This window comes from Hoplias malabaricus, chromosome Y (assembly GCF_029633855.1).
Source record: "Hoplias malabaricus isolate fHopMal1 chromosome Y, fHopMal1.hap1, whole genome shotgun sequence".
In the NCBI taxonomy this organism is placed as follows: domain Eukaryota; kingdom Metazoa; phylum Chordata; class Actinopteri; order Characiformes; family Erythrinidae; genus Hoplias; species Hoplias malabaricus.
Genome location: NC_089820.1, coordinates 52,417,754 through 52,489,842, shown reverse-complemented (window position 1 = coordinate 52,489,842; position 72,089 = coordinate 52,417,754).

Here is a 72,089-nt window from a genome sequence, read left to right as displayed (position 1 = left end):
TGGATGGGTGGCTGATGAAAGACAGGAGGGAGAAACCTGTACTGATCTGTCTGAACGGATGCACCTAAAAAACAAAATCAAAGTGAGAATACAAGAAGAGTAAGCAATGATTAAGCTTACCGTCACCGTTATTGTAGTTCCCAAAGTCGGCGGCTCCTGTTAGGGATGCTGCTGTGTGACATCACTCGCTACATTTTGGGAGAACCATGTAGTGGAAATCCAACTAGCTTCTAAAAAACAAGTAGAGTCCAGTAGAGTAGATACCATGCAGTGGCAACGTGCCATTAGACTTCCATATCTGAATAGGCGAAGGGACATTTGGCCTCTAAATTTGTCCAAGCTGAGCATCTTTATATTGAGATAAATTGTCATATTTTATATTTTTGCTCAATCCAACACTGTGAGCTTTTTAAGCATTGGACTATGCCCATTGCAGATATGACTCACTGGTTATTAGCGCATCTCACTTTGTTTACTGTAGATGAATGGAGGGATGGTGAGGAAGAGCAAGGTTTACACAATGCAGCCTGCTTCCCTCTCAATGCTTTACAACTCTATTCAGTTTCAAATGGCGGTTTGGTCCTTTGTTAAGGTGTGGAGCAATCATCCCCCCAGCCCCATTACTGGAGTCGTTACTGAATATGTGCCGATCACCCCCCACCACCACCCACCCACCCCACTCTCTGCTTTCATCTGTGTCTCTTTAAGTCCCATTTTGGCGTAATCCTGCGTTGTGTGCCACTGTCTCGGCAGGACGCCATTGTGATCCTCTCCTCATTGTGGTGGCGTTATAAAGCGGCCTCTGTTGTCTCGCCAGCTTCCTCCCTCAAACACAGCTTGTGTGTTCAATGGATACTTCCCTCGTGCAAAAAGGAAAATAAACCTGGGCCCTTTGACTGGCTTCATGACAGTGCTGTGTGAATATACAGGGTGGAGAGTGGGTGTTATTGAGAAGAGAGAGAGAGAGGGAGGGAGAATGGCCAGGCTGTTGGTCTGTCTGTGTGTGAATGATCCTCTCAGCCAAAAAAAAAAAAAAAAACACAATCCATGGGTGAGAACTTATGATATGAGTCACCGCAATGATAGCATTTCAATATATCCCATGTACTTTCTCCCTCACACCCCAACTTACGCAACACTTACAGCGAAGGCTGAGTTCAGGGAGTCTGTATGAGGAAAATAATAAAATAATAATACACTAATATTGAAAGCTTCAAATGCCAAAGGCCCTCTGAAGTCCTGCGGCAGAACCAGGGGGCAATAAAGTATGCTCCACTTCAGGTTTCATGCTAATAAATCAGAAGGCTGGAGACCCTGCTTAAATTGCACCTTTATATAACTTCTAGGTAAAGGTCACTTCTCTTTTTTCGGGGTAATTTAAAGATCAAATTGGGGAGTGTCAGTGTTTCCACATTACACACGCCGCCCCTCGCGCCCCGACGCAGCATGAGGTGATATATTTTAATAATTTGTGCGCCGCATGCACGTATCCTACTGGGTAATCATTCTATGGTTTCTGGGCAATATTCACATCTTTGGAAGGAGCGAAAGGAACTGCTGCTACAATTTTTTTTCTTCCACCCCTCGCTTTGTTCTTGTGTAACGACAGGTCTCAAAGATTAGCTAATCATTATAATGATAGCCTTATTAAGTACAACACATGGAGGTGGAAGCGCTGGATTTCTGGGCAATTAAAGAGGCGGAACAGTAGTTAATGTATATTGGCTCTCTCCGGGCCCAGTAAGGGTCTAGACGCCTGTAAAAAGCCACTCTGGGCAGACATGTCCACGCTGAGTGACACTTAAGCCGGTGATGTCATCAAAGCAAACAATACGGCAGGCCTCAATGAGGCGTATGTTCCAGGCAACATTGGCCTGTATCCACAGCACTCATGAACGGCGGACTGTAACTTTCCCAGACCTGTTTTTTTTTGTTGTTTTTTTTTTTATGTCCTTACACACACAAAGGCTATTGATATCTGGACCTAAGTGTAATGTGGAGATGAGGGAAAAGAAGGATAAGCAAATGTGGGAGTAGATGTTAGTGTTTTAGGTTGCTGGATGGTCAAATCATAGATATACTGACATGAAGAGGCTCTAATGAAAGACTGAAATAAGCCACAAAGAGCAACAGCCCCACTCTGTTAAAGGGATCATATCAGGGAAAACTAAACTGTCTTCCTTTCTGCATTGAAATAGCTGAATAGAGTAAGTTAACTTTGTAAACATTTCCAAATGTAGCTTCATAAAACAATGAAATTGGATTGCTATTGTGATTTTAACATAATCAACATTTTCAAACATAACAGACTTATTTAAAACCTCTAGATTTCAAAGCCTACAAATGTTTTTTTTTGGTTAGGATTATGAATTATAAATTCTAAAAATGATATCTATAAACATGACACGGGTTATGAAGGGAAAACAGGCAGATCTAAAGGATAAAGATGTAAAAGTGAACTGTGCTAGATAAAAAGCTCACAAATGTCATGAAAAGACCTCAGGCAGAAAATGTAGGATATGGGCCCTTTAAAGTGGAGCCTAGATCCTCATCAGTTATATGAATACTTCAGAAAGGTCTTCTGCCCCAAGCCCCACTCCCCTGCCCCCAGCTTTCCCCCCCACCTTCCTCCACTCCTCTTCATTTCCCTATTCCTTCTCCATCTCTCTCTCTCTTTTCCCCTCCCTCTCTCCGTGCTCTCTTATTCCCTCAGAGAGAGAGAGGGCCGTCAGATGCAGTTTGTCCTGACGGCTGACGGATCGGCCGAAGACACTCGTCTCTGGGCACTCCTCTATATATCGTTAATTTAATGCATGATGACGTGGCCAATTACGGCGCGGCTGCACGCTCAAATAGCATGTCAAAACCTGTGTATCAATCTATTAAACCCTGTCTCCTCGTGGCATTAGCAGGCACCTTAAAGGCAGCACCGCGCCTCACCAGGGAGAGAAAGTGCTGAGCTCATGGGGATCGGGCCTCAGATCTCACCCAGGCCTTTTTACAATGTAAAAAAAAAAAGGAAAAAGAAAACAGCCCCTTAACAAGACCTGTGAGCAGGTGAGCTGTCCCATACAGCACATGTACTTCTGCATGAGGTAATGAAGAAAAAGCAAAAGGAAGGGAGTGAAAGCTGTTGCCAGACTCGTATACATTTAGTTGCCGGTTGATTTACATAACTCTGTACTATTTGTACCTACATTTACTGGCCACTTTATCAGAAACACTGCATCTATATGGTGCGTGGCCAGTGTGAAATCATTGACTAGCACGTCTGTGCAGATTGTCAGCCAGTATTTACAGTGTCAGTCAGTTGTGTATGACTGGATGGTCTCATCATGGTGTGATCTGACTTTTATGTCGCTACTGATTTTTCCAAAATGCAGATTAAAAGTGTTTTATGTCTTTTCCCATCTACAAGTTGTAGTTTCCTTAAACCATTCGTTTAAGTACCCCTTTTAGCCACGACCCCCCACTGACCTCAACTCCCCTTGAAACACACTTATACAACTTTTGTCATATTCCAGCAGTTTCCCAAGATATACAATTTCTAGTATCGGTAGATTGGCTCTGCAGTCCATATATGTTGTAAACACATCAGCAGTATCGCACACTGCAGATTACCCACTATGAAAACATAGTACTTTTGGATGTAAATAAACCAAACAACAACTAAACACAGCAAGCACATATCTGTCAGCTCTTGTGCAGCTTAGGCATTTCGAAATAAGCAATATGTTTACTTTTTATAAAGCAGTTTCACTCACAGCTTGGAGATTTTATGAAAAGTCATGCTCCAATACAGTACTCGTAGGCATCTAGTTCATTAAAATAATGTTTCTTCTCAATAAGTGTGGTGCTAGTACAAATTTATATATAATTACAATAAATACAGTAGAAGTACTGTTTTTTCCCCCTAAAATGTAGTTGATGTGAAGACCGAAGCTTGTTTTCAGATTTTTTTCTCCTTGATCATATGGATTTATTTAATCAAAAGCACATTTGATTTAACAGTTAGTTATTTATTAAGATGTACAATTAGGTATTGGATGATAACCTCAAATAATACTGTACTGCCATGAGAAGAGTTTTGGAAAGGGTTAAACCAACACATTTACATGCAGTTGTTTTTACTGTGTATTAGATTTTTCAAATATATTTTTGCTTGGACAAATACCTTTTAAAATCTCGTTCTCAGATGTGTAAAGCATTTGCACAGTTCTGTATATATGATCAAATTAGTTTTATTTTTTGATTATTTATTTTTTGGCTATCATCGACTTCTCTCTAAAGTTAGTCCTATGAGAGCCACTGCTTTAATCTGTACAGTGGCCTGAAAAAAAAAATGAAACTACTCTAAATTAATGTTAAAAATTACCATTTTCCTTTCAAACTGTGATAGTGTGAACTCATGATGTTTTTGAAAAGGTTATTATGTCTTAAAATACCAACCTATAACACCCTTGGCACTGGCCAGCTATTATTTAGGTGCTGGACCATTCTCGGCCAGGCAATGATACTATAGTTTCATGATTGTGTGTGAGAGTGTTGCGCTGACTGGTTTGAGTGTCAGGCACAGTAGTTGTGGTGGGATCCTTAAAAACATAAGTGTCACTTTTGGACTGAGAATATTCCATTAACCAAAAATATCCAACCACCAACAGTGCTGAGGTCAGATACTAACAAGTGAAAAAGAACTATAGGATGACTGACAAAAACAGTGCATTAGATGGAGACTAAACTGCTATAAGAGAAGATACACCTGTGACTAAACTAATCCAGTGCCCAGTAATTGTGTTCTCAACCTGTGTAAAATACAAGATTTTATCTTAAAGCTCATTGGCTGGCTATGTTGTCAGATCAAATTTGAAATGTCACCCAAGGTGCACTGGACGCTGTAGAAAAATGCTATATTTGTAATGTCCTTGTTGTGACTGCTAGCAACACCACGACTTAGGTCACAAGCATCATCACTCAGAGCTGGACAAGGAGGAGGGTAAAGCACACAGTCATCATCAGAAGTTTGGTGATAACTTTTGTTTTTGTATAATTGTTTGTCTTCTCTGTCACTCAAGTTTGTTTTTATAAAATAGTATGTGGTGATTCAGACCAAACCCTTGTTTTAGGGCCATTCCTTGGTGGTGTATCTGAATGTAGTTTGTTGGAATGTGTCCCTGTTTGTTACCATTCTTTAGAGTACATTAATATAATGTGTCTCATCCTGTATGTAGATGGTTACTGCTACAAATGTGGGTGACAAATATCCCTAAACTAATCCTGATTACTCCTTAATATGATATTGTATTATTTTTTACCCAGAAAGGAAAACATAATTAACTGTGTTTCCAAACTTTTAACAGTGGCCTATTATGCTGCACTTTTCCTCTCACTCACTTTAGTGACGTTCACTTTTACTTTGTACCGTAATGCTGCACCTGTCCTTGGCGTAAGGGCATAGGCTTAGGGGCACCGACACCGCCATGCCCCTGCTGGGGCACCTGGCATCTCGCCTGCCATCATGCCCCACACACCCATACTACCACACACACATACACACTCTCACACTCACACATCCTGGATCTGAGAGCAATGCCCCTGTGTCACTTTGACGAAAGTTTTTAATAAGTCCAGCCTGGCCTGATGAGGTGCTGTTGACTGAGACTGATCCCCCAGGCACAGCTATAGACAGGAGCTCCACCACCTGACCGGCTCATCAGAATATCAGAGCGGAGGACGCTTCTGAACCAGGGGTGGAGCGTTCTAACCACAGTTTTTCAAATATATGCTTTATTACATAAATAGTGTTTAAATATTCAAGTTAAATTTAGTATTAATGTATTACATGGGACCAATATAAAAGCTGATGCATCCTGATCATAATATTGTGTGCTTTGGCTTTTCAAATTTCAATCCTCATGTGTATTTTAAGTACATGTAAAGGTCAGTCGTAAAAGTTGGTTGCATATCTTGCTTCTTCAGGTCGATGTTTAGACTCATCGACCATTAAACCTTACATGTCGCAGATGTGGCGGCACGGTAGCGCAGCAGGTAGTGTCGCAGTCACACAGCTCTAGGGACCTGGAGGTTGTGGGTTCAATTCCTGCTTCGGGTGACTGTCTGTGAGGAGTTTGGTGTGTTCTCCCTGTGTCCGTGTGGGTTTCCTCCGGGTGCTCTGGTTTCCTCCCACAGTCCAAAAACACACGTTGGTAGGTGGATTGGCGACTCAAAAGTGTCTGTAGGTGTGAGTGAGTGTGTGTGTTGCCCTGTGAAGGACTGGCGCCCCATCCAGGGATGGTGGGTCCAGGTATGCTCTGGACCCACTGCGACCCTAAACTGGATAAGCGGTTACAGATAATGAATGAATGAATGAATGTCTCAGATGTCCACATTTCCATTCTATTACAAAATTTCTTCATTTTTTATATGTATCTTTTCTCAGGAATGGCTTCTGAACAGCTTCACATCCTTTCAGACCCATAGCTTTATTCCCACAATATTAAGGATTTGAAACTTGAAGACTTCAAGTTTTCAATCTAAAGCAAACACAGCAGCTGCTCTGAAGTTTTATCTTATAAAAATGTATTTAATACCACAAGAAAAATCTTCAACATGCTTTATATGTAATTATTGCACAGAAAAAAACAGCTAAAACAAACAAACACTGAAATGAGCTTGGTTAACTGTATTTCAATAGCCACGCCCATGTGTACTGTAAACACAGCCGATTGTGCTTGGCAGGCTTTCAGCTTGTTTTCCATATGTTTATGTTGTTGTGGCCGTTTGGATGCATGCTCATATGATTGCGTGGGTGGATGCATTGAGTGTGTACTGTAAATATGCAGATCTGCATCATGCCAATTAGAGCAGTGTGTGTGCGAGTGTGTGTTAATGGCTACGCTTGTGTGTATGCAATTCATTGTGACAGGCTCAATCACTGCGAAATATTCTGATTCATTCCATGCCGTGTACGTACAGTGAAGCCTTGGGAGAGTGTGTCAAGTGGAGGAACACATGTTCTAAGCATCTTGCTCTGTAATTTTCCTGTAGTACGTGTATGTCTAGTGGTGTAAACAGGGTGTATTTTTTGTGCATGCAAATGTATTCATGAAGGGTTAAGTACATGCTTGCTTGCATGTGCATGCTAACACGCAGTAAGCTCCCACCACCTCTCTCTCTCTCTTTCCTTCTCTCCCCTCTTTATCTCTCTCTCTACTTTGCCCCCACCTCTCTCTCTCTCTCTCTCTCTCTCTCTCTCTCTCTCTCTCTCTCTCTCTCTCTCTCGGGACTTCTTGTCTGACAGAGCGGCTGTAAAGTTTGTCTGCCTTAGCTCACTCTTTGATGCTGTCACATTCGATCGGCTCAAAAAGTTCAGGCCCATCAAGCACTTGCAAATTAGAAACCCTTGTACATGGTGCTACATTTGTGCTGCCAGCGGCATCTTGTTCCCTACCCACCACAAAGCAGGCAGCCCCATCCTGCTCCAGCTTCCTAAACTGCAATCAACTCCTGGTTTGAAGTCACGCTCACATATGGAGACAAAGATGGCTCGCAGAGGCACTTTTACAGGCAGTGATTATCAACGTGCACCATATAAGTAGTGTACTGCGGCCATGTCGTCTCGGGGAGCCTCTGGAAGCCAGGCTTTTTTGGTGACATATGTTCCTGTTTATGAGGGTTGTGACGGCAGCACGTACAACTTATTCAATCCACTCATCACTCACCACTGTAAGTGCTGTGATGTCTGCTGGATTGCACCATTTAAGTCATAAAACATTAAACAGATTGTCATCTTAACCCTTAAATGCATATCTGGGCTTGCTGGCAGCCCATGACCTCATTCTCCCTCATCTCTACCATGCCAATTTTTTTTTCAGATACTGTCTATGAGAATATATCAGATTATACCAGAGCCTATGCTATTACATCATTATGCTGTAGTCTGTAGTTATTTTGACACTATGATGGGAATTTGTTGACATTTTGTGTTATAGCTTTTAGGACACTAACTTCCTGAGGTGTACAATTTAAAAATAAAGGTGCCAGAGGAGTGACATAGAAAAACAAGTTTGGATCCCTAAAGACGTATTCAGTGCATAGTTAGTTTTGCAAAGGGTTTAACACAATTAGAAAAAAGGATGTTAAAAGCACCATTAAAGGGCCTGTCAACCATATTTTGATGCTTTATACAACGGGATCCTTCAATGAATGATCATTTCAGCAATATCTCAGCTTATGAAGATAATTTTGTAGCATTTCTATGCAGCACTGTTACACTAAGTCCACCCAATGTGTCTGTAATGTAGTCAAAGAAGAATTACAGAAAACTGTGGGACAAGGTTATTTTAGCTCAGCTGGGGAAAACCAAACCTGCTGTTTCTGACCTCTTGGAGCTTTGGGTTAAGGTCAGGGTAAAGGATGATTTCATTCAGTGTCATAAACTAATGCTTATATTCACCAAAGCTGGACTACATTTTATGCACATTTTTTTTTGAATCCTGGAAATGGTCTTTTGGTCTTTTATGTACAAATTTATGTTGAGCGCAGGCAACCATTAAAAGAACAATCAAAGCATTCACACAGTTCTTTGGGCTTTCACACACACATTTCCTTTAATGAAGCACATTTGAAGATCTGTGTATTGTAAAGGCTGTATATGTTTGCTGTTCAAAGAAAAAAAACATATATTTCCATTTCTGTCAATTTTTGGTTTACTGCATCATTTGAACACAGCAGCTGTTCTTCACATTGTGTGGAAATGATATGATAATAGAAATTTAGAAATAGAAATGCTCCAAAAGTTCATTTTTTCCTTCTCTTAAATAGTTACTGTTTTGGAGAAACCATCATTAGACAGCGGTGATATCAGGAAAATAACTATTCAAAAATTAAGATGTGAAACTGGATTTTCAGCCCCCTCCAGGATGTATTCCCACCTTGCGCCCAATGATTCCAGGTAGGCTCTGGACCCACCGCGACCCTGAATTGGATAAGGGTTACAGATAATGAATGAATGAATGAATGAACTGGATTTTCAACTAAATGCTTCCAAAGGACTATGCCTAGTCAACTAAAGAATTAATCAAAAATATCAGTTTTTTAAGGGTTAAACAATGCCTAGCTTCTATTTTTGATCATGATTTTGGAAAAATTGACACATGAACCCCTGCAGAAGGAGCCTCGTACTGCATCATCTGCACCATTAGTATTTAAAATGATATTATTCACACTTACAGCTCTGAGATAAAATGAGATTTTATCAGAATGCACATATTAATTTGTCTCATGCAAATACAGAAAATCTCACAGAAATATTGTGCTTTGTTAGCGGTAGATGTTATGCAAACTCGACTGATCATTGTGTGCCACTTCTCTGGCGTGGTATGTCACTAAAATCAAAAACAGTTTAAATTTGCATTATTAGAGCTTTGTTTGAATAGATTTTCTTTGTTTTGTTTTTTTCATGGCAGAAAGCCACCAAGAATATGTGGTCTATACACAGATAGAGAAAGAGAGAGAGAGTGCAAGAAAAAATGGCTGCATATTCCTTCAAACAAAAACATTTCGCCATTAACGCTTTCATTAGAAGACAACCCTGAGCTTAGCTCAACCCCGGTGTTGCTGCTGAAACAACGGCCCAAATCCAGCACGTTACTTTGTTAATGTTGGTTCTAGTATCAGACCTATAGGTCAAACACTATTCCTTAGCATCTCCTCTACCACAGGTCTGTTTTCCAGAGTGTGTGAATCATCCGCCCTCAGTCTTTACTGTCCATGTGGCTGGTTAGCATGTAGCGCTCACAGCCATGGCTCCATTTCCCCAATCAGCCAGCATTAGCATATGCTTGTGACAGCTTTGGACTTCGGTGGGTGGATCTTTGCACCTCTCATGTTGAGCTGGCGCTGTACTGCGGCGCTTACGTAAATGGTAGAACTGGAGCTTGGAGACGGAGTGGCTCTGAAGGGCCCCCGGCTCGATGGGCCCCGATCGCCCGAGTGACAGAACTAATCTCCCGCCCCGGTGCTGTGCTCCGGACTGCTCTCTGATCAGCTCCCATTAGAGCTAAACACTTTGAATGATTTGGAATAAAATCAAAATCAATTTGTGCAGCCCTCTATTCGCGGCCGTCCCCCTGGGCAACAGGCCTTGTCACATCCTGTCGCGGGAAAATTGACGTTTTGACACACGCACGCAGGAAAAAAAAAGATAGAGAGTATGTGAGTGAGGGGGAGAGAGAGAGGGAGAGAAACGAGTGAAGATGAAAAAAAAGGCAAAGCCCGATGAAGAGGAGGGAGGTAGTTTGCTGGCGTCTCAGCATGTCACAGCTGAGGAGGGACAATCATGAGCCGTCAATCAATTCATTTGCAGAGCTTAGCGCCGCTAGCTTCGCTAGGAGGCCTCTCTGTACTCACAGGGCTGCTTCTTTTCTTTTTTCTTTTTTCTTTTCTTCCCTTTCTTGCATGTCTGTGTCTAATACGAGCCTCCGATGGCAAGATGGAGACAGATGGATGATGCTGGCCGTATGGAGGTGCTCGGCGTGTTATGTGATATTTGATTGACAGCAGATGTCATAGGGTTGGACAAGGTGAAAAATGACTGACGGGTGAGCTGAAGACAAGCAGTCCCTCTCTCTCTCCTCTTTCTCGGCGCAGTACGATGTCTGTGTGAGACATGCAGATGTCTGTGTATGGCAGGGAGATGGAGAGAGATGTGGGGATGTGTGTGTGAGTTGGGGGAGTGTGTGTACATTTGAGGCGGGTCACCGCGAGGTGAGTGGCCTTATCAGGCACACGCAGAAGATGTCGTCCATTTGCTATGACACGGGCCGCGGTATCTGGGCTCCGCTTGCAGGGGAGATGTACTGTTTGTCGTTTTGACAGTTTTGGGTGGGCGCAGTGCATTGCACAGCGCAGGCAGTGTGAACTTTCGCTGAAGAACCGTCAGTCTTCCGGGGCCTTATGGGGATTTCCATCTTAAACATAACAGAGCGAGCGTAAGAAGACACAGACCCAAGGATACAGCTCGCAGTGCTCTAATCAGTCTCACCACTACCCAACTGGAAAAATTCAAGGCAAATGCATGAGCATCCTCATTTTTACTGTTGCAGAAATCATATTACAAAAAGCTGTTTACTACTGTGCCAAGGTAAGAGACCACCCTTCATTTAAGTTTTGAGCAACACGGCCATTCAAAAAAGTCATTCATGTTCCACCATTAGCATGTCTCAGGATGGTACGGTGTAGATGAGCATGTTACTCCATCAGTGGCTGTACCCATTTGGGGCCTATCACTGTTCAGAGAAATCAACATCAGTGGTTTTTCCACACCTTCAAAGTTTATTCACAGAAGTTGGTTGCACTTTCTGCTTCCCACAGTCGAAGAAATCCCACATATATTCTGTGACTTTGAGGTCTGTGCTCTGAGGAAACTCATAACAGCATCGGCATAATTTGAAAAAATATTTGATCCCACGCAAAGATGAATCATATATTGGTCCTTTTTTCGAACTCTACACAATGATTTTGGTACCTGCTTGGTTTTTAAGCTTTGTTTACTCATCGTGTATTCGAGTGTTGCTTTTGTTTTTTGGAACTGAACACAGCTCAGATGTGCATGAGTTCAAACAGATCAGTATTTTTTAATGTATTTAATGAATTAATGTATTTGTATTTTATGTGCTGCACCAGGGCGGCAGGGTGGTGCAGCAGGTAGTGTCGCAGTCACACAGCTCCAGGGGCCTGGAGGTTGTGGGTTTGATTCCCGCTCCGGGTGACTGTCTGTGAGGAGTTGGTGTGTTTTCCGCATGGGTTTTCTCCGGGTACTCCTCAGAGTACGTTGGTAGGTGGATTGGTGACTCAAAAGTGTCCGTAGGTGTGAGTGAATGTGTGTGTGTCTGTGTTGCCCTGTGAAGGACTGGGGCCCCCTCCAGGGTGTATTCCTGCCTTGCGCCCAATGATTCCAGATAGGCTCTGTACCCTAAAATAGCAACTAAAATAAAGATTTACCTAATGGAAAAAATGCCAGATAAAGTTGAATTGAGCAAAGTATGCACCATGCTGTGGAAAATGTGGAAAAATTGACACCAAAAAACAATGAAGCCTGAAACAACATTGTCTAATGCCCTTTATTTACAATACAGCAGTCACTACAGCATTTCCTCTGTTTATGCTGTATTTTCTTACTTTAAATATATGCTCACACTCATCTCTAGGTCTGCGTCAAGGAAAGCCAGCATTGCTTCTTAAAATTGGAAATGGTTTGTATGTGGTGTTTAATTGGAAGGACTCATCTAATGTATTTTCTTTTTATTTGTAACGGATTCCTGACAGATGCACATCCTTTCCCGCCCATTTTTGTGTTGTCTCAGTTTACGAATGGACAGAACAACTGCTTTTTTTACTGTGAAGAAAACATGATTTGATTGCCTCTGATCTCCCTCAGTTGTGGCGGTCTAGCAGCTTCCATATGTTTGTTATGCATCACGTTTCCTCTGAATCTTTAAATCATTTTTGATTTCTTCTTTCTGAAACTTTGACTTTCACCTTCCTTATGCAAGTGGATAATATTCAGTGGATGATAAGGATATACTCCCTTAGAAACACCCCCCTGAAAATGAATAGCTTCTGGTGGAAACTCTATATATATATGAAGGGTGTGTTTGATTTTCACACAGTGCTGTATATTCCGCTGAAATTAACTGGAGCTGACACGGCCATGCGGATGTGCAGTTAGCTGCCATCTCTTTTGTTTTGCGAGGACGCGTACCCATGAATAATAACGTTGCTTACACGCCAGCACGCTGGCTTGGAAAATAAGTGCGGCGTCTTGGAATCACCTTAGCGTAATTCAATTATTTTGGTTGGTTTTACTTAATGACACATAATTAGCTGGCGTTGTAATGATAATTAATTACGCCTTAATTAAAGGTCTATCAATGGACATTAATTTAAAGTGTTACCTAATTAATCTTTTTCTTTGTAGCTCGCACTCATCGTGATATGCACCTGGATATTCGCTTTGCCTTAAACAGATTGCCCGGGGTGTGGACGGCTGTGGTGTAAACATCTGGACGCTCGCTCCTTTTTGCGGACGCAGCTGACAGGCCAAAAGTGCGGCCCGACGCCTTAATGTGGGATGATGCTTCTACTGGCCAAATGGCCCGGTGTGTGTTCTCAGATGGAGGGATAGTGACACTGCTGTTAAACGGGTGAATCAGAGATGTCAGGCGGCTGACAAGAATGACATTGAAGGCCACAGACGCTTGGCTTAAGGGGTCTGCTGGCCGCCGCTGACCCCGCGGAGACACAAGGCCTCTGCTACAATTAGTCACACAACAGCACTCCACTCTAATCGCCGTTGAGAAGCAAGCGTGTTGCTCTGATCTGAATTGTCAGACGTTGATAAACATCTTTAGTGTTTGTACCGGAGCACAGACTTACTGTGGGGCATGGCACTGGACATGGAATTAAAGCTGGGATTAATCACACACCCATGAGCATTTGTCTTTTGTATTATGTTGTATTATTGCGTGTATTACTGCATGAAAATAAGTGTCCATTTTGTCCTAGAGGCTAATGTGTCAGGGGGTCCAAAAACCAAAAATACAAATGATGCACAAATAAAGACACCGCCAAAGGTTTGTGGATGCCCACTTAACAGTTATTTGTTCTAAAATCAAGGGATTTACTCTGGACCTTGTCCCCCTTTGCTGCAGTAACACTGTCAACTACTCGTGGAAGGTTTACTCTAAATTAAGGAACATTTCTGTGCGAGTTTGATGGTATTTAGCCACATATACTGTGCAGACCGCTACTGAGGCTGGATAATTAGCTCATGAGTCTAAAGCTTGTGTAGAGCAGATTCACTGAACATGCTTGAAGGAGAACACTAACTGCACACCTCGTATGTTAATATGCGTATGTCGTATGGTGATGGACACAGTCCCAAAAGAGAAGACCAGTTGCATAGCTCAGGATAAATTAATTTTTGACCTGATTCTTAAAGCAAAATAAGTATTACTGAAGGGCACCAAATGCCTCTGCTAGACCAAGGACTAATTTGCTGGGTAAGTGGGCTTGTTTCATGCATCAGCACCTGAGCATCCTTGAAGTTGAATTATGATTGATTTTCATTTTAAATGAATTAACGGTAAATGTTATTATGCACAGTTTTAGTGCGCTTTTGTCAGACACACAGTGTCTGATTATTTGAATTATATTCGTTTTGGGTCTCAGATATGAACACTGCATATACTGTATACACGAGGACCTCGTTAAGGATACAATCATGTCAAAATGCTTGGGAGAAAAAAAAATAAAAAGGAGATGTCATTACTCTGCATTTGATTTAGAAATCTAAAGGACAGTGAGGGGGGTTGGGGGGGGTGGAACGCATAATCTCTACTGTGCCGCACTGATGAGATGCATTCATTTATTTCTCCTTTGCTAATGTTTACGCCGTCTTAGTGACAATGGGCAGACGATTAGAGGGAATGGAGGAGAGTGGCAGTGTCGCTCTCGCTCTCTCCCTCTCCCTCTCTATCTGTCTCTTGCTCGCCCCTTCCCCACTAATGACACGTCACACGCATGCGGCTTTCCGACGTTGAAAGACACGGTGTCAATCATCACCACGGAAACAGACCCCATGATGTCACCCAGCTGGCCCCTCTCGACAGCTGATGGGCATCAGAGACGGTGCTGTGGCTCCTCCGCTGCGCTCTGATTGGCCGGATTACTCTGCTGCAGTGCTAATAACCCGCTGCCTCAAAATGGCCGTAATATCCTGACAGTAAAGGGGGGGGGAAAAAGAGGATTCATGCCTCTCATATGACTGTGTTTATTTCGGTAATTAATCTTTGTGTTTTGGTGCAGCTGCGCATTTTTGTTCATCTTTCGTCCATCTGCTTGCAAATACGGAACGATGCGCTTTTATCCTCTTTCTTTCTTTAGGAGAACATATGACAGTATCAGAGTGTAGATGTGCGAATGCACTATTCAATGCCCACATACACTCTCTCTCGCTCACTCTCTCTCTCACACATACACACACATTTGTGTCCTCTTATTCAGGGAGTGTAAGAGCTGCAACATGACAAGTTGGCTGCTGTGTGTCAGAAGGCAGTAGGCAAGCAGAGGGAGAGAGAGAGAGGAGGGTGAAGGGTGCTCAGCAGAAGGCCCAGGCAGACGCCACACTCCCATGGGTGTAATCGCTCTTTGTTTACGCTGCCAGGGTGTTATTTTAGCTGTCTGTTTGGGCCTGACTCTGAGTGACTTGGATACAGAGACGCCAAGGGAGAGGGGAAGATTGTCGTAAGGAAGTCTCGGCCCTGCAGCTCCAGCTTCTTGGAGGTTGGTTGGTAGATGATTACATAGCTGATTATATCCACCCACACTTGCAGTGTTACAATTCTACCCTAAATATTCCCAGACACAGCCGGTCTTTTAAAACAAGCGATATCCAGTGATGAAGAGTGGAAGAAGCTTTTAAAACACATCCCATGTTAGATTTGAAGCTTCTTACTGTCATATTAACATTTATGCGTATATAGTTGATTCTGTGCATTAGGAGAATGCATTGGTTACATCTATATGCAGAGAAGCCTAGAGCCTAGGCAAGTATAAATACAGTAATTGTGATTATAGTAAATATATAAGGTAAAATAATAAAAAATTACAGACGTCATTAGACCTTCTCCGCAGTAGGAATCCTTAGTGATAATGACCCCATTATTTTATCCTTGTCATATCAAAATGATGAGTGCTGCATGGTGGTTCTGCAGGTTGTGTCACTGCCACACAGCTCCAGGGTCCCGCAGTCCTGGTTTAAGTCTCTGCCACTGGGTCTGTGAAGAGTTTGGTGTGTTCCCCTTGTGTCTGCATGGGTTTTCTTCAAGTGTTATGTTTTCACAGTCCAAAAACACATGTTGGTATATGACTGGGTGAGTGTAGGATCCCCTGTGATAGAATGAATGGCACGTTAAGCAGGGAGTTTTTCTGCCTTGTGGCCCATGTTTCCAGGTAGGTTCTGGAGCCACAGCGACACTGCACAAGATGTTGCTGAAAATGAAATGCAAATATCACAATGGTAAGTCAGTTACAGTATTTAATTTCACGTAATACTGACCCCATTCTGTTGCCCATTCATTTTCCTACATCAGAAAATGTTCACTCAACATAAAGAGCAGCTGGTATTTTTCAGATGGTGTAAACATGTAAAAAAATAAATAAATAGAGGGATAAGGTTGGCAGTAATAGCAATGATTTGCATCCATTTCCGTGTAGTTACTGAAGAGCAGGCATTAAGAACGTGACCATACAAAGCAGTTTAGAAGGTTAAGAAAGCCTTGCTTTAGTCTGCATGTCTCAATCTTCAGTTCCATCTTCTACTTTCTAAGTACACCTCAATAAAAGCACTTGGAAACATCTCACATCCCACACTGGTGATTGTAATCATTGTTTATGGTGGGCGGTAAACCCTACTGAACCGAGCGCTCCATGCTGGGCTTTGAAGTTGGGGCGGGTGCAGATATAACACGGCGGATTGCTGGCAAACGCAGAGCGCATAAACACAGTCCCACACAAGCAGTCCCTCACCACTCGCCTTCTGATCACTGCACCGGTCTGCACTGGCCGCGAACGACGACAGGAATGTGCTTTTTTTTTCTTTTTTCTCCATCTTCTTCCCTTTCTCTGGCTCCTGGGTGGAGGCCTAGCCCAAAAGAATATAATAAGATTTTATTTAACAAACTGTCCATGTCAAACAAGACCCATTCCTCCGGCAACAGCCATCACAGCAAGCTCTGGAAAGCAGAGAAGAGAAGCAGGGATAGAGGGATGGCTGTCGGAAAGAAATGGGGGAAAAAAAGAGAAGAAAGAAAAAATATCGGCAGGCCCGAGATTGGCCCGGCATTCATTAAAGCGCAGAACACGGCGCATATTTTCATTATTCACACAAAGGTACGTGTCAGCTAATCACGGCGAAATCGCCGGCGTTTAAAAAGCCAACAGACAGACTCCATCCATTACGTCAATTATGAATTAGCACCTCTCCGCCATCTCGCTGCTCGGAAACGTCTAGTGCTGTCTTAATTAGCCAAACACGGGGCATCAATTCCTCCCAGCCAACGCTGTCTCCTCTCAAACACACACGCACACACACAAAGAGAGAGAGAGAGAGAGAGAGAGAGAGAGAGAGAGAGAGAAAGCTGAGATTTGAAATGGCACGTGGGGACATTTAATGAGACGGGCTCTTGTGTTTGTCATGGTTTGACGATACATTACCTTATCTTAAACCCTCGCCTTTTTCAAGTGTAAAATCCATCACTAGCACATTCTGAAGAGGCTAGAATCTATAGGAGACAGAAAGGGTGTACTCAGACTTTTCCATGCACTAATGAACTAATTTCAAACCTGTAACAGCTAGAAATACTCAATATTTAAATGAAAACAATAACCAGATAATGATCGATAACCTAATTCAAGCCTGACTGGAAATGTACGATACTTGATTCAATCCTGAACGTGGGACTGATAACATTCCTGTAAATGTAGATGATAACATTCAATGCTTAAAAAACTTAAAATAATTATAACTGAATATGTTCAATGTTTGTTTCAAACCTGCATCTGGAGTTAATAATGTTCAATAAATAATTGAATTATTCAGGTGGCGCAGCAGGTAGTGTCGCAATCACACAGCTCCAGGGACCTGGAGATTGTGGGTTCAAGTTCCGCTCCGGGTGACTGTCTGTGAGGAGTGTGGTGTGTTCTCTCTGTGTCTGTGTGGGTTTCCTCCGGGTGACTGTCTGTGAGGAGTGTGGTGTGTTCTCCCTGTGTCTGCGTGGGTTTCCTCTGGGTGACTGTCTGTGAGGAGTGTGGTGTGTTCTCCCTGTGTCCGCGTGGGTTTCCTCTGGGTGACTGTCTGTGAGGAATGTGATGTGTTCTCCCTGTGTCCGCGTGGGTTTCCTCCGGGTGCTCCAGTTTCCTCCCACAGTCCAAAAACACACGTTGGTAGGTGGATTTACGACTCAAAAGTGTCCGTAGATGTGAGTGAATGTGTGTGTGTGTGTCTGTGTTGCCCTGTAAAGGACTGGCGCCCCCTCCAGGGTGTATTCCTGCCTTGCTGATTCCAGGTAGGCTCTGGACCCACCGCGACCCTGAGCTGGATAAGGGTTACAGATAATGAATGAATGACTAAAAACTTATAACTGAAAATGTTCAATAATTAATAAACTACTGAATCTTTTAACGATAACCAAACATATTTATAAATGAACCTTATGATATTCCGGTAATGTCCTGTAACTAATTTAACCTTTAAAGTCTAATTTGTAACGTTCAGTAATTCGGCCTTCGAAAGAAATCCACCTGTTAGCTTCTTTAGCTTAGCTTTAGCTTGCTATAGTGGCTCAAGTGCAAAATGATACTCAAATAACATTCAGCAGATTCTTGGCTGACGGTCTACACCTAAATAAGGGAATATTGTTTGAATCATTGCTCATTTTTGCTGTAAGCCTCAATGTCACGCTAGCAACACTGGACTCTACTAAATACTAATACTCTACTAATACTAAAGCAGCAGATACTAGTCATGGCTTGGACGACCACGTGTACGAATAAAATCTCTCACCACAGTTGCTTACATACAAACATACATTAGTAAGCATGAACCACTGCCAAAACATACCTATACACAACCGGCCATGACAACCCCTCACCCCCCTACTGCCACAACAAACAACCCTAAGCCATCTGTCCGGCCCAGTGGAGATGGGACATTAGCCGCTTCGCTGTCCAAAGCTGGCCTCCTCCCTCTGTGTCACTGTCTCTTTAAAAACGGCGGAGGCGGCCCCTCCCTCTTCCTTCGGCTGCCACGGCTACAGGCGGCGAGCATTGTGGAGTGTGACATGATCACGCTCACTTTCCGTAGTTAAGCCCTCGCTGGGGTCGGCCACTCCAGCTGCTCAATGAGTCATTTGATTGTCATCTACCTAGCGCTCTCGCGGAGAGGGGAGGGCAGATCCAGGCTGCAAAAGAGGGAGAAGGAGGAGGAGAGATGGGGGGAATAGAGAGATTGAGAGAGAGAGAGAGAATGAAAGGAAGAAGAGGCTATGAAGAGGAAAGTGCTAGGATACAGGGCGAGCAGGGAAAGAACCAGTGAGGTAGAAAGAGGGAGAGGGATAGGAATCAGTTAGAGAGAGAGAAAGAGAGAGAGAGAGGGAGAGAGAGAGCGCCTGGAGCGTTGTCTGCCGAGGATGACAGGCAGTCACACAGGCTGAGCCCCCGCGCAGGCAAAAATAAGTGAGTTAGAACAGAGCTGCTGGCTCTGTAATAAAGCGTTTAATGGACAGACAGCCTCTCTTTGCCTTCCTCAGGGCAACACTAAATCCCTCTTTATTGTAGTTTGCACAGATGTTAGTGAGTTATCCATTTCTCTAATCACACTGGATGCTGGCACATCCATCTTAAGTTGAAAAACAACCTCTCTCTCTCTCTCTCCTGCCCACCCCATCAGCACCCTCGCCCCACCCTGATCACAAACACAAACATCCTGCCCCTCTATCTTCTCCTCTCCTTTTCCAAAGTTGAAAGTGAGTCATCCATAGGTCACTCGCACCGATACAAATAGAATTCAGACAATATTGGGTCCTGATTTGAGGTTTCATGCGATTAGCCAGTGCCGCCGGTCAGGCTTGCTTTATGGCTTATGGTGTGTTGCTTTCTTGCGGCGGGGCGGCGGTGGCGGCTGGACGCAATATTGCCGAGCGGCCCCCCATCATAAAGACGCAGACACTGTCCTCGGGCCTTCATCGCACTAACACGATTGGGCCCCAGTCGAGCAGGACCGGCCATGTCAGATTGGTTTTGAGCTCGCCCCTCGAATTTCATAACAGCAGAACTCTGGCCAACAACGGCAAACCCGATTTGCTCATTGATACACAGCAAAGTGGGGAGGGGAAGTAAGTTTGGATTAGAGAAAGACGTGTCAGGCTAAAGTGATAAGCTCAGGCATATGTGCTTTAACCTGATGTAATCTCATTCATCACAAATCAGTGCAGGCAGGAGAGACACTCGGGCCCTAAGTGGTATGTGGGGTATGTTTTTCTGTCTTTTATTTCTCACCCTCAAACTATGTCCCACAGCAGCCCAGTCACGTCCAGTACACACTCGCTCTGGTGAAAATTCTGTGTTTTCATGTGATTGTTTTGTCTCTTTTGGCCACTTGGATATACATAGTCCTTTCTCTTCGTCAGCCCTGCTGTCTCGGACAGACAGACAGACAGTCAGTCTGTGGCCATGAGCATGTGGGCCATTCAAACTGAAGGAAAGAAAGAAAGAAAGATAGAAAGAAAGATGGGAGGGATGGAGAAAAAAAGCAAGAAGCGAGACCGATTCGGTATTCGGCAAAACGCAGACGGGTTAAATCTGGAAGCGTGACAAAAATGTGTCCAGCTTAATGATGTCAACTAGTGTTCTCTCTGCCCTTCTGCAGACTGTCTTCCTGCCCTCCCCCATCTCTCTCTCTCTCTCTCTCTCTCTCTTTCTCACTCTCCTGTTGTTTCTCATGCATTCTCTCATCCTATCATTTACACTCACTCTCATTCTATCTTTGACTCTTTCTTTATCTCTCACAAGCTTTCATTTTCTCTCATATATTATTTTTTCTCTCATTGTCCTCATTTTGCTCTCTCTCTCTCTCTCACCCTCTCTTGCTCTCTCATGTTGTTTGTCTCTACCATCTCTCTCTCATCTTTAACTCTTTCTTTCCTCGTTTTTCTTTGTCTCAGTATCTCTCATTTTGTTTGCTCTCTCTCACCTTCTTGTTTACTCTTTTCTACATCTCTCACAAACACACACTTTGTTTTCTCTGCTATGTTCCTTTTCTTCTTCTGTCTCTCATTCTTCAAAGCCGCCCCTCTCTCTCTCTCTCTCTCTCTCTCTCTCTCTCTCCTTCCCTCTCCCCCACCTGGTCCTGCTGCCCCATTTGCTGAAATAACTTTGGACACTCCTGCGCTGACACTTAAACACGTTTACCCTTTTATACAAACGCTGTCCATTTCATCATCAGACGGCCGTATGGAAACATAGCAGGGTCCTGAGCCGAGAGAGGAGCCTCGATCGCGGATGGATGGCTGTTTCGGGACGGCCCCGTGGCAGGAAAGCTGGAGAAGGTGCTTAAGGAGAGCGTAAGTGGTGCTGGAGGAACGCGAGGGAAAAGGTCACACAGAGTTCAGCGTGATGGGGATGAGTGATGGTTGTAGAGCGGGGCTCTGTTGCCGGGTCTTGTTCTTTTCTGTGCTGGCTGACGGGCCTCACAGCGGTAGCCTGAGCTTTGATGGATTGGCAGCCAGTGAAAGGAAACACACACACACACACACACACGCTCCACCACCAATAGTACCACTCCCACTGCTGGGGCTGGAGAGAGCTTTGGACTGCCCTCTCTTTTCTTTATTTCTCTCTCTCCCTCTCCCTCTCGCACCATTCAATCTATCTTTTCTCAACCCTATCTCTATTTCTATCTCTCTCTCTCTCTCTCTCTGCCCCTCCCCCCCATTCTCTAACCTCTGCCAGTTGCCCCCCCTCAGGGCCGCATGTTCGAAGCTGGTGGGTTCAGGTTGGGGGGTGTTGGGCGGTGGAGAAGCGAGAGAAAAGGCGGTAAGTAAAGTCTTTAATAGCTGGACATCCTCCTGACCAGGTCATCGGTGGAGGCTGCCCAGGGCTGCCGTGACTGGGCCTGAGCCGAGGGAGAGCTTGTTGTACCTGGCTGGACACAAAAGGCCCCGGAGCAGCGGGGGTGGGCTACTAAAATAAACATCAAAGGAGCTGAGGGGATGTGTAGCGGACCCTTTTGTTGCCTGGAAATGGAGGGCTCCCCCGGGGGTGGTGTGTGTTTGTGTGTGTGTGTGTGTGTGTTGGAGGGGCAGTTTCGGAGCTAAATGAGATGGTCTGTCTTGGGCTCGCTTCCTGGTGAAATATTTTTGATAAATAAATCAAAGGGACCCTGGACGCATTAACTGCTTAGCGACCGGTGGGCCGGCTGAGATAATCGAAACAGGCCCCTCGTTCTTCTTTCCTTTTTCTGACAGTTCTTCCACCTGAACAGGAAGAAACAGAGCTTCAGGGTCATCTGAATAACGGCCCACGATGACCGCTTCCTTCGTTAATCATCATAAGCATTTTCCACTCGTTGCAGAAAAAGGCACGATAAGCAAGATACGAGCAAAGCCAGTGGACATTTCTCAGTTCAGCTGGAAAACTTCAGTCAGACGTGAGGACTGTCCAATAGTAATGTCTCTTATCTCTTCTCTCATTGGACAGGCTTGACTTTAGGCGTAAATAGTCTGATTAAATGGGAGAGAATTCTCTAGAACATTGTGTATGGTAGAACCTTTTAGAACCGTGCAAGTGGGACAGAGTTCTTTTGAACACTGAGGATGGGGAGGACCTTGTAGAACACTGTAAATGGGAAAAAATGCTCTAGAACCTTCTACAGCAGTGCTACTGGGAGAGAACGGGCAGAAACTTCCAGAACACACTAAAATGGTAGCAATTTTCTAGAACTTCTCGAACTGCAACTGGGAGAGAATACTTTAGAACACTGAAGGATGGGGTAAACATGGTAGAATGGAAGGTGATGCTCTAGAAGATTGTAGATGGGTAGAACCGAGTACAGCACCGTAATTGGGAGAGAATACTTTAGAACATTGTTGATATGAGGGCCTTCTAAAGTAATGTGAAAGGGATACAACATCAGAAACCAATAAACCAAGAGAATAAACAAGTAGAACTTTAGGAACAAACTTTCTAGAACCTAGATCAATGTCAGCTGCATACAGCGTTTACAGCATTCTGCCATCCCACAACAATTACAAACACAGTAAACATATGTGTGCATGTGTGTTATTTATTACACCTACAACATTATTTTAGGGGCGTTTTCCCCAATGTACTCATATTTTAAGGGTCAAATTTGTTGAATATGGAGGTACGTTTTCCTCATATTTTTACTTCAGATTCTGTGACACCAGCAATTTAAAGTTCTGGCCTAAAATCCTAAATCAATGCACTTTAAAAATAGTCATCAAGAATGAATAAGAAAGTCTAGAGATGTCTCTCTCGGCGCATGCTATTTCCAATCTTCCCCAAAATAACAAATCTATTTTGATGTGAGGGTAAACAATATCAATTAGGTTTGAACCTGCGCATAAAAGAGTCTCTGCTGTGTCAAAACCAAGGCACCGTAATGACACAAATCTAAAACCTTAGTGGCTCTGAAGGTGTCTCTGGAGCACGGCTGCTCTCGCAGCCATTAGGGTTTGTTTGCTTGTTTGTTTTCACGTGCGTTGGGTCCCCATGGATGTGTCTAATTGCTCAACGTGATTGTGTAATGTATTCACAGTCAAGGAGAATAGACAGGGTATAATGCACGCTTGTCTGTGTGTGTGTGTGTGTGGGTGTGTGTGTGTAAGAGAGAGATCTCGGGGTGTGCTTGTGCGAGCTCCGGTGCAAAGTGTGTCTCATTTGTACCCTGTGTTCTAATAAATGTTAAGCTGTCAGCCAGTGTGTTGTGCTGCAGTATATGCACAATGTCTTGCTCTACAAACAGCTCCAGCAGCAGGACAGTAATAGACCCTGGTTATGACACTGTATTCCTGAAACAAATCTGTCGTTTCTGATGCTTTTGGACGGCAGGCATTAAAAACAAGTACAAAGTGCACGTTGCCAGATTCTTCCCATGTTTGTTTACCACGTGCATATATTGATGCTGTGCATATGCCTTGGCTATAGGCGCCATATGCATCTGCTTTGATGCTCTCTTCCCTAATTGCGTGTAGGTGGTATGTTTGTGTTTGTACATATACGTAGCTGTATATTGCCAATTAAAGTGGTACGCAAGTGTGTGTCCTCGTGCATGCGCATACACGTGCGTATATGTACTGGAGCAGGCCAGACAGTGGTGGTAGAGATGAGGGGAGGAGGCTGTGGTGGGGAGGAGATGATTATGCCCATCTGTGGCGGATGCCAGGTGTGCGGCACCTCCCCCCCCACCCCCTCCTCTCCCCTGCATGCTTGTGATGCTCCACTCCCCTCATCACACTCCATCAGCCGGCTCCAGCTGCCAGCCACCATGCTAACTAGTACCAAGGGGCGCTAAAGCGTCAGCGCAAGCTCACACACACTCCTCAGTGGACCTGGATTGAATAGCACAGTGTATGAGACGCTGCATTGTTGATGTTGTATTGTCGGACTGACACACACTTGCTGAGGTGTATGGATTTCATTGGCTGGAAAAAGATGGATTATGTTGAAGTGCATTAGCTTTGCATGTGTTTTTGTCTGACCTTGATGTCTCATAGATATGTTACACTTACAAACAATATTCCAGGGATTTAACTGCTCTTTTAAACAGCACTGTCTCTTGGGACTCATGGGAACTGAGAGACACACTCACATTTAACAACATGCTCCAAAAGGGGGCGCTATTCAGAGTTTTGTGTCAGTGATACAAAGTATAATTGCTCACATACATATATTTTTATACATATACACCAGCTGTAACATTATGACCACCTCCCTGTTTCTACACACATATAGTTCCACAATTACAGGACCACCACAGAGCAGGTATGATTTTGGTGGAGGACCATTCTCTGTGCTGACATTATGGTGCTGTGTTGTACTGGTGTGAGTGGATCAGACACAGCAGTGCTGCTGGAGTTTTTAAACCACTCTGGGACTGACCTGAGAATAATAAACCAACAAAAATATCCAGCCAGCAGTGTCCTGTGTCCACTAATGTAGGATTAAAGGACATACAATACAAACTGTGCAGCAACAATTGAGCTACTGTCACTGACTTTACATCTACAAGGGGGACCAACATGGTAGGAGTGTCTAACAGAGTGGACAGTGAGAGGACAAAGTGTTTAAAAACTCCAGCTGCACTGCTGTGTCTGATCCACTGCAGCAAAACACAGTAACACACCATTACATACCTGTCCTGTGGGGGTCCTAACCATTGAAAAACATTGATAAAGGGGGAAATCAACATATGGACTACAGTTGTAGAACTACAAAGTGTCTGGTGGATGGAGTTGAGAGAAGACAGTGAATATAGAACCAAGGATGTGGTCATAATATTATGGCTGACTGGTGAATAAAATGCAAATTAAGGTCTGACTACTTATCTGAATGCAGCCAATCGGATTGCATCACAAATGCACAGGCTCTAAATAAAGATATACATCTTGGATATATGTGTACATAAGTTTCTATCAGTTATGATGAAAGGTTAATATAGCTGCTGTTTAACCCTGGGAGCACTGCCCTTCAGTAAAGTGTGAAAGGGTTCATGAATGGTTTTAATATATCAACACATCGCAATAACTATAAGTGACAACATAATCACAATGTTTTATTCTGCTCATACCGTGCAGCCCTGGCTCACACACAGAGTCAGGTGCACTCGCGATGCGGGACCACCTCACACCAGGGGACGCGCCTCGTAAAACACCCTACGACAGGCTGATTGATCCGACGCTGAAAATGGGCAATATTCCTCCCGCATCGATATCAATAAAAGCTTTCAGGCTTGAGGCCGCGCAGACCTCCTTTTTGTTTCTCTTCGAGCAGAGAGGAGGGAAGAAAAATCCATAGACAATTGATGGTGTCTGGAAGAAAGGCTCTATTGGAGTATATCAAATCGGACTATCGAAGGGGGGAAAGTTTGCCCTGTAAATTAGACTGTTTGCTTCAAGTTCAGTGATAGAGTGAAGAATAAAAAAATGCTCTGTCTAAGCTACATGCAATATCTCTCTCTCTCTCTCTCTGGATGAGGGGGCGAGGGCAGGTGTTGTGGCTGGTCTTTTGGTGGGAGGGGTAAAATTAACAACTAGTATCTTTGAATTTGTTTTTTTTTTTTCCCCTGTTCATTAATGCAAGTATCTCTGTCTCTCTCTAGGTTGGTAGCGTGGGCAGGGTGATGCTTTGGGCTGCTCAGATAAAATCAGACCAATCAGTGGTATAATGAGAGGTGTAATATGTCCCTAGAGAGAGAAAGAAAGAAAAAGAAAAAGAAAGAATGGGGGTTTCATCATATCAGTGCAGCTTCACCAATAATCGTCTTTGTGTCTCAATCTTCAAAATGCTGCAAACTGCTCTTGAGTCATTCACAGTTAATTTACATCCCCACCGTATGTTCTCGAAGTGATGCCACAGGAAAATAAGAAACCGACTGCGCTTCCTTCAAATACCTGCCCCCAAAAACCTTTCAATTATTATCAATTATATATAGATTAAAATATTAATATATTTTTGAACTGCAGTTCGCAATATCCATGAGATAGAAACTGCATTCATTGTTGCAATTAACCATGATGTACCTTATGTGATGTTACAGAAGGCATGATTTCTTTTAACTGCGACATCTATAAGCCACAAAAGGTGTGAAGGATTAGAATGATCATTTTACATATCGCCGTCATGGCTTTGGTGTTAGGTTGAGTGGATTTATTTTATTAATTGTATTAGTCATTCTACTTGGCCTGTTTTTACTTGAGGGTGACACACAAGTCGAGCTGCGTTCAGTCATAGCCAAGGTTACAAAGGAAAAAGTGGAGGATTGAGGGGAATGGGGATTAGTAAATTCATGTGAAGGTGGGGAGGACTACCCTAGCCACTAGAACTTGGATCACTTTCACTCAACAGCTTGTGGATGAAATTAATTCTTGATATAGTCACCTACCAGCAATCACAAAAGGTATTTATTTATTTATTTAAATAATTTATTCTTATTTTAACAGCAGCTCCTTTTGCTAAAGGCCTTTGGAGTGGAACCACATTTTTTGTGGCTTGACAAAAAGGCAAGAACCGAGTGTTTGTTTCAGGCCAGTCCTATTAAAATGAACATGTTCTACTTAAAGATCTTTAAAGGTTTCCCTAGAGCTGTAACCAAATGTCCAAAGGCTTTATTTCTCGCCACATTTCCACCTTTTATTTTTTCTATGAGTGTAGTTACATTTCTCATATTTCTGCATCTTTCTCGCTATCTCTCTTCCTCCTCTCGCTGGATCTCAGAAGAGTGTCTAAAAACAGGCCATCCCCAGGATAATTATTCAATACCAATCAAAACACACTGTCTAATTGTAGTCTCGGGTCTTAATTATGCATGGCTTTGTTTTCTAGGAATGTATTTCAAAGAGCCACATCAAACGCTCTGAGATTTGTAAAGAGTAATATAGCCGGGACCAGATGCAGACCTACATAAGGCCATGCAAATAAATTCATTATTGTCCTGTGATAATAAGGAGTACGGGGGAAACAAAGACAGAGACACAGGCAAAATGAGAAAGCACAATGATGTGTGTTTATGAGGCTCTTATTATTTTTATTTTGTCTTGCATAGATTACCATGCTTATGAGGTTTTTCTTGAAATCCTATCATGAAAGTATTTTTCAGTAGGACAAAATAAAACTTTCAGCACTTACTAAAATGTACACACTTCCATGGAAAGGCTTGATGTGAGGACGCCTGTGTACAGCGCACATATGTGTGCTTTATGTATCTGGACGGCTGAAATACTATGCAGTGTAAATTGATACGTAAATTGGGTTTGACTCTCCTGATACTATTACTTTTTTTACAATGGCGTATGAGCTAATTGGAGTTTACACTCAGTCTAACCAGAGATGAACTTCAGGTATGCACACGCACACACATGCCCACAAAGATGTGTGCGTGGGTGGTCCTGCGATTGACAATGATATGGTGAACAGGTATCGTAATGAAGCCCCTCAAAGGGGTCTAAAAACAACCCGACGGTGATGTCGTGCCTGGACACGGTTTAGCAGCAGAACAGTTGCCATCAGTGATAATTCCACAACTCTCTCAAAAGCAAACGCACTTAAGAGTCACAATTCCTGCCTCGATTTTTAAAACGGCTGCTCGAAAACACTCCCGAAATGAGACGCACATTTAATTGGATTGAAAAGAGGCTGTCTCCTGTCAGTGTCTTCACCCCCACACCTTCCTCCTCCTCCTCCACCTCCTCCTTTCTTGTTACTCTCTAGATTTCTACCAGATTGTTGAATCCACAACATAGCATTCACTTTTGTCTGGTGTCTGTCAAACAATCAGATATGAAATTGAAAAGAAAAAAGAGAAGGATGGAGAGAGAGAGAAAAGAAGAAATGCATTCTATTAAGCAAAGGGATGTCCCACATTCCTATCAGGTATTTGCATCTAAATTGGAGTCTCGCTCTGCTTTTGAAAAGAGCGCCGCTCCAAGCACACAGTATGCAATATTCCTGACTCAAACACATAACAGATTGTTTAATGACCACTCCAGTCACGCTGTTTTGTTTTGTTTGCTTTATCCTGGCCGGACCTGCAAACAAGGCATCTACAAGAAACCAAATTCACCAACAAATATCTATGATCCATCTTAAAAATTAGACTTCTACATTCTATATGGAGTTTTTGATTTTTTTTTTTCCATTTCAGATTTATAATATTCAATTATAATGGTAATTAATAATATGCATTATTCAATTCATTCATTAATTCAGTGATATTCCGTAACCGCTTCATCCTGATCAGGGTCATAGAGGGTCCAGAGCCCACCTGGAATAATTGGGCACAAGGTAGGAACACACCCTGGACCAGGTGCCAGTCCATTACAAGGCCTCACACACTCACACCTGTCGACAATGTCACACTGACAGTCCACCTACCAACTTGTGGCCACCAATGCAGCCCCTGTGTGTAACTTCTGATTTATTTGTTACTATGAATGTATAGGTGACTGTGCGAGGCTAAAAAGTTAGCTTTAATAAAACAGATCTCATGCCTCATTTTCTTTGTTTAAAACCACAGATTTACACCTTTAATACCGAGGTTAATCCTCACTTTCTTCTTTTAAATCACAAAACACTGACTTTAACTCTTTAATACTGATTTTATTCCACACATTTTTTATTGTTTGTTTGCAACACAGAAACCCTGGACCTTTCACCTTATTCCACATATATGTGTAGGTAAAGCACAGAGTTACTGGAAATTCAAATAGAAAGGTGGGAAAAATAAACTGTTGAAAGTGGGCGTAGTGAAATAAGGTGAATAGATTTAAAGTGATATTCTGCAGCTCCAGCTCATACTTTGGGTCTGTGCTTCCCTGCGTCAAACCTGGGAAGGCAGAAGACTGAGTCTGTTACTGCGTCTAAACATAGTGTCAGTATCTAGTGTTTTAGCACCTTTGCTTTCATTCACTACAGGCTGCTCATTATGGAGCCCTTCAGCCCCATGACCTCCCTTCTATGCGTGTGTGTGTGTGTGTCTGGTCTGCCTGGTCCAGCCCTCCTCAGTCTGATTCCATCAGCGCTGCCTCTAATCCACTTACTTAATGAAATACATAATTAACATATTATAATTGCAGTAAAGATGGTTTTGACAGAAATCATTTCCCGTATCTAATACCATGGTAATTTAATCTGTTCCCCACTCCCTAACGCGACCCCTCGTGATTAAGTTTGGTCCCTTCATTTTTTGGTGGGCTGGAGTGTGCAAGCATGTGTGTGTGTGTGTGTGTGTGTGTGTGTGTGTGTGTGGGCCTGTGTTTAGATTCCTATTTTTTCTCCTCCCGATTATTATTGTCCATGCATTTTGATTGATTGACAGGGCTGTGGCAAGCAGATGGGTCATGTGACCTGGCAGATGGCGAAGAAGAGTAAGTGCGCCTGCGCCCTCTCTGTGTGGTCTCTCTCTTCTCCACTGGACGTGTTGTATAAACAGACCAGAGAGAGAGAATATCTTCTGAATTACAGAAGGCTGAGCCATGCAGAATGTATAGATCATGTCTTCTACTTGCACATTTACACTCTCCCACTGTTTCTGCCAAAATCTTCAGTGGTGGTCTCATATGAAAGGGATATATCACTGTGGGATGTAAAGCTATTCATGTTCAAGTCTGTAATACAGAGCCACTGATTCTTAATTGATTCTTAAAGCATGAAGAGATCAAGATTTGCATGAGAACAGACAAGGTCATCTCATTTGTCCGTTTGTATCATGTGTATTTCATGAAAGACGTTTTCATGGAAGTAACAAACACAAACAAGTCTGTTTTAAGTGCATGATACAGCTTCTATTATTCTTTTATTAAGCCATTAATAATATTCTTCCTATATATTCTTAGTGTACACTCAGCATAAGTGGTGGTATAGCACTGGAAATGGGTTATTTGGCTCATAAAAGTGTTAGATCTTTGGTGAATTAAAGATTCTTTAAAAAAAACTCTTTACCAGTATGTTTTTCATCACAGAAAAGCAGCGTTTAATGGTTCCAAACAAGAAATCATTTATGTATTCTGATTTAACACTTATTCTTGAAGAATTTTAAAGGGACATACTATGAATAAACCTTTTCAGTGCCTTTGCACATTAAATAGAGGATGTACCACCCCAAAAACTATAAAATAAGACCGCCCACTCAGGGTTTTTTTATGTGTGTGTGGTCTGCCTAACTCATTCTGATAAAACAAGTTGTTCTGATTATGTGTTGCTTTTTAGGTAGAGTGCAGAGACTTGGGTCCCACCTTCTTATGTGAATCTCTTCAATCACAGCACTGGACCAGTGTTTGTGGAGCAAAACAAACACAACGAGTGCTGAGAAATAAGAGTACTGATTAAATATGGGTAAAACAAGAATGGAGATGATGGAGACCCAGGTGAAAATGATTAAAAAAAACAGATCCTCTGCTCCTCACTCCTGGGCCCTCATGCTGTGGTTCATTCTCATTTAAAGTTTCAGGTGTTAAAACCTGTTTCTCTGAACATGGCTGTTTAGACAGCCGGAGAACAGTGCCATGTTGTTAGCTCCTGGCCTTTTTTATTTATTTTTTTAACTGTAGTATCAGATGGTTTATGAAGACCCCAGGGAATGGTGTTAACTTGTGGAAAAGGGGTAAAATATGTCCATTTTAAAAGTCCTTTCAGATCTCATTTCATCACAGATTTCATCACTCTTTGTGGAATGTATCTTCACAGAAGAAGGAAAAAAGTTTAAAATGTAATTTTTTTCCAAATTTTCCCAAATTTAATTTGGATTAATCCTCTTCATTTGTTCAGACCGTGTAAACTACAGCAGGCATTGTAAATTCAGCAATAAAATAAGATAAAAACAACAATAGTAATTATGATATAAGAAGAAAAACAACAATACCCACTGTAAGATGTTTGCTAATGACAGTGATGATATTAAGGTAGACTAAACTGCCCTGAGAGAGTCCACATAGCTGAGAGATGACTACACTGTATGTGAGGTTAAGGTCCTCCCTCCAGTAGGTACTATAGCTTATTGTTGTTATGGCAGAGTTCAGGCAGAGAATGGGTTTAAATCTTAAAGCACAGATAGCCTAACAATGACTGATTATTGCACTAACAACCCACAGGCTCCAGGGGACTGCTGTAATGCGATTTTCCTCACACTGTCATCTATCCCGGGCAATAGACAACTGACCCCTTGCTGCCCCCGGGTCACGTGGAGTTCAAGGGGTGGTGTGGCGCAGGCATTAGGTAACTAACACACTCACGAAAACAAACTTTCATTCGTCTTATTGACCCACTCCCTCTCTCATGCTCAGGCTTTAATTAATTGCTTTTCTGTTTCCTGTTTTTCTCCTTTTCTCTGTATTTTCTTCACCATCAGCTCTCACAAAATATATTCACAAAGTCCATCCAGAAACTTGAGAAGCTCGATGAAGCGCTGGCCTGTTGATCAAAGCCTGGTCCTTGTCTCCTATTCAAGTCCATGTCTGACAGAGACTGATGCGGTAAATAATGATATTAATTTAATCCGCTGAGGCACCAGACATGCATTAAGCTACTCTTATGTATATATGGGGAAAAAAAAAAAAAAAGATGGAGTTGATGGATGGAAGGCTCCATGTGAAACCAGAGACAACTGTGAGAAAGGGAAGAGTGGAAAGAGTGTGTGTATGTGTATAGGTGTGTGTGTGAGAGAGAGAGAGTGTGAGTGAGAGAGAGAGAAGGAGAGAGAGAAACAAGGAGTGTGTGTTGAATAATGAGCGCTGAGCTCCCAGAACAATCACGCTCTCCATTTTGCACTGTGTTTTCACCTGATGTATCGTCTCTGTTGAGGGAGGCTGTGTAATAAGACCATTTGGGCTCCTCATTTGTGCACATTAGAGGCAAATATCTTACAGTGCCCTTAAAAGTGCCTGGAGGGCCACGCAGGAACAGTGATACAGAAGGAGATGACGTGACGAAAATGCCCAGACTCTTGCTGACTAAATAGGGACTAGAAACACACTGGCACCTTACAAATCCAGGGGAAGTGGAAAATAGGTTGTGTCCCAATATCTAGTGAGCTGACTTGCACCCTGTTGCCTACACACAGGCAGATTTGGAGGGAGCGTTTTAACCATAACAAAAAAGAAAAAGAAATAAACGATTATAAATTAGCTCAATGATACTGTGATCAAACCAGTGCTCACTGCAGCCTCCTGCTAACACTACCCAGGTCAATGTGTGCAACCAGATGCTATTATGACTAAGCACAAGCTAAAACTTTAGCCAGTTAGCTGGCAGTAGCCTGAATACTGGTTACAACATGAATTTGTACACTCCCAGGATTCATACAGTGGGTATGAAATATCCAGATGTATATGAATATTTGTGAAATGTACCCAGCATAAAAATATACATCAGCTGTAACGCTGCCTTTACCCCATATCCTAATCCTGAACTTAACACTAGCCTTAGCCCCAGACTGCATGAATTTAGACAATCAGTGTCACCAGTGGACTAGACTTAGGCTAGTTTAGACGTAGAACACAGAAAATCAGTACTAATCATAACATTGATATATTATTAATATCTGGCGAGCTTTGATGTTTACAAATACAGAATTCAAATGTGCATTTATTGGTCATTGTAAAATGTCCGCAGCACGGTGGCACAGCAGGTAGTGTCACAGTCACACATCTCCAGGGACCTGGAGATTGTGGGTTCGATTCCCGCTCCGGGTGACTGTCTGTGAGGAGTGTGGTGTGTTTCCTCCTGGTGCTCCGGTTTCCTCCCACGGTCCAAAAACACATGTTGGTAGGTTGATTGGTGACTCAAAAAGTGACGGTAGGTGTGAGTGTGTGTGTTGCCCTGTGAAGGACTGGTGATGCCTCCAGGGTGTATTCCTGCCTTGTGCCCAATGTTTCCAGGTAGGCTCTGGACCCACCGTGACCCTGAATTGGATAAGCGCTTACCGATAATGGATGGATGGATTTAAAATATACAAGAAAATGTGTGCAGGGTATGGCTTCAATTATTTGTTCATTAAAGCAATCAAATTCATATTTACCCTAAGTGTTCTTACTCTATACATTTAGGAAAAAGGATTGGTGTAGCACTGGAAATGGCGTATTTGTCTCATAAAAGTGTAATTGGTTTTTGGTGCTTTTCAGAATTCTTCCTGTCCCAAGCCCACTTCTCTAAACATTAGATACGCCACGGTTGCCCACTGTTTATAATACGTAGTTCATACTATGTTTTCACAAATCTATTTGTTATTCTGAACTTACTGAACTGAGTAATAAAGACTTAAAGACTAGAATCTGCCAGTGGATTATGAACATATGAGGGTCTTGATAGCATATGTTGATAATATGTGCTAATATTGAAGATGAGTTGCTGACATTTATTATTTACCTGGTTCTTACAACTGTGTTATCCACGTTCTGTAGACCTTATCTAAACTTGCAACAGTTCTGTCCAACATAGCAGTGCAAGAAGTCTGCTATGACCCAATCCAAGAAGTCAATTGTCCACCTTCTTTGCTGCCTTTACATCTCAGTAGGTATCATTCATAAACCATAAGCAGATCAATATCATTACAGAAAATCAGAATTATGAACTGGTCTGACAAATCATTGATTGGCCCACCTTCAGCAGTCACTGCAGCAAAGGTCAAAACATCCTGTTTATGTCTGGAATCGGTGCTGCAATGCAGTCAGAACATGCTTTTTTTATTTTAATTGCAGATTAATGAGAAACTAATCAAAGGAATATGATGATCAGGCTGATGGTAGATGCTTTCCATCTCTCTGATGTCTAAATTTGCGCAGCGAGTTTAAAACGGTCCTTTGGCCTGCTTTGTAGTCACAGCTGTGATTGGCGTTTACTGCTCTTTTGATTATATTCAGCCAGGACGGGTGAATTTAATTTGTGTTTGTGTGTGTAAATAGGACAGGAAGGTACGTGAGAGATATGATAAGCTAGTCGGAAAAGGAAACACTATAGAAAATGATTTTAATCAAACACACATCAGTTAGCAGACTGAGTGGGTGAGATGAGTTCAGTCCTTCTCTGAAAGCAACAGCAAGAGAGAGAGAGAAGATGATTGGAATAGGATTCTTGGGGAAAAGATGGCGTAAAAATGAATCAAATGTGATACAATTTGTGGGGCCATAACTCCTAATATTTTCCAATGAGGGCCACTTATTAAGTTTTTTGGGGTTTTTCAGTTTACAAAAAATGATATTTAATTCAATGCATGTTCTACTGAGATTAAACAAGCTGTGTGTATGTGATGGAATGTCTGTGTCAGCAAGTGCTGGGATCTTGGATTCAAGTCCAATCTGCGTGGAGTTTCCATGTTCTCCCTGTGTCTACGTGGGTTTCCTCCAGGGTCTCCGGTTTCCTCCCACAGTCCAAAAACATGGAGGGTAGGTGAGTTGGCTTCTGTAATAAATGTTCTGGTGTGTGAGTGAATGAGTGTGTGCCCAGATATGGATTGGCGCTCTGTCCTGGGTGAAATCCTAGTGCTCGATGCAGTCCTCCAGGTGGGCGGTCATTCCTGGTCGAGAGTACGCTGTCCGTTTCTTGCCAGTGTGTGTGTGCATTGAGTGTTCTGAGTTTTCTGGGCAGTGTGGATTGTAAAGTGTCCTTGGGTATCTAGAAAAGCGCTATGTAAGTGTAACTCTAAATGTATACATAGAGTATGTGTAAACGCCTTCTATAATGACAGACCTTGTCATGAGCCCAGTGTGGACTTCAGCCTAAATGGGGAGTGTTAAATTATTGTATATTAAATATCATAGCTTTCCAATAACCAACATGTATCTCCATTTTTGTGGAATTTTAATTTACTACACAGCTGTGTAAACATTTCATAATAAATGCACCAAACTTACTTTGAATAAAATCTTTTACATCGACTTCTACTGAAAGTTAAGCAGGTTTTAACCTTCTCCTTTAAACATGCTATTTTATGAGATACATATTTTTAAATGGACACTGACAATGTGCAAATGTTGTGCATCACAAAAACAGCAAATTCAAAACAGCCTATTTATTTTAAGCTTGATCCACAAAAATTGGCCAGACCAGGGAGTAAATGTTTACCATACTACAGTAAATTCCTATTTCCAGAAAGAATAAGTGAGAAATTTGGTGTTCCATTATATGGACTCTTTAATGTATGTGCTTGTGGAATTCAGGAAGTGGGCTGTTTTTTTACAAAACAGAATCTTACAGGCAGAATCTCCAGAAAGCGTTTACTGTCGCAGTGAAAGCAGCGTAGTGTGAACTGTGGGATGGATATTAGGCTACATTAAGAGAGGAAGTTGGCGGGGGTGGGGGGGTTAAAGACTGTGAGTGGCAAGTGTACATGAATACCGCCATCAACTGCCAATATGTTGGGAGGCCTTGGTAACAGCCTGTGGTCTCGAGGGAGCGCCGCAGCAGTTCAGGCGAATATCAGACGGAGAGGAAAACAATTTCTGGTGCCAATAATGCAGCACAGATGAAAAATGTTTTAATATTTGCCGCTGCTTTATGGCAGGCGCGGTGACAGTGATGGACTCAATGTCAGCTTTTTCCCTTTAAATGTCATGCTCTGTCTCTGCTCCATCTGTGTGTGTCAGTGGGTGTGTGTAGTACGTGTTTGTGTTCCCAATAGCCTGCCTCTGTGTGTATGTGTGTGTATGTGTGTGTGTGATCTCCCTGCAGCTGACAGAGTTCACTCTTCTCCTCTCCATTGATCACAGTGTCTTTTTTCTGCAGTAATAGCAGACTTGCCCAATGCCCAAATCCACAAATGTGTCTCTCTCTCCCGTAATGAACGATTTGCCCCCAAACCGCCCTCAACGCCTCTCTCTCTCTCTCTCTCTCTCTCTCTCTCTCTCTCTCTCTCTCTCTCTCTCTCTCTCATATAAAGATGCTGCTCTCAGCTGCCAGCTAAAGCTTTCCAAACCCAGCAGCATCATTTAGAGAATAAAGCTTTTTTTCCCCCTCCATGGTTTTCTTTAAACAATGCATTTGTGTCCCATCTCTCACAAAGCAATGATAAAAAAACAGAATTATCATGGTGGAAAAGGAAGGTGTAAATGGTGAAAAAGTGAAAATGGCATCGCCTGCAAACATGGCATTACATCTTTTCTGTACTATTTTTGTTTGCTTGTTTGTTTCTGCTTGCATGTGCAGCTTGAAATTTAAACCCCTGTCTTTGTATTCATGCATTTGTTTTGTTTAAACACCACATTTGTGGCACGTTTCTTAGAAAACAATAATCTTTGAAAAGAAAGAACAATGGAACAAAATGGCTTTAACAAACTGGTGAAAAGAGCATTGGCTTCAAAGGCATTGTTTTGTTTTTTTGTTTTGTTTTTTGGTTTTTTTGTTTGCTTGTTTGTGCACTGTCATGGGTTTCAGTCACTCAAAATTGTAACTCATCTTTGGTTTGTATTTATTGCCTTTGTTTACCTAATATTTGTTTCACATTCTTCAGAAATCAATGAACAACGTCAAATCTACAAACATGGCATCTTTGTTTATCTTTATATAAAGAAAATAATAAATAAATTGCCTGCAAAGATAGCATTGCATTTTATTTATTTATTGTTGTTTGTGCACTGTCATGTAATCCTCCAAACTGAAATCCACGTCCTATATTGTGAGCATCCCCAGAATGCATGTGTTTTTTGGGGTGTTTGTTCTGTTGCCATGGTACTCTGCTGACCTCTGAATGAATGCAAGGCTCCTCCCATTCCCTGGTGACCCAGACTTGCACCCACTTAGTGGGTCTGGGATGAATCAGTTTGCCATTGTCATTTAGACCACACCCCTCTACTCTCAGTATAGCCGCCCCCTCCCATTGAGAACACTGCCCTCAGAGCAGCGTGAGACCCAGCCACTAAACCACAGAGTCGCACAGAGAGCAGCGCCAGACTGATCATGGGTCAGTCTCAGTTTAAGCACGTCCATTATAACCACAGGGGGAGGTACACTTGAGGTTGACTAATTACTGAAATGTGGCCTACTGGAAGTGGTCATTTAAAGGAACACTCCAACATTATTCAGCCTGATGTCTGTCTGCCACATCTGTTTCATACATTGGATTGCCACAGAAATTTATTTTAAACGTGTCCCTTTTATTTGGAAAAATATGGGAAATGAGCTGACTCAGAACTCACCCTAGGCTTAGATTGCTTGACAAACCTGGGAATGAATGCAAATTCATAACTTGACTCAAACAATACAAATTGTAGGGCAATGCAGACATGAGCAGCTGCCTTATTAAAGTGCTCAGAGTAAAATTTTACCATTCAGAATTTGCTAGTTGATGGCTTAGGAAAATATTTTCTCCCTCAGGATAAAAAACATTCCACTAAAAGGAGACATGAGATATTTCCGGCGCAGATAAACATGATTATAGTTATTTACAGCATTAAAACTGATGTGGCCCTTGAATGCAAAGTGATTGTCCTTCCATTTCACATGAACATGAATGTTATTACCTCAGTTAATCTGAGCCCAGTGTGAGACCTGCCTGAATGTTCTCCTAAAACTCAACAGGAGATACGTGAGATTCCTGGGCCGGAGCAGGAGACCAAACCAAAAGCCTTTGTCTTTCCATCCGGTCTCCTTGTTCTCTAGGAAAGCCTACAGAGATGTTTCTATACTTTGGGCTGTCCTTTTAAACACCGGAGCGGCTCACATTATCTCTGACTGAAGGATTTATCACAGACTTGTACAAAAATATGCATCACATAAACATTTATTGATGAAAATTTTGTAACTGCCCAGTGGCAGTGCCATTACAGCTTATGAGTGGCATAAACATGAAGCTGCACCATAAGACAAAACAATGTCTTGAGAAGCACAAAGAAAACACATTATTCAGAGCTATCATATGGTAATGAGCTCAGCAGAAACGTTGTAGTTAACATTCTTGTTTTCCTTAACCTCCACCCAAATCCACTGAGCCCAATTACGTGTCTTAATCAGCTAACGACTTTGGTGCGACCCACTAAAGGGAAATTAAGGAGGTAGGAGTGATGGAGGGCCATGCTGAGGAGACCGAGCCCCTCTGGTGAGACATAAAGGAAAGAATTATTTAAAAAAATAGAAACAGGCCAGAGTGAAGGATAGAATTCATAAGGCTGTTACACGCTGACTGCAGCACAAACGATATGAAAGTGTGACATGGCCATTCAAACTTATACACACACTGATTTACTCTGGAAGGTTTTTAGATTCTGTTGTATCAAACAATTTGTTAAACTGTGGGGGCATGTTCATCACTTTATACTGCACTCTTTGTAGATACAGTCCGCTGTATTTCCTAAACAGTGTAGACACCTCATAATTAACTGTTGACACAGGCATTCAACTGTGCACATATTCAGTGTACTTTGGATTGAGTTGACGTTTTGTTATTGATCCAGAATTCATCATCTTACATCAGTAACCACAATTAAAGGCAATGTTCACAATTGTAATCCAAAAACACTTTTATATCATTTTGAGGCTGTTTCCTCACATTTGCTAGCTTTCCCATCTGTTTGCATCCTCAAAACCGGTCTAATGTGTTTATGAAGCTGTGGTGTCAGTAAATAGCTAAAAAAAAACAGTCTGTCTCAGTCCAGTATGCAAGGCTTTCTCTCATAGCAGAGTATAGGCATCTTGTGTCAGGTGTTAGACAGTGGCGAGGCCTCAAAACAGTAAAAAAGCATAAACCAAATTGAGGATATTGCTCTCCCAGTAAACAAGGAACGTCCCTGGACGTTCAAAATAGGTCTAAAAGTAGTCTGTCCGTCAAAGACATATTTTAAACGTCAACGGACGTCCAAAATCCATCTTAAAAATGGTGACCAATTGATAACGTCAGTGGACGTCCACAATGCGTTTCAAACAAGTCATTTATTTTGGGACCAATTAATAACGTCAGTGGACGTCCAAAATACGTCTAATAGTCGTCTTTTCAATGTCTGTGTTTGGACGTCTTTTCAACTTTCATTTTCAACCTTAATAATACGTCGATTAGACGGCAGTCATTACGTTATTTCAACGTTGAATCAACGGCAAAATGTTTACTGGGCTATTCCTGCTGCAAAACTGGGTAATATTTACTTATTTTTGCTGTTTCGAATCACTTAAGGTGAAAATATCTCCCAATTCAGGAGACGGATAATTGCATTATCAAAAGAGCAAAAAAAAAATTAAGCAACTCGAGTTTCTGATGTAATTCAAACACTGAATGAAAACTTGCAAACAAGTTCAACTCCAGCCACATACAAACAACAGCTGTTTTATTTTTTAAACATACCTTTCCGCCTTAAAAGACGCAGAGATCTGGAACCTATACTACACAAAGAGAACTGCATTCCCCCACAATCATAGACATCCCCTTTAATAAAGGTTTCATTGGTGACTAAATTCCAACAAATACTCAAAGAAGATTATAATGTCATATTTCATCTGATATTTATGATGTAACAGATCAACAGTTATACACAGGATACACAGGTGAATACAACAGAATCCCACTGTAATTAGTGACTTCAAAACTTTATTTACTTTCTTAACAGAGAAGCTTAATATATCTAGAGTTATTTTTAAATAATGGGAAGTGTTGTTGGTATAATGCGTTATTAATTAGTGTTCGCTTTACAATTGATGCATTGATACAGAGTATAATAATTAGCTCCATCTAATCTAGCCCCTTTATTCATGATAACTGGAACATCCAGAGTGTGCCGTAATGTAAATATGCCTGTGTTCTTCAGAGAAAATGAAAATGAGAACGAAAGCTAAGGACAGGTGTGCGTGTGTGAGTGTGTGTGTGCTTTCATGCACGTTTACCCCTGTGTTTGTGGACAGAGATTTGATGAATCTTCAATTGATCCATCATGGCTGCTGGGGCGTCTGAACGTTCTGTAGTGTAAGCATGTTCTACAGAAGGCCTTGATGCCTGAGGCTAACTAGAGAATAATTAAAATATCTATTAATAATTCTGTCATCTGACTTCAACCCCCCACATACATCCAACATGACGCCTTAATGTGAACCGCTGAATGGTATATTTAAAATATGAGAGACAGAAAAATAAAACGTGACCAGATGTCTTTCAGTTGACCCAATGTGAAAATCCAATTAGGAGTTGCTGAAAGATTGCCACAGCCTCCACAGAATTAGTTCTGAGATGACTGACAGTGAACATACAGTAATAAAACCATATACTAGATGCTTGAGTGGGCGTTTTGTTATTCCCAGGTTTCTGTTGTTGTCATGCCCTAAACTACCATGCAGTGACTGTACATTTAAATATTAATCCTGACCCTTCTGTGCAGCTAAAAGAGAACACATCACTGCTGTCATATCAAAACCACCACTATTTTATCCTGGAGGAATGTTTCATAAGAAATATACCTATTGAAATTGTTGCACAGAAAAAAACTTGGAAATTGTAAAAAAATATATATATTTTGGTACCATTTTCAAAATATATGGCTTGGTTACAGCAGTTATAATATGTCTGACAGAGACTTAGTTCACACTTGGCATCAACAAGCTCTACCTGCTCCATCTAGATTCTCCAGAGATTTCCAAGATGTCATTTGGAAGATCTAAAAAAAACAAACTAAACCTACAATTTTTGAAATCATAACCCAGTAATATATTAACTTACTGGCACACTTCACATATTTCAGCAATCTGCAGGACTTTATTTATTCAAACATTTCACGTGCATTAAAATCTAACAAAGCATAGCTTGTAATCTCTTAAAAATATTTTTAACTCATTCATACTTTCAGACTTAAACAAGGTCTACACATCAGAATGATCAGCAGGACCATGATTGGAAAACCAGCAAAAGGTTAACATAGGGTGACCAGACGTCCTCTTTTACCCGGACATGTCCTTTTTTTTAGACTTAAAATATGTCCGGGCGAAATTTCACAAACGTCCGGGATTTTGTTTTTCTAGAGCTTACATAGAACTTCGAGAAGCTTTTCGTTCACAAACTAGTCCCGCCCTCCCCTGCTCCGATTGGTTCGCTTGAGTGAGAAGGGGGCGTGGTAAAGTAGCCTAAAATCTTCGGATTGGACGGTCTGACTGTAGCGCTACAGTTATTGGTCAATAACCGTCTCTGTAAACATTTAATTGGTCAGTCTGCACGTCAGTAGTCCTTGTTTACGTCAGGCAAAGCTCGTGTACCCACCCTCATCTCGAGCAGCTATGCCGAAACGTAAACGTAAGTTCTCGGATGAATTAAAAAAGAAATGTAAAGGACCTAAAAGCACACATAGGTGACATGTCCTCTTTTTCACCATCTCAGATCTTGTCACCCTTGTTAACATAGATATTAACATTCTGTTAGCATGTACCAGTAGCATGATAGTATTTTATATTCAGTAGACCCTCTAATAGTAATAAAACCATAAAATAGTGTGTGCAAATTTGTAGCTAAGAGCAATCTCAGCGCAAAATAAAACAGTATTTTATTGTTATTTTTTCAAATAATTATTTTTTGGATTAAAATCACTACTAGAACTCGAACTAGCACACCAGTAAGTAAAAATAACTCGTGAAATATAGACTACGGATATTTGAATGGACTTATTAGCATAGCTGTTTTGGGTCTGATTTACAGCACAGACATCAGGCTAGAAGAGGAGAGGGCTGGGAAGTGATGCGTATGAACTAGTGGGGTCTGTGGTGTAACCTGTGGTATTGCTCTAGAAATGTATTCATATTCCATTACGTCCCTGGGCAATACTGAGTAGCCCTCACAGAAAACACACAAACACACACAAGATCCGTGCGAAATGGATGTTGAAGTCCTGTAGACTCAAACAGAGGGGGGAGTGCTATAGCTTGTGACACCCACAGAATCCATTCAGGATATTCTGATCTAATCACTGGCTGTAATTTGACAAATTCCCCGCAGCAGGACAGAGAAAGTGCAGCCTTACCAGAGCTGCACAACTCTAATAACTTTACAGCCAAGATGGCCGCCTGACGACTAAAATGATTTGTGAAAAGCGAGGAACAAACCGAGGAGCAGATTCAGTGCTGGGCATTTGGACGGCGAAGGCCTGAAGTAAGTATTACTGCAGCCCCCTGTCAACAAGGCCTTAAACGCTTAAGACGTTTAATGAAATAGAACACGTCTCGCATTGGATACACCTGACATTCTGCTGGAATTGTGTTACTTGTCAGGGTTTGTGCTGTTGTGCTTCATCTTGTTGGATACAGTTGTGCTTACGACAGCATCAAGGGGACTTTAGGGAAGTAGATTCACATGGAGTGTAACTAACCCGTTTTCTCTCTCCCCCCTGCTCCATTGTCTTTATTCTGTCTTTTGCGAGCCGCGGGAGAGAGGCTGGAGCTTTCTCCGGCGATGAGAGTGGCTTTAGCTGTTGCCAGAGGCTTTAGCAGCCATAAAAACAGGCCAGTGTTATAGCAAGCGGCTGGCTAATCTCTCCATATCTGCACAGACCCATTCTGCCTCACGCCGTGGGGCGCCTCTCTCTCTCTCTCCCTCTCTCTTGCTCCTGTTCTCTCCCCGCTTGTCTTTGATTCCCTTTTCTCTCTGTCTCTCACTCTCTTTTCTCCTCTCCCTCCCTTTTCCCTGCGCTCCCTCGTTCTGCCTCTTGGACGCCTCCCAAAATGAATCAGGCTCATCTTCTGGCGGCTGCATCTGAGAGGGAGGAGCATGTTTCTTTTTCTTTTTTTTTTTTTCTTTGCCAATAGAGATAGAGGGAAAAAAAGAAAGAAAGAAAGAATAAACCTGTTTGGTCGTGAAAGACAAAAAATGAAACAAAATCAAGATTAAAGTGCATGGCCACATATTCTAAGTGAGTGTGTGTGTGTGTGAGAGAGAGAGAGAGAGAGAGAGAGAGAGAGAGAGAAAGGCCTGGAGCACTCAGCATCTGGTAGCCTCTAAGAAGGGTAAGTGTGTGTGTGTCTATGTGTGTGTGGGGGGTTTGGTAAGCAGAACACACACTAGCAGCTCTTGCATGACAAAGATGCAAACACACACACACACACACACACACACACCTCTGCAGTAACGGTGTGTCTGAATGATAGCTAAAGAGACAGCTGGTAAATGCCCGGCCAAACATAAGCCTGAGTGTCCTTCACGGAGGCTGGCAGAGGAGCGCGCATCCTGGGCATTCTTCACTGACAACTCCCTCACACGGCTCCTATCAGTCAGCCACACTACAATGACAGTCATGACATTACTGTCAATGGCTCTATCAGGATGTGCTCATTGTGGCTCTGTGTGATTGGGAGGTGAAAGTTTAGATTAGTTGGTGTGTGTCATAGTTATTTCCAGCAGTCGTCTGGCAGAATGTGGCGGTGGGTTTATAAATTGTCACAAATACGACTCGGTTGAAAATAGTTGCCTTTTTGTGTAGTCTTTAGTGTGACAGCAAATAAAAAGTAATAGATACCCGTACAGCAGGCCTGGAGATAAGGTGACTCAGATGGGGGCTTAGCATTTCCCAGTAAGATTCAAGGCTCACCCATACATTCCCAGGCCTCCTGCAGAAGTGTGAGAAGACACAGGAATTGCACACTATTCTACAAAAATACAAAACCTTTATAATGTTTGTACTACAGAGAGAGCTCACTGTATTGCACTGGCTCTCTGCGTCATTTCTGAACATGCCGTGTAATCCAACCCTAGTATAAACTCCACATATGGTCAAGCGATGCTCTGGGAGGACCTGTTACACTGAAGACTGATATCCTGACAGAGTAGAACACTGTTTTCTGATGATTTTCAAAGCCATAAATGACCAAAAATGCATTGCTGTTGTCAACAGTGGTCTGTGAACTGTCACAAGAGCACTTCTACAATTACAGACTGTAGTCCACCTGTTTCTCTGCATATGTTCTTATCCCCGTTTCACCCTGCTCTTCGATGATCATGACCCCCACAGACCGATGATTTGAGTAGTGGATCACTCAGTGAGTGGTGGATCATTTTCAGCACCGCAGTGACACTGACGTGTTGGTGGTGTGTTAGAGTGTGTTGTGCTGATACCAGTGGATCAGACACAGCAGTAAAGCAAATGGACTAGATTCAACATCTAAATACTAAATACATCATCAGCCCTGTATTTAGAATGAAGCAAGACTTGCGTGGAGTTCTAAGGGTTAACATTAACATATGAACATGAGGCACATATTCTTTTTTTTTTAATGTAAAAACGTTTAACATCTGGCTCTTATCACCAACACAGTTAAGACTGTGGAGCTGACTCTAGAGTGGATCATGTCTCATCAACCTTTATATGAATTTATATTTATTTGTTGAAGCAATCAGAATAAGACGAGTGTTTCATTGTTGTTGTGCAAGTCCAAGTCAGTTGCAGGATATTTTTAAAGATTTAAGGTTAAAATAAACAAGTAAACAACTGAATGAAGAGGTGGGCCACCTCCTCGTATTTAAACCCTCATCTTTTTGGAGTGTTTTATCAGTTCAATTTGAATAATGTATTGATTTGTGGGTCTGGGAGCATAGGTGCATTTGTGGATGTGTGTGTCTGTGCACGAGCGTGTGTGTGTGTGTGTGTGTGTGTATGTGCATAGACTCTTGCTTGCCGGTCCAGGTGCATGTGTGTGTGTGTGTGTTCAGAGTGGTGAATGTGGAGAGGGGCCGAGTGTTTTCTGACGCCTGTCACAGTGGAGGAGGGAGTGTGTGAGGTGTGATGAGCTCAGGCCCGAGTGCTGAAGCCCGTCAGCCGGCCGGACCCGAGCTCCTGATGAGCTGACAGCCAGCACACAGCAGCACAGGCCTGTCTCACTGTCTCAGGGCCTCCTGAAGACACAGCAGCACCTCGCTGTCTGTCTCTCTGTCTCGCGCAGTCTGACTGTGCCATCCCCTCCACATAGAGAGTGCATCCGCAGCTAAGCATGGCCCACCATCTGCCTGTCCGTCTGTCTGTCTGTCTACAGGCCCAGGATTCTTCCTTGTCTGAATGTTTGTTTCTGGTCTCTCCTTTAGTGCCTACAGTACACGCTGTGTAATCAATATATTAGTGGACTAAACATAGCAAAGGTGCATCATGAGAACACTTGATATGTTGTTACATATTCATGGTGTGTAATAGTCCATTCTATTGCGATTGGAAGAGCCCCCAATTCACAACAATGTAATAAAATATCATAATGTTAGACTCCAACTGCTTTATTATTGCTCAGTAATTCTGATACAGCACTCTGCAAAAGTCTAAGGCACCTAAGAATAATATTATCATCATTATTTAAAAGTATTTACCCTCTCAATAAGCATTGTGCTTGTATAAAACTATGTATAACTACAATAAATACAAAAATATAAACACAACAAATGTAAAATGTGAAGAACAAAGTTTTCTTTTACAAGATATCCTCTTTGAATTTGTTAAATCAACAGCACACTTTATTTAACAGAAAGAAGTATTTTTAACCTCGGGAAAACAAACCACAAATAATAGTTTAATACTAATATTATTAACACATAGAATATAACTATTAATGTAATCATTGTTAATTATTATTATTCTAATATTAGGCTTTTTATTTTTATTTCTTTTGCAAATGAACTCTTAACGAACTCTTACTGCTCAGATAAATAGCTTTTTAAATGCCAGTTTCTCAGGAGGCTAAATCTTTAACACAGTGCTGTCGGTATCAAAAGAAAAACATGTATCTCCATTTTTCCACTTTTAAGTTTATTGCATCATCTGAACCCTGCAGGTGTCCTTCACAGTGAGTGAGGATTTCATGATGAATGGACCAGTAGAAATGCTCCAAAATCATTTTAAACTGACTTCCACTGAAAGTTAAGAAACATTTTTCACGAAATTCAGTTGCAACACCAATCATTTTAGTCATGTCTCAATAATAACCCTGACTTTAACAAGACTATGCCAAGTTCAAAAGCAATCAATAAGCACACTAACATAGAAACGCAGCCAGTAGTTGCACTAACCTTATGTACTTACGTTTGCTTTTGTATTCTTCATGCTTTATATGGGTTTTCCCAATGGTTTCACCAGAAAGCACTGAATAAATACAAAGTACAGTGTACAAACAAGCTTGTGTTGCAACAATTTACATATAGCTGGTGCAACCAACCCCTGGAAACCAATCAGTTACAACACAATTTATGCAGGCACTGCATACTGGTGTTTGTAGTTGTTGTTTACAGTCAGTGACTGTAGCAAAAGACAAAAGCAATCACATACAGTCACTATGACCAGAATGAGGCTACAAGTTTATAGATATAAGAATTTACATTCTATTTCTAAAATGGTATTGTTAATAAATGCATATCTTAATGTTAATCATAGTATTCATCAAGTAATATTCACAATGTACAAACAGCTGATGTTTACAATGCTGCAAACCAATGTAACATTAAAAACAAATATTTTGATACAACATGGTTTATACATTGTTTGCATCTGAGAGGACTATATTGTGAATCTAAATTATTATACATGTCAAATGCCTGTGCAATTAGCGACAATCCTCTCCTCTGTAGTTGTACAGGATTTGTGTGATCTGAATGTTTACTGGGGTTATGTGTGCGTGGCATATGCACTTCATGCGCAGCCAAGATTTAGAAGTCAAATAACCTTTTTTTTTCTTTTTTAAAGTGCATGAGTACAAAATTATCAAACACGACACTTCCTTTCCCCATCAGATGCTCCCTAGGGTCTTTGTTAAAACTGACATTACCCACAATGCTCAGCAGCGCTGCCTCTGCCCGTCTGTAACACGCTCATTTTCTGGGTGGCAATAAATATTAGAATAAACTGCACCAAAGCGAGGCTGGTCAGGGGGTTCTGTTCCCTGTCTGCTCTGGTTGCCACGGCAGCTGAGTGACAGACCAGCCGAGGTGGGGGGGCAGGGGGGTGTTGGATTAGACGAGGTGACAGGGGTGAGAAAACGAGGGCCTCTTTTTTTTCTCTTTTTTTTTTTTTTTGTCAAATAAATTTAGCCCAGGGAAGGATGAACAGAGCGGCGTGAGAGGCCTTCCTCCGATTGTTGACGCCCGTCAATAAATCAGATTTTTAATTATCAGACACATGACAAGAAGCAGTGACAGCAGCCTCCCCCCTCAGCCCCAGCTCCAACACCACCACCCAGTTCACAGGAGAACACTCTGTCAGCTCAGCTCAGAAACACAGCGGTGCTCTGAGACTCGAACTGACACTGCATCTGCAAGAATAGCACTTGTCAGAAACACACCCTCAGTCGCACGGATCCACCTCATCAGCCATGTGAGCGGCTTTAAGATATGTAAACAGGCTTCCACTAATTCTGACACATGGAAAATGCAAGCATAGAGCCTGAAGAAAGACGAAGGAGCTAGAATGTTCTGACGATGGATGTTTCTCTAGACAAATGAGACCTTTGGGAGAAATGCCATGTTCGACCTGGTAATGCTGGACACTAGTAAAATGAATACATCTGTAAGAAGGTAGCTGCTAATTCTGTCATGCACAAAATGCAAGCATAAAGCCTAAGGGAATTTTCTGATGATGGACATTTCTCAAGGCAAATGAAACCATTGGGAGGAAGGCCATTGTGGACCAGGAAGGGCTAGAAGGAAAAAGCAAAGCCATTGTGCTAAAGCCAGAAACTATATTATTGAACTTTAAACCAATAAATGCACTTCAGTATCAATCTGCGCAAGATCAGACACATAAACAAGAATCCAATAATTATGTAGCATGCAGAAAACAGGCATAGAATTGGAGAAGACCATTCAATTGATGTGTTTTTTGTCAAAATTAGTGACACTTTCAAAAATAAGAAAATGCAGGGATCAGGAAATACTGAATACAGTTGTGCTACATTTTAATGTAGGGTTTGGAAAGCACTTGAATATTTTGTATATATGATGGATATATATGATGGATGTTTATGAAGACATTTATTAGAAAGGCTATGTAAGGAACAGGTCATAACCTGGTCACACAACTATTTGTGATGTAGTCATGTATGAGAGAGGACATAGTCATGTATGTCGTGACATTGTCACATATATTTTAATTTAATGCAATATCACAATTATTTGTTTATGGGACAGTAAGGTAAAAACATTTAAATACAGTCATGCTAGCTAGAAGCCATTCTCCAAACTACATCCACAGATCTACCTCATTAGCCGTTTAAGCATTTTCTAGACATTGTAACAAGGCCACAAAATGCATGCATAGAGCCTGAGGGAAACAGAATTTTTTGAAAATGGACATGATGAATGAGACCTTATGAAGAAAGAACACATATGGACCATGCAATGGTGGATAGAGTTGTGCTAGTTAGAAACATACATATGGATCCACATCATTAACAATGTAAGTATATTTAATATCTATAAACACCACATTTGGCTTATTTGTTCACATGTTAAACACAGACAAGCTTCTTTACAATGCCAAACACAAGCATGAATCCTAAAGGAGATTGATGGACATGAGCATTCTGATGGAATCATGGGGATCAGGCAATGCTTGGCATATTAATGCTAGCAAAAGCTATACATTTGTAAACAGGTCTCTGCTAATTCTGTTAACGGACAGGAATAGTCTCGTGATGGACAGCTTTCATGACAAATGAGACCTTTGGGACAAATGCTGGACACATTCATGCTAGCAAGAAACCCTACACCATTAGCCATGTAAGCAGGTTTAGGAAAGCAGCATTCTGTTAGCTCAACCACGTGCTACATAGAAGCATAGAGCTCAAGAAACTCTGAAGTACAGGAATGTTGCACAAGAAGAACAAAATCTTTTGGAGAAAAGCCATGCTGGGACCAGCTAATGCTGCAAATAGTCATGCTGGCTTTAAGCCATATGTACAGGCCAACTTAAGTAGCATTTCAAGTGAGTTTTGAAACATGTAAACAAGCTTCTTGCAATTCTGTCACACATGTGATTTGATTATGGACTTAAAGTCAACTGAGCTCTTTGGGAGAAAGAAACTTGTTCACACCAGTCATTACTGGATATAATCATGCTAGCCCATTAATACAGAGCTGTCTCATTAACAATCTGAACATATTTAAGACAAGTCAAAATGTTTCTGCTACTTCTGAAAGACACAAATCTAAACTGTAGGGCCTGAAGAACACTGATGGATGCTTCTCAAGATGAATGAGACCTTTGGGAGAAAGGCCATGTTGGGACCAGGCAATGCTGGACGCAGTCAAGCTAGCTAGAAACCATACATTTGAGCTGTGAAAGAATATCCATCTGACATTTATTCTAGTATGGCTATTGATTATATGACAGCAGCAATTTGTTTGCCCTAGGGAATTATATTATGGCTTATGATATTGGTAAAATTCAAGGAAATGTGGTTGTACATAATAAGCATAAATCAAATACAGTCTCAGGCTTCAGGAACAGCAGTGCGCCAACAACACCAGCAATCTGCCTTATATCAAGATCACTGCTGAACATATTTAAAGCCACAAGCCAGAAGGTTAACCACTGCACTAACCAAAAAATGTGCTTTTCATGTAAGCCATATTGTATTGACTTTATAACATGTTGTCATAGAGTTTCTCAAAAGGGCTTTCATTTCATCTGCTATGCTGTGGAAAAAAGTAAGGTGAATTCATTATTTAAGTTCAAAACCACTACACTCTGAAACGGTTGACTGTTGAACCAAGTCCAGGTATCCGTCATGGGCCCCATGTGTTTGTGTTTTTGGTCAATTTTTACATTCCTTCCCTCTTGAATCTCCTTTCATCTTGGCTTTGAGCACTTGCATTTATGTCATGTCAAACTAATGAATGCTCAATCTCAAGCCATGTCTTCATTCTGGCTGAGGGAATCTGACCATGTTTCTTGCAGGAGTTGAGGCCCACGTCGACAAAGTGAGAAATAATGAACAGAGCTCAAACCCAAACTCATGCTTGCTTTTTTGTTGTTCCCCCACTGCTAGGAGTGTCAAGAGTCTGGGCTTGTCATATACAGCTGAAGATTTTACAAAGAAACAGCCAGAAAGTATAAACAAATCAATTGACATTTGATTCAAGAAACGTTAAAAGACACTTAAAAACCCCTTTTTCCTCCAAATGATCATTTGGGTTATTGCATGACATACAGACTTCCCTGTGATTAACTATGCTTTCAGTCCCTTTTGGAGTTCCGAAATAAATCTAAATTTCACAGTGCTGCCAGTATTAATATTCCCTCCCCCGCCTTTCTCAGCAACTTAATGCTTAAGTTTACAGTTCCCTCAAGGTTCTCCTCTAGTTGTGTTACATTTATGGAACATGTCAGCCAAACATATCTAAGCTTCACTCTTTAATAAATTGATCCAAAATAGGTCAAAAATGTGTACTGATGTCATAGATAGAAAAACTAAAACTAAAAAGAATTTATACTGAATGATTCTTTAATGACCCAAAATGGTGGTTCTGTGGGATCAACCCAAGGAGCCTTATTTGCCACCTGTGGTCAAATGATAAAAAAGCCAAAGCATTCCAGCACTGACATTTCACATTCATTTTTCATTATAAACAAAAACAAATGTTGTAGTATGTTTGTAGATTACAGGCTATTACACTCATCCGGCATCTTGATTTAAGGACACTGGAGTGATTCTTCCGTGACACTATTTCTTCCCTGATTGATTTTTAAAGAGTGTAGTTTTAGTAAGTTAAGGAATTAATACAGACGGCCCTCTGTGTCTGCATCATCTGCATCCACGGATTCAAACAACTGCACTTTGAAAATATTTCTTAAAATATTCCAGAAAGTTCCTAAAAGCAAAGTGCGAATTTGCTGCATGCTGAGAGCTCTGCAAACTACATAGGAATGTAGTGACGAGTAGGCATACCTCCTGCAGACTCACATCATTTCACACATCCTCATTCTCTCTAGCTATGATTGTTTGAGCATTGTTCACGTGTGCATTTGCTTTACATGTACTGAAAGTAAACGGGACAGTGTTAATAGGTTATATGTGAACACTACACCACTGTACAATGAAAAATCACTGGATTAGGAACACCTACCTTGTGTATACATTCATTGTCCATTTCATTAACTCTACCAGACATACAGGGGCACTTTGCTGTTCTACAATTACATATTGTAGTCCATATGTTTCTCTGCATACTTTCCTATCCCATGGGGTCCACTGAAGTGCAGGGTGAAATATGTAGAGAAACAGCTGGACTGCAATCTTTAATTGTAGAACTATAAGGTGCTCCTGTATGGTCAGTGGAGCTGAGAAAATGGACAATGAATGTAGATACAAGGTAGGTGTTCCAAATCTAATGTTTGTTCAGTGTTTAAACTAAATACATCATCAGTCCTTCTTCAAAAGTGCAGTTTCTGCAATGCTGAACCCAGAGTAGCAATCACAGAGGCTCGGTTCTTCCTGTTACAGGACAGTGAATCATCACAGCTGAAGCAATAATTTAGCCATAAAAAGTATTACCTCGTGTTCCTTTAAGTATTGTGGTATCTGTGCAGGGCCCTAGAACAAATCCCTTTCAGGTATAGAGGGCTATTAACAGCATGTAATTAGTTGGACCAATGCCACAGAAGAAGTACTTTTGGCTTCCTTTAACGAACCTTTCAGTCTTGGTTCTTTAGAAATCTCATTCTTCAGGGAGACATGCAGTAAGACTTTGTTTATGATGCTGTTCCAACACGTCTTGCACTCACTTAGTTTGGATTGTCCCCTATAGATTATCTACATGTGTTCAAATTATTAACAGACTATCTGCTGAAAGTAATTCAATTCCAGCAAGATTAGAGTTAAAAGTTGGAACAGAGTTAAGGTGAGGTTTAGGTCCTGAACTAAGTCAATACAAAATAATAAAGCATTTACAGTGGACTTTAAGTTTTAAAAAGTATTGTAGGCTACTAATCCAGAAATATACCAGAAGTAAAATCATGGTATATGCCTAGAGTCTCGACTCTGGCTGGAGGTATTTTTACCATGCTACTGACAATGTTCTGGTACTACACCCCCCCTTCCTGGTTTTTCCCCCATGATGCTGATGGCATGTGTGAACCCTCCTCACCCTGCCCCCTCCACCCCACCCCACCCCACAGTGAACTCCATGTTTCTCTTTTGTGCTTCTGCCACAGGAAGAGAGGGCTACAGGCCTGGTGATTTACGAGTGCTTAGCTCACTAATTCTCACCGGCCCAGGCAGGAGGCATGCATGTTTTGTTGACGGTGGCAGGGCCAGAGCTGTGCACCGGGACGCTCCGTACTCAGCGCTTCCCCCACCCTCAGAGTAAATTTATAGACAAACACAGGATGAAAGCTGTGATGAAAGCTTTACAGTGATCCAGAGTACAGGAGGAGTAGCTATACCACCCGCTGAGCCTACAGGAAGGATTTATACAAAAGGCCACAGCAGGGTGGGGGTCAGGCCTATGGCCCAAGTCTCATGTTTGAACCTTTTATTAGACTACATTCTTAAAAATAAAGATTCTTGCATAGTTCTAGGCTGGTATACATGATGGTTATCTGGTAGAGAGTCTACCTTTTGTAGAGGTTCTTCTTTAACTCTAATAATGTTTAAAAAATACATTTGGTTCCTGTCACCATCACTGTTTAGAAATCAACTAGAACTAGTAAATTTCTTACATAAACCCGCCATCACTGACTGACAAAGTTCTAAAATATTGGTGTGATTCCCCTTTTAACAGGGCACAGTCCACCTCAAATGAACTTTAATACTCACCCATGCAAGCTTTGAAGTATACTTTCACTCGATCTCATCCAGAGACACTCTCATCCACACTGGGAACGGTACAGTTGACAGTAATTCAATACTAACCGGTTAAATGCACTCATAAGCCCTGAGAATGTTATTGTCTTACACCCACTTCCTATAGGGGGCGCCAAATTTGAGACGAGCAGACTTCCTTTAGAATATAACTAATTATTACATAAAAAAACAAAAAGATTCAAATTAAAATCATAGTCTTAACTCTTGTGGTTATAGAGTCAAGCATTATTGACTTATCAAAGTGCCTGGGGAAAAAAAAGAGGCCCAGCACATCAAGGCTGCGAGATGTGAGCGGTTTTGATCAGCACTCGAAAAGCTTAAGTAGATAAGACATGTTTTAGCAGACTTGGAAGGAGTCCAGCAGTCATAGATGAGACAGAGAGAAACAAAGAACTAGTGTGTGTGTGTGTGTGTGTGTGTGTGTGAGAGAGAGAGAGAGAGAGAGAGAGAGAGGGAGAGAAGGAGTGTGTGTGTGTGTCTGTGTGTGTGTGTGTGAGAGAGAGAGAGAGAGAAAGAGAGAGAGAGAGAGAGAGAGAGGGAGAGTGTGTGTGTGTGTGAGAGAGAGAGAGAGAAAGAGAGAGAGAGAGAGAGGGAGTGTGTGTGTGTGTGTGTATATATATATGTGGTGCTTGTATGTCATAATTTTCCTGCTGTTGAATAAACGCTCTACGATCATCCTATGTAGTGAGAGAGAGAGAGAGAGAGAGAGAGAGAGAGGGAGGTAAAGAGAGAGAGAGAGAGAAGCCTTTTGAAGCTCCACGCTCTGATTGCCATCCTCCAAGTTGAGGGAACATGTGAGAAGCAGCTCATTTTGCACAATTGACTGGCTAACCTTTTTGGATCAGTGGATTACAGCCTGATTAATCAGCCATGATCAGCATTTACTGAGGCCTACACAGCCTGACACCCCGCACTCTTATTTATTTATTTGTTATTTTGTCCTTTCCAAGGTTTCTAATGCATTAAAGGGCCCACATCGTGTTCATATTGCATTGTGCCTTTTTTATTATTTAAAAAGTATATATTTTTTTTATTATATACTGTTATTATATACAGTTCCTTCAAGGTTCATATGTTCTAAACTTCTCCCTAATAATTAGTTAAGTCTTCCATTTTTATTTATTATTTTGTTTTATTACTATTTTTTTATATATCCACACACGCGGTTCGTTTCTTTATAATATATAATCATTACATGAAAGTGGCACAAGGGCACCACTCTAAATGATAAGAGTCGGCTAGAAGGGTGTAAAGCCCTTTAACAGGCACCCTAGTGGAACACATATCTAAAATACTTAGGAAATCTACATGAGACTGGCCTTTTAAACCTGCAAAGCCAGGTTCCTTAAGTACAAACCTTTAGGAGTGAATAAAGCACACTGATATCTAAGAGGTCCCCCCCGTCTCTGTTCTTCACTTCTTTTTTAGCACTGTGTACCGATGCGAGCAGGGGCAGAGCTGCAGTAGTGGAGTAGGTCCCACGGTGGCGCAACTGCTCCCCGCTCTCAGACTCTCTGGAGCTGAGCAGCTCTGGAAATATGGACGTCGGGAGAGAATGTGGCAGATGGCTGACAAGGCATTTTTACCCATAACGCCCCAGTAAAACTTTAACTCCCAAGATTTAGTGTTAGCTCCCTGCACTTAGCAAGCTGCAGCCGGGGGCATATTTTTTCAAAAGTCCCAAACTGATGGTTCTGCAAGCTTCGCATAAACACGCTTTATTGATTGCGTTGTTAAAAGATTCAAAGGGTCAGTATCATTTAGCTAAAGACAGTTTTAGAGGACAAATAAAAGCTAAAAATTGCTCAAATGTTGGGGTGGGAGTTATTGATTTTTTCGAGGGAAGGCAATTAAATTATTCATTTTGTCATAATGATGATTGATGAAAGCAGTGAAAAAATCATTTTTAAGAAAACTTTCCCTTTTTTTCAGACAAACTTCACAAAGTGTGGAGCACGCTCCGAGCGATTAATAACACTGTCAACAAAACAGTTCATTAATCTCCTTTGATGACCGAGTCACCACCTTTTCTTTCTTTATGCTTTTTTCTCCTGTTCTTCAAAGCTCCACATCGGACGGCGGTACTTAACAGCACTTCAAAATAAAGAGGGTAACCCTGACATGACCTCCAGACAGAATGAGTGCTCCGCAACAAGCTTAAACGCATGAGCTGAAATCCCAGTGCAAAAAAAAAAAATAAATAAAAATGAATCAATGGTAGAGACAGTAAAGAAAAGGAGGGAGGGAAAAAAATGAGATACTTGAAATGAAATAAAGGCAGATGTATTCATCATAACTCTGTCGCCTCTGTAAAAGCTGGAAGAGAACAGTCACCTTGATCCTACTTTTGCACAGAGCACTAGTCGTATGGAGAAGTTAAAAAAAAAAGCCCTGGTCAAAGTGTGTATTTAGCTGATTTTCTGATGAAAACTAGCTTCATACACCCTCCACAGTGAACTGACTTCTTGCCAAAGATAGTGCACTGTTTCTAATTATTAACTTCTAATATACCGGAATAAAATCATTTTTCACAGAAGTATCAACAAAGGCTTGCGATTTGACAAGGGGCACCCAAACTTTTGCATACAACTATAGCAAAATTTTTCCCCAGTCATATCTCTTCGGTTATGCAAAATAAGCTCCTTGATAGCACGTGTCGCCTTAATTGGGCCCGGGATGCCAGTAGGCCGGGAATTATGAGATTGGGCTGAGGCGGAGGAGGAGGACAGGGGGTGTCCAGAGAGCCATCGCTTTCCCTCCGCCAGACACCAACGTGGTCCATGAGGCTCACAGGGGGGCTTGCAGGAAGGAGGGGGCTCGGGTTGTGGGGGGGTTATGAGACACAGGTGACGAAGGCACACATCTGCACCCGGCAGCATTTCCAGAAGAGGAGGCATGCCTGGCAGAGTCTGGATGGAGGACTATGAGTGTAGTAAGGAGGGATGGGGGGAAGGGAGGGATTAGTGTTTATGGTGCACAGCTGCTGGCGTCGCTGCGAGGGACCCGTAAATGAAAAGGAAAGAAGAACAGTCATAAACAGAAGGGGAAGAAAACACTGAGTTCACTTTGTTTCTTCATCTCTCTTCTGCGCACTTTTGCAGCATGACTTTGTGACAGGGAAAGTGGCCTTGCCAAAGGAAATTAAATCTGACCTCTTTGGCCCATGGGTTTACTGTCTGGATATCCATGGAGACATTTGATTGGTTGATAATTCGTGAGATGTTTTCTCATTATCAAAACACATTACATTACATTAAAAACTGGAACATTAGGCAAGTTATATTGTATATTATTGTATCAAACTTTCTGCAACAAATTCACATGACTCTACAGATTAAGCAAGTGTTGGAACAATATTTCTGGGCTATTTTTGCAATGATATCAATAAAACAATGTCAACATCAAATGTTGTAGGTTCCATACGGCTACCGACATTAGTATTTTTAAATAATAATAACAAACTGCATAAATGCTAGTGTTGGCTCATGAAAAAGCTTTTGCCAGAAGCGGAGACCACTGCTTTTTAAAGATATGCTGTTATTCTGGTCATCTGCCCACATATTAGGTCCTCCGCATTTTACTGACATTTACATAAGTTTGCTACATACAAACTAACACTGCTGCAGTGAACTGACATAACACTGAATAAGACAAGACACTGGTAGACTATCATCCTATACCCATAAAAACCCAGGAACATACACGAAAACATGTACTGGTATGTAATTATTGTTTATCTATAATGAAACTCACATTCGCTATGTGAGAGAAGTACATCATTTCTCCCCCTGAAGGACAGCTCAGTAGACTAGTCCACTGCTGGCCTTTGCCCCTGCCCCTCCCCTGCAGCAGCTTTCCTCCACTCCTGCAGTTAGAGTTTTATTATGATCTCAGCGAGGCTTTGGTCCAGCCTGGGCACGTATCTGACATCTACACCCAGGGAGCAGCTCCATCCTTTAGGCCTGGCGACGGAGAAAAATGGGACGGCCCGAGCGAGTCAGGGAGGTGGACGCTGGCTGGATCCTTGCGCTTTATCTTCCCGGCATTAACATGATGGAAAATATGAATACCTGAATCTTATCGCAGGTGTGCTTTATAACGACATTCATCATGAGACGTAATATGTTTTTATCACATCGCGGGAGCAATGGGGAGCCAGCGTTCCACTTCCACTCGGCGCAGTCAGCAGGCCGTCTTGGACGCCTGCATTACCCTGATTCCAGTCAGGAGGGAAAAAAATGAGGGGAAGAGATTATAAATCCTACTGACCCCCACCGCCCCCTCCTCCCCACCATCACCACCACCAAAACCACCTTACCCCACCTTTTGTTGCCAGCTCTGTGCTGAAATTAACCGTGGATCAGTAGATGAAGAGCCAGGGCTTTAATCAGAGGACATAATAAAAAAGAAAACAGACATCACGGAAATCTGCTACATTTATTTCTTAAGGCTGTGATGGAGCAACTGATAAATGTGAAGAAATCATTCAGTTCTTTCTCTTTTTAATAATTCTGTCATCCTCCCCCTCCCCCTCCTCTCTCCCTGCCCTAGACCATTTGACCATTATGCTATTAAAGTCATTTTTTGGGGGGAAAAAGGCAATATCATCAGTCATTATAATCATTTAATACATCTTCTCTTGACCCCCCACCCCCCAGCTCCCCTCCTCGACTTTTATTCCTCCACTTTGAGTCAGAACCCGGAGCCAAAACGCATATCTAGGCTTGTTGCGGAAACGCATTAAAGCGCGGGTGCAGGGGGAATGGGCCGTTTGCCACAGAAACGTATGAGGGATGCTTGGTGGTGGCGGCCTGCTTTACACCGTCTGTAGGGAATTTACAGATGGTGGATCTATGTCATTAATTCACTGTGCCCAGAACTTAGTGGAACTGATTCATTGTTTGGAGCACGGGCGAGAGTTAATAATGGCTTATTCATACTTCTGAAATGCCTTTAGTCAGTGTCGCCGCTGGAGTAAACATATGTATTAATACATCAGATTAGCGTGTAACACAAGCATGCATTTCCCTATGTAATGAATCACGAAGCGTCCCGCAGGGGCTCACAAACCTACACAACACCCTCTCAGTGCTTATCGAAACGGGGGCCTTCTGGATGCAATCAAATTTGCTGGGTACAGACATTATCTGTTTCTGGTCGGACATGTTTTATTTCTTTCTTTGAGTTCGCTTCATGTAGATGTGGTCAATTTGAAGATATTTATCGCTTTTGTGATAAATTATGTCAGATTATGCTTCTCTGCGTGTATTGTGAATACGGTCGGCACAAAATTTTTATACTAATTTAATTGTCGAAGTTATTCAGAGCTGTTTGCTTTGTTGACAAATTTTCTTTATAACATCCCGCATGTACCCTTTCAACATGGACCCATTTACAGACACTTATTAGGATAAAATCTCAACAAAATCATAAATCAACATCTCTGGAATCAGGCAGGGTTCATTTATGAAAGAACATAACCCAGTTCCCATATCGTAGTCTTGTTAAAATCATATTATATCGATTAACCAATAGGCTTTGAATTCAAGAACACACTCCAGATACTGTATTACTACTGTATTATATTCTTCATTTATATTGCTTCCCTTTCTTTCTTGCTGCACCTCAGTGTTTGTTAGGTACTGTTGATGAAGTCTATTGTTCGATGGAAACAAAGCAGCATCAAGGTAATGGCTTTAGCTGACGGGGCTAAATCTGTGCTAAAAACAAAAGTGAATGAAACATACCAAGTTAAGCCTATAATGTATCCCCCCTCGGTTTAATTGTGCTAGCTAAATACATGGGACTTAATCAAGCTTAAAAATAACAAACAAACAAATAAAACCGAGGTCCTCAGAGAACTCATTAGAGGCCTTGTCAAACTCCAAGAGACTACATAATTACTAACCGAAATAAAAATGCAAAGCTATTTTGTTTTTATTTCCTCCTTCTTTCTTGATTACTGCTGATCTAAGGTCATTGAGAGCTAAACTTTAACTTCTTTTCATTTGAAAAGTTTGATTGAGGAATGGAAATTCTGCCCCAGAACAGGCCGTCATCTCCTCCGCGAAAGGAAACCGAAATCTCACACACATTCGCTTTTGTTGCCAGAAGAACTCAAAGGGCTCGGGTCTGTACATCGCACAAATAGAATATGAACAAGTGCTTATGCTGATGTGCTGGTATTGATTGAGGAGAAAAGAGCGCTGAAAGAAGGAGGGGGGGAAATGGAAAATTACATTTGCTTACTTCTCTCATTAAAGAGAGAAAGTCAGCCCTGCTGACAGCAAAATGAAAAGAGTTCAACCAAATTTCTATAAATAAATCTTTTTTGTCATTTTAATTACTGGCTGAACCGTGCCTCAGACGAATGGCCGACCCATCAATCTTTAATTAAAGTCACGCATTGGAGATTTAGCCTGATGCTCTGGCTGATTGAAAAATAAGGGGAATGATATTTCTATTAGAGACTGTTTTATTAATACCATGTCTGAGCTTTAAAAACCATGTCCAATCAAAGGGAAATGATAGACAGTCTTTACATTGCAAATTTAAGCTGCTTGAGTTGCATATGATTTTTTTTTTTTTTTTTACCCTCCCTCCCCATGTTATCTACTTACATCTATTTTTAAAGGAACACTGAGTAGGCTAAAAATTTCTGCCACTTGCAAACTTACTGAACATATAAATTAGGTGATATGATACAAATAGGAAAAGAAGAGAAAGCACTTTTTCCAACACATTTATCAGTTGCCTATCAGTTCTTATAAAAACTTAATATTGCCAATAAACAAATAATTAAAGATAATTTTGGGTACATATCTAGGTTTTGTGTAAATCCCAAGTTTTAAACTCGTCAGTTCAGCGCACTCAATTTAAAATTTAGTTTAAAAATATTGACACAGCCAATAGGTTTATGATTGATGGTGATTGAAGTTTTTCAGTGGATTTTATACTTTTCATATTGATATCAGTATTGTATTGTAAATGCTGTGAACACACAAACTGTTCTCTGATGGAGACCTGCATTTCAGCTTGGTTAAAATAGGTCCTGGTCTAGACATGTTGCAAAACAATATGGTTTGAAGAAAAGATTGCATCATGCCCCAGAAAGTTTACTAAGTCTGCTTAACTTCTACGTCCCTGTTTTAATCTTTTGTGCATTGTTGTTTTGAGACACAGAGAGAGAGAGAGAGAGAGAGAGAGAGAGAGAAGGAGGGGTGAGAGGGATAGAGAGAGTAGAGAGTGGATCAGGAGCCTGTACTGTGCTCTTGACCCCAATGCTACATGTTTGTTGTGTTGGGTAATTCTTCTTCCTTCCCTCCCAAGATGAGCCCTCCGGTTTATTTTTAAGTCATCAATTACTCAAAACTTCACCCTGGCTATCTCTTCCCCAGCATCTGGGCTCCATACCTTGCTCTTAAAGGCAGCTTGGATAATGACAACCTTCTCCCCGCCATTAATTTACGAGGCCGCCAAGCCGTATTTCATGCGTTATCATGCTCCTCCATTTGATCTTGCGTATCTTTTTCCCCCTACATCTGGGCGCCCGCATGCATAAATCTCTCCGTCTCACACCTTGTCACCCAGCCAAAAGATGAGCAAGGCGCAGATCCCCGCATTAGTTCCGTTCAAAAGAGGAGGGGGAAACAATAATAATAAAGAAAAAAGAAGGTGAATAGAAAAGTAAAAGAAAGTGACCCGAGGGCAGGGAACTGGAGTTAGATGTGAAAAAGTTGGAAAAGTAGAAGTATATATATATATATTCAGCTTATCTCCACTGGATCAGGGACACATAAGAACTGTGAACAAACACTGAAAACAATCTTACAAAACACACTAATGCTACAGACTGCACAGGTCCCAAACCAGACATCAGAACCAGGCTGACACCAGCAGAAAAGTCCAGATGGGATATCAGAGAGAACTATCCTAAACCTATTCAAAAACAAACATTGTGGTGGTGAATGTTTGGCGGCCACCCTTTTTGTTAGTGGGGTTATTGCAGGCATTTTTGCATTGTGTGTGCATTTTAGGATAAGGGGAATTTTTTTATTTGTGCTATCGTGGGTGTTGGACTTGCTGTGTGGTAGTTGTCACTGTTGAAGCATTATTCACCATCTGTATTTTTGTGTGGCTTCGCCAGTTCTGCCATACACCAAGCCTAAAATGTCACTTGTTCCCCTGCTTTCTTACCCTTTTGCCCTTTTAAGGGTTCAATAAAATGTGCTTAAAACACAGTAATGGCTCAGACTCATTACCCCACTTCAGATGATGTCACAATATGACTTGTGTAATATGTTGTGGTTGTGGGAGAGTCTTTTTGGCAGTGATTGAAAATCACCTGAATAATGAGAATGAATTGGGTGTGAATGTGTTAAGACAGGAACATTCTTATTATTTTAACTTAATAAATGGCTATATATTCTTGTTTTCATGTGGTAGAAACAAGCTTATATGGTTTGGATTTGAATCAAAATGTTAAGTCCAAAATATAGGTCAGTAAAATTTATTAAAGTGGACTGAAATTTACACTTGAGTTATTTAGTTTCATTTACAGTTTTAGGTACTGACTCAACTTCTTATGGAACTGAAGTTTGTAGATGAACAACAATAGCCTCCTTTTATTTGCTTAAATCATGTTTTTTGAGTTCTCTCATTTTAAAGATTTTAAAGACTAATATATCCGAGATTTGCTGATACCCAGAAGTGTAATATCAGATGTATATATCCTAATGCGCTCAAGATGTTCCTCCTGTTACAGATGTGGTACTGTGATCAATAATTAAACTTTCTAGATTCATCAAAGGCGCTTGTACATTTTTATTTTTATTTTTTGAAAGTTCAAACCCTTAAAATCTTTTCCAATGTTGCCTAAGCTTACACACAAACACACACACCATAATGTAAAAAACTGTTTACTTTTTCCACTATGACAGACTCGATGTGGCCTCTTTTTTTCTCAAATATATGCTTGCCTTTCATCTACTGTGCACTTTGTGAGGTCTATTTTCATCCTCATCGGCCCGTTATTCTCGGCCCCTAATGAAATCATGCGCAAATCGCCCAAAGTGCTGACGGAGGCTCGGGCGTTAAAAGCCAATCCTCCCTGGGCCTTGTTTAGAAAGCAGCCATTTTATTTATTGTGCTCCCCATCTCCTCCCGTCTCCTTAGAAGGATCTCAGAAACGTCCCAGCACTTTTCAAAACCCACCCGGCAATAACGCTCTGAGGGCTTACCCTAAGCCTTCCCCCAAAAAAATAAATAACAACAGTAGTCAAGATTTTAAAAAAAGCATACACACATATATACAGTGTTGTAAACTTATTTGCATGTTTTTCTGAATGACGAATGGCCATATATTTCCATTCTGAAATGACACTTTAATTAAACAAATTACAGCGGCGAGAGGAAAGGGACCTTCAAGAGCGAGAGATAAGGGCCTGGATATAAACCCTTATTGCGAGTGTTTATCAAAGAGGCGGGAGTTTAAACCTTTAATAGGTAATACGCAGATAAGTAAGCCTTTGTGATGTTACTGGCACAGAAATATTTTCAGAAGGGCTTATGGGAGAGAGGGAAAGAGCAGGATCAAAAGAACGAGAGGAAGCTTTTAAAGAAACGAGAAGGACAGTGCTCATCCTCAGCCTCCTCCTCAGCGCTGCTTTGTGCTCGGCTGCATTCTGATTCCAGTAAGCGGCAAAGTAAGTTAAGCGCAAACGGCCATGATTCATACAATGGTAAAAAAAAAAGCTTGTTTTATAAGAGTATTAGCAATTTTCACGGATTAACACGTGAACAAACATCAGGGGGACGTGTAGTGTGCTGGTTGTACCTGTCAAATGATTTACAGACATTTTAAAGGCAAGTCGAGTGTGAAACTTTTCCCAGACACACACACATAAATATTGGCCCAGTAGTGCTGCTCGAGTTTATAAACATTGAGTCCACTCACTGTCCAGTCTGTTAGACACACCTACCTTGTTGGTCCATCTTGTAGATATAAGGAGACAGTAGTTCATCTGCTCTGGAGATATCGGCTATGTTTTGTTAGTATTGCGAAGCCCTGACAAGAATGTTGAAGTCTCAGAAGCAAAGATGACATTAATGAGAGTGAGATTAAACAGACGTAATCAAAGAAAAGAAAAGTCACTTTCCTTGTGGAGTCTGGTATTTTCAGCCTATGTCTTCTGCCCAGCCACTGGGGGTGGAGCAGGTCAGTGTACTCCTAGTGCTGGTCAAAAGCCCAGGTGACATCCAGTGTAAAACCAGTGCCAAGTTGGCTGTGTAGCCCAGATGTAATATATTCAGGTAAGGCCGGAAGTATTAGTGCTAAATATCTAGTTCATCAGAGAATACAAGGACCTCCAAATGTTAAATAAAACTCACAAACACAAAAAGGAGAAAGTTGAAATTTCTAGCAAAGAAAACCACAGATTCCTTTGTTGTCTTTGGAAAACAGAGGGCTAAATAAACATCGGTGAACTGGAAATAATCATAAATGAGCATGAAATAATAATGATTGTTATTGAACACTATACATACAGCTATGAGTGTTGCTGGTGTTTTTTTTTTTCTGTTTTACGGCACTTGCCATCACAATCTCCCCTGAGAACTCCACTCCATAAATTAGGATTATTACTTTGTGGCTGGCTCCTGACCTGCTAGGTACATATTGCCTCTCGTGGTGACTAAAGCCTTTTGAAGAACTCATTCATTTACCTGTTTAATTATATATTTATTCAGTATACGTTATTCCCAAGGATCAATTTTCATGGACCACTGTTCTGCTCAACAGAAATAGAGCCTGGGTGTAAAAAGCTTTAGTTGAGATGACGTTTAGAGGAAGGAGATGGACAGGCTGGGAGGCAGTAGGCCGTACAGAAGCTCTAATGACTGCACTGAGTTTTTTCCGGTCCCTAATGACAACATAATTATGCCTACAGAACTGTGGTGTTATGGGCTCAATGCAGTCACAGATTTAGCCCTCCACCCATAGAGGGTACAAAACAAGTGCTGGGAGCTGATGGCAACATACATTTGAGCAAGATGACAATGGCACTGACCTCAGGATCTCTCAGTAAAATGCCCAGTTTTTTGTTGACAAGTCCACAAGGTGACAATGAGACTTGTTGTAAATTTGTAAATCTATCCAGGCTGCAAGCTTGTGTTGGTGCTGTCTGGTGGTATTTTGATTGTGTTTATTGAAGATTCATTTCTTGGTGTGGGCAGCACAGTGGTGTAAGGGGAGGCTGCTGCCACACAGAGTTTGGTGTGTATTTATGATTTTTGCAAGGTCTAAAAACATATTTTGGTAGGTGGATTAGCTGTGGAAAGTTATTCATAGATGTGAGTGTGTGATTGAATGGGTGAGTTTGTGATGCCCTGAGATGAAGTGGCACCATGTCCAGATTGTGCTCCTAGGTGGACTCCAAAACCCACCATGACCTTGATCAGGATGAGGCAGTTACAGTGGATGAATGTACAAATGGGGCAGCACAGTGGCACAGCAGGTAGTGTCGCAGTCACACAGCTCCAGGGAGCTATGGTCTGTGAGGAGTTTGGTGTGTTCTCCCCGTGTCTGTGTGGGTTTCCTCCGGGTGCACATGGTCCAAAAACGCATTAGTAGGTGGACTGTTGACTGAAAAGTGTCCTTAGGTGTGAATGTTTGTGTGTGTGTGTGTGTGTGTGTCGCCCTGTGAGGGACTGGCGCCTCCTCCGGGGTGTGTTCCTACCTTGCGCTCAGTGATTGTGCATGGGCTCCGGACCCACCACGACCCTGAAGTTTATAAGTGGTAGCATACGAATGAATGAACAAACAAACAAATGAATGAATATCTTGAAGTATACTTTAACCTTGCAGAGTATAGTATATAGAAAATATAATTAGATCACCTTTTTAAAAACAGTCTGATGATGGCTATACATAATTGAGATCTGACTATTCTAAACATCAATTTAGAAGATGCCACCTTTAGAAGTGTGCATTTCTATCTATTTCTGGTTGATAGTAAGGCTTAGATTGAGCTCAGAAGACCCAGATTGAAATGATTGTTTAGCTCAGTCACACTGGCTCAACTCAGCCACAGGTCCACCGGTGTTGTGGACCGTATCTGGACCAAATAAACATTTGAGCCAAATAAGACTCAAATGTGTGTACTATCTGTGGACTCTAAAGTGGGTCAGTGGTAAAATTGTTTTTTGATGGAATTTTGTTTTGTTTTATTTTGGCTTGGGACAATATCATCAGGCCTGAATAACATTTTTAGTTTTTAAAGTTCACATTTAAAAATGTATTATTCAATACTTATATATATATATATATATATATATATATATATATAATATAAGTATAAGAATAATATATTACATATTGTCACTGAGGGCGACACGGTGGCGCAGCAGGTAGTGTCACACAGCTCCAGGGACCTGGAGGTTGTGGGTTAGATTCCCGCTCCGGGTGACTGTCTCCCTGTGTCCGCGTGGGTTTCCTCCGGGTGCTCCGGTTTCCTCCCACAGTCCAAAAACACACGTTGGTAGGTGGATTGACGACTCAAAAGCGTCCGCAGGTGTGAGTGAGTGAATGTGTGTGTGTGTCTGTGTTGCCCTGTGAAGGACTGGCGCCCCCTCCAGGGTGTATTCCCGCCTTGCGCCCGGTGATTCCAGGTAGGCTCTGGACCCACCGCGACCCTGAACTGGATAAGCGCTTACAGATAATGAATGAATGAATGAATATTGTCACTGTTAAATTAAACATGGGTATCACCATTTTTGTCGATGTTTAGTTTACTACATAATTTGAACACAGCAGCTGTCCTTCATCCATTCATTCATTATCTGTAAGCGGTTATCCAGTTCAGGGTCGCGGTGGGTCCAGTGACTACCTGGAATCATTGGGCGCAAGGCGGGAACACACCCTGGAGGGGGCGCCAGTCCTTCAGGGCAACACAGACACACACATTCACACACTCACACCTACGGACACTTTTGAGTCGCCAATCCACCTACCAACGTGTGTTTTTGGACTGTGGGAGGAAATCGGAGCACCCGGAGGAAACCCACGCAGACACAGGAAGAACACACCACACTCCTCACAGACAGTCACCCGGAGCGGGATTCAAACCCACAACCTCCAGGTCCCTGGAGCTGTGTGACTGCGACACTACCTGCTGCGCCACCGTGCCGCCCAGCTGTAAAAAAAAATTGTTGTAAAAATGTCATAATGAATCAACCAATAGAAATACTCCAAAATGACTTGGAACAACATCAACTTCCATTGGAAGTAAAGAAGGTTTTTTTACTTCTCCTGTAAAGTTACTATTTTGAGAGATACATGTTTTTAACTTGACAGCAACAATATGCACAGAGAAACAGTATAAGCCTGGATTTATGTCCTCTGCATTTTTTTAATATTTTACTTGTATCTAAATATTTATGTTTTGGGTGTTGTTCATGTCTTTCATAATTCATTAATTAATTTTTAAGCAAGAAACATTATATTTTGCTGTCAGATTTATAAAGACATTCTCCGCATCTTGCGTGAGTACAAATTGTTTTCACAGAGGCACACCTCCCCCCACCATTGCTCACTAGCAGCTCCACAGACTCTGAACACTCCATACACAAAAATCTGACAGTCTCCTGAATAAATGATCACAGGTTTTCTAAGAAATCTGTTTTATTTGATTAAAATAAAATTAATATTAAAATCCTTTTTCATTCTGCTGGCATCAGTAGACTTGATCCTTTGTTGTTTGTAAAGGAATAAGTCCATAGAGTTTCTCAGATTATCTAACAAGTATATACTGAGAATAGATCCTTTATAATTTACAACATTCCCTGGAGATCCCTGTGAGTCGAGTAAAGACAGACACAGTGATGTAATGCTTATCTGGCATTCTTGTAAACAAGCCATGTTACATTAAAACACATAGCTGTAAGCAGTGAAGCTTTGTCTTCACTCCCTCTCTGTCCGTCTCCCTGTCTATCTTCCTGTCTGTCTCTCAGGGCCGCATGTGGTTTGGGTTATATAAGCATGTGTTACACTGAGGCTGCAAAACGTTGTTAACCAACCCTCACTGTGCAAACAGCCAGCAACGGAATCAAATAGAGACAGACCAGGGGTATGAGAGTATGAAAGAAAGAAAAGAAGGAACAAACAAGAAAGAGTGTAGATTAGAGAAAGAGAATTAAATCAATAAAGACAGGGAGCAATAAAGAGATGATGAGAAATAGCAAACAAGCAAAACTAAAATAAGAGAGAATGAGTGAGCGAGAGCGTGCAAGTGTGAGAGAGAGCGAGAAAGAGAAAGAGGGCCAATGATGAGACTTGTTAAAGAAAGTGTGTGGAGAAATGAAAGAAAGGTGAAAGAAAGTGAGTGTGTGAGAGAGAGGAGTAAAAATCTTGGCTTCCAGCTGAGTGAATCGCGTAAAGAGAAAGACATATCTGTTCTCCTTTAACATTAAACATACTTCAGCACTCTGCTTTCGGTGTGTGTGTGTGTGTGTGTGTGTGTGTGTGTGTGTATCACATTGTGGGAACCAAACCAGTTTACAAACTCAGATTGTGGGGACTTGTGCCCTTTGCAGTTTAAATCATTACATTTGTTTTAAAGTTTGGGTTAAGGATAGGACTGGGACATAAAACACTTGTGGAAATGTTAAGTAATGGTAAGTCTCCACTAAATTAATTGATGTCTATGTAATGTCCCCACAATTAACATATACAAGTGTATGTGTGTGTGTGGGTGGGTGGGTGTTAGCTAAAGGCCTGCCTTCTCAGAATTCTTACAGTGGGGTCACGGACCACCGAGGGGCGCGCGCGTGTGTGTGTGTGTGTGTGTGTCTGGAGTCTGTATGTGGTTAAGGCTAACAGGGTGTGTGTGTGCATGTCTAAGATCAGATGCTGCTTGTCTCTCTGCACTGTAAACAGAGCAGAGGGAAGGGACAGACACCAGGCACTTTGTACTGTACACTTTTTACTGATGCGTTTACAGATGTATAAACAGGTTATTATTATACACCAAACATTATGACCCCCTCATTTCTACACTCACTATCCATTTTCTGACTTCCACTGACCATACAGGAGCACTTTGTAGTTTAATAATTACAGACTATAGCCCGTTTGTTGTTCTGCATACTTTATTCGCCCCCTGTTCTTCAATGGTGAGGAACACCACAGGAACCCCACAGAGCAGGTATCATTCGGGTGCCGGATCATTCTCAGCGCTGCAGTGACACTGACGTGGTGGTGTGTTAGTGTGTGCTGTGCTGGTACGAGTGAATCAGACACAGCAGCGCTGAAGTAAACCTGTGTCCACTCTCTGTCCACTCTGTAAGACACACCTACCTTGTTAGCCCATGTTGTAGATGTAAAGTCAGTGATAATAGCTCATCTGTTGCTGCACAGTGTTGTACATCCTCTAGTCCTTCATCAATGGACACTTTGTAGAACTACAAAGTGCTGCTGTATGGTCAGTGGAGCTGAGAGAATATCATATCCGATTCTATATAAGTTCTAAATGGTATGCTAATGCTAATATCTGTGCATAAGTATGACTTTAAGATGTTTACTAATTGTTCTTCATCAAGCAAAACATTCCGAGGGAATGTGCAAGAGTAAGTTGGGAGCGGTTTAAGTGCAGATGCCTTTTGATGTGCAGGAACTGCAGAGGTTCTTTTTTTTTTTTTTTGGAGAGAGAGAGAGAGAGAGAGAGAGAGAGAGAGAGAGAGAGAGAGAGAGAGAGAGAGAGAGAGAGAGAGAGAGAGAGAGAGAGAGAGAGAGAGGAAGTGCTTTCTTCATCAATATCTGTGTAAACCTCCGTCAGATCTCAGGCTGTCACTTACCTGCATCTGCCACTTCTCCTTAGCATAAGCAAGCGTGAAATGTTTACTTGAACACATTTCTGGGGGAAAGCGTGGAATCGGAGATGGCACGAGCTGCATAGGAGGTATAGGTATGTGACAGATATATAAAACAGAGAGAGAGAGAGAGAGAGAGAGAGAGGGAGAGAGAGAGAGAGAGAGAGGAGGGGGAGAGAGAGAGAGAGAGGAGGGGGGGGAGAGAGAGAGGAGGGGGAGAGAGAGAGAAACAAAGAAAGAAAGAAGGGAGAAGGGTGTTTACATGAACCCCTGCTAGAGAGAGAGAGAGAGAGAGAGAGAGAGAGAGAGAGAGAGAGAGAGAGAGAGAGAGATGCCACTTGTTATTGCGGCAGTACTCAGCAGAGGTAGGTCTTTTCTAAAGGGGATAAATTCAACCTGATGTGCCCGTCCTTTTGCCTTCAAAGCAGTGGCATTGGCATGCAGTTCACGGCACAGGACAGACACACATTAGCTGTCAAACTCTTCTTTCATCTTCCAACTTCAAAGGCTCCGATTGATTACTCTAAATGGCCATTACCAAACATCCGCCACTGCGGCATGGAGAAGCAAGCGTGACAAAGAGGAATACAAAATCAACGGCTGCCATATATGAGAGACAGGGGAGAGAGTGAGAGAGAGAGAGAGAGAGAGAGAGAGAGAGAGAGAGAGAGAGAGAGAGAGAGAGAGAGAGAGAGAGCAACCTACCAAAGAATATGTCTCTGAAATCATGCTCTGTGATTAATCGGTGAAGAGACAAGGCTTATGTCTCTTATAATCCTCTGAATAACATATTCTAAATACACTTTATATCCAGACGTATCCAGATACTCAAGCTGCGCTCAGTGCTGACACAGGTGTTCAACTGTACAAACAGACCGTATACAAAATGGTTCTTTGCGCAGTGCCATAGAACAGCCCCTTTGGTTTCCCAAAAGAATCATTGTTGTCACTGAAATGCATGGGTGTAAACAATGTAAAGGCTCTCCACTATTTTAAGAGTCCTTCCTACAACATTTACATGGAATAAACGCCTGATATTTTGACATAAAACAAAGAACCATCTATTTTATTTTCTCCTCTTCCCTGCTTTATGGTAATGCAACAGTTACCATAAAATGACGAGCGAAAGAGAGAGAGAGAGAGAGAGAGAGAGAGAGAGAGAGAGAGAGAGAGAGAGAAAGAGAGAGACAATGTTACCTGTTGCACAAGAAATGCTTTACAACTTATTTGTACACCTGATATGAAGAAGGGGCCAATAAAATGGAGGATGGGGAGGTGGGTCTATGCCATATTAACATCCACAGATTTAGAAAAAGTGTTATATGAGGGTTTAGAAAAGTTTGGATGTGTTACAGCTGTTAATGCCTAATGCATGGATACAATGAACTGGCCAATCATAATCTAAGATAAGCATAGCTCTAACCCCAGGTGTTTTTCACAAAGCCCTAATGCACTTGGACACAAAAGCTATGATTGTTTAGCTCAGTCACACTGGCTCAACTCAGCCACAGGTCCACCGGTGTTGTGGACCGTATCTGGACCAAATAAACATTTGAGCCAAATAAGACTCAAATGTGTGTACTATCTGTGGACTCTAAAGTGGGTCAGTGGTAAAATTGTTTTTTGATGGAATTTTGTTTTGTTTTATTTTGGCTTGGGACAATATCATCAGGCCTGAATAACATTTTTAGTTTTTAAAGTTCACATTTAAAAATGTATTATTCAATACTTATATATATATATATATATATATATATATATATATATATAATATAAGTATAAGAATAATATATTACATATTGTCACTGAGGGCGACACGGTGGCGCAGCAGGTAGTGTCACACAGCTCCAGGGACCTGGAGGTTGTGGGTTAGATTCCCGCTCCGGGTGACTGTCTCCCTGTGTCCGCGTGGGTTTCCTCCGGGTGCTCCGGTTTCCTCCCACAGTCCAAAAACACACGTTGGTAGGTGGATTGACGACTCAAAAGCGTCCGCAGGTGTGAGTGAGTGAATGTGTGTGTGTGTCTGTGTTGCCCTGTGAAGGACTGGCGCCCCCTCCAGGGTGTATTCCCGCCTTGCGCCCGGTGATTCCAGGTAGGCTCTGGACCCACCGCGACCCTGAACTGGATCTCTTATAATCCTCTGAATAACATATTCTAAATACACTTTATATCCAGACGTATCCAGATACTCAAGCTGCGCTCAGTGCTGACACAGGTGTTCAACTGTACAAACAGACCGTATACAAAATGGTTCTTTGCGCAGTGCCATAGAACAGCCCCTTTGGTTTCCCAAAAGAATCATTGTTGTCACTGAAATGCATGGGTGTAAACAATGTAAAGGCTCTCCACTATTTTAAGAGTCCTTCCTACAACATTTACATGGAATAAACGCCTGATATTTTGACATAAAACAAAGAACCATCTATTTTATTTTCTCCTCTTCCCTGCTTTATGGTAATGCAACAGTTACCATAAAATGACGAGCGAAAGAGAGAGAGAGAGAGAGAGAGAGAGAGAGAGAGAGAGAGAGAGAGAGAGAGAAAGAGAGAGACAATGTTACCTGTTGCACAAGAAATGCTTTACAACTTATTTGTACACCTGATATGAAGAAGGGGCCAATAAAATGGAGGATGGGGAGGTGGGTCTATGCCATATTAACATCCACAGATTTAGAAAAAGTGTTATATGAGGGTTTAGAAAAGTTTGGATGTGTTACAGCTGTTAATGCCTAATGCATGGATACAATGAACTGGCCAATCATAATCTAAGATAAGCATAGCTCTAACCCCAGGTGTTTTTCACAAAGCCCTAATGCACTTGGACACAAAAGCTTCCCGGTCAGTGTTACACCTGTGAGAGTGTTGCGTGAATTCTGTAATGGCCTTTCTTTGGAAAAGTGATGATATCAGCAGGGAGAAAAGGATGGGCAGTGAAACTGTGCGAGATGGCGTGTGAATGGCAGGTAGCTGGTGTAAGCCGAGCTGTTTGTGGTGCTGTGTTTCTGACACGGACAACCAGGCTGCTTCAAACGCCCCACCAGAACCGCGCTAATTATTTTCCGATTATTTTGAGCATTATGCAAATGCTCTTGCTGTGCAGTCAAAACAACTCCTCAGCACATCCTCACAACTCTGCTCAACATACGCTAACGTGGACAC